The sequence below is a fragment of the Lygodium microphyllum genome, chromosome 17 (assembly GCF_053477565.2).
Source record: "Lygodium microphyllum isolate KBCC chromosome 17, Lygodium_microphyllum_v1.1.10, whole genome shotgun sequence".
Taxonomy (NCBI): domain Eukaryota; kingdom Viridiplantae; phylum Streptophyta; class Polypodiopsida; order Schizaeales; family Lygodiaceae; genus Lygodium; species Lygodium microphyllum.
In genome coordinates this window covers 28,936,158-29,008,246 of record NC_141151.1, presented here as the reverse complement: position 1 = coordinate 29,008,246, position 72,089 = coordinate 28,936,158, and the positions used below count along the sequence as shown (strand labels likewise).

Here is a 72,089-nt window from a genome sequence, read left to right as displayed (position 1 = left end):
CCTAGTAAGAACTACTCTTTTTGGTCCACTTGCATAGAGACAGTTGATGTTTAATTCGTTGGGACTTTGTACTAAAGCAAATAAGAAGATGTCAACTCAAGTACCACCAAAATAGAACTCTAAGGTTCAATCAACAAAGTTTTTATGTAGAAATAATGAAGATCTTGATTGCCATGTTGCCCAATTTGAAACAAGGTGGACAACTAGTGGTTCCAATCAATTATATGAAGATCAAGTCAATAAACAACAGTTTGCATCGACTTTTCAAGGTAAATCCATGGATTGGTTTAGTAGTGCAAGTTGAAGACAATGCTCAAAAGTTAAGAAATTTCCTAAACCAACTAACTCAGATGGATACACCATAAGTAGAGATGTAGATCTCTTATTTCATGGAGGGCTTGAAGAGTAGGATTAGAGGCCCTATAGCTAATGTGGAGTTAGCATCTAATGACACATTGGATATCATGATCAGAGCTACTATGAGGGTGGAGAAAAAAAGGCTTGGTACTTCTCATTCAAGGAGTAGGAAGGATAAAGATTCTTTGAATTCACATACAAATGCACACTTAGATAGTAATAGTGAAGATGCAGACACAATGATTCAAATTCAAAATCACAAGGTGGGTCTAATGATTTGGATGATGAAGAGACTCGTAGGAAAAAGCATAAGAAGAAGAAGAAAACAAACTCTAAAAAGAGTAAGAAGAAGAAGAAGACAAATGAGAGAACTAAGACAAAGTCAATGGACAATAGATTGGATAGGAAGATTAAGCAAAAGTTGAAAGACTTAGGTCTTTGCATTAAGAGGAAGGAGAAGTATTGTGAAATATGCCACAGGAATGGTAATGAAACTAGAACTTGTTGTTACAACCTCAATGTCATAGTAGGTGCCAATGATGCAACGTAGGCCAAGAGTTATACAATATGCTACAGTTAATTGAGTAATTCCTGACACAATGCCTTAGAGACTATTTAGGAGACCTAGAAGAATGCTAGCAAGATAACCATGGGAAATTTATCAAGCATAGTAGCAAACTACTCAAGCAGGAGCATGCCATTACTGTGGAGGTCATGGACACTTCGTTGTAGGGACAAATTGTGAATTATGGGCAAGGCATAAGATTGAGAGAGAAATGCTAATAGCAAGGATCCACAATGACAAAAGACCTATAGGAGTACCTCATCAACGACATCTACTTGCCCTAGTAGTAGTAGTCATCATAGAGCTACCTGACCAAGACGAGCAAAGGCAATCTCCTGAAGTGCAAGGATTGCTAGTTATGGGAATATTTCTCAAGAGCAAGGTCAATGGTAGAGAAGGTATCAGGGAACCTAAGTGCTGTAAGTATGCATGTTCAATGTGACTATTCTAATTGCATTAAAGTGGAAGATTGTCCTGAAGAGGCTATGGTACTAGCTATTACTAGAAATTAAGTTGGTTTGAAACTTGATTGGCAAGAACAAGAGAAAGCCATGAAAAGGGTGACTAAGCAAGTTAGGCAGCTATAGAAAGTGGTAGGAAAAGTAGTACTTAAGGAGCCTAATGATTAGGAGTGGCAAAGTACCTTAAATCCTAAATAAGAGGATTAGGATCCTAAAGATAGGACTTCATGAAAGTTTGAGGAAGGAGGTTCAAAAGAGTTATTTCAGGCACTAGCAAGATGTTCTTTACAATTAACTCTAGAAAAAATCTTAGACTTAATACCTGGGTTCAAAGAAATGTTGCTCTTGAAAATTCAACAAAAGTAGCATGAGGTTCTTGAAGGTAAATCTTTTCAAGATCAAGTAGTTCTTGAATGTCAATCAATAATAGCCACATAAAAGAAAGTTGTGGACTATCAAGTTGCTACTATTCAAGTTGAATATGTAGGAAAGAAGCACGATGATATCCTTAATGGTGGTTTTGGAGTGAATATACATCCTGAAGAGACACATTTAGCTAATAACCAGGAGAGAATTGCTATTGGCCCAATTCCAGGTGAAGATGGAAAACCAAAGGAGGCTACAACCATCAAGTATCCTCAAGATTAGCAAATAAATGGCTATCTTGAAGTTCAGGGTAAGTTTTGTTGTACTAAGAATGTCAAAAGTTGGAGATTCTTATCACATGCTTTTAAAAAGACCATGGTTTAAACTTGCAAGTTGAGGCACGACTGGGGGGGACCAATTATGTACGCATCCCCAGAGGACCCAAAGAGATCATACTATCCACTGTTAATAAAGTAATCCTGAGGAATACTTCCAAACATATGGTAGCTTACTACTTAGACAATCAATCTTGTTGAAGAAGTGGAAGATGATGAGGAGGAACTATTTCTTCAAGTAAACTCAAAAAGATCAGATTATCCACTATTAATAAAGTAATCTTAAGGAATACTTCCAAACATATGATAGCTCTAACAATCAATCTTGTTGAAGGAGTGGAAGATTATGAGGAGGAACTATTTCTTCAAGCAAACCCTTTAGTAGTTCCAATATTTGAGATAGATGTTGATAGTATCATTCAAGGGTACTAGGAGCACCCTAGAATTGCTAGAAATGTACTTCCTAATGATGAACAACAAACTGTTCAACCTCTTGATCAAACTCAATCAGGAGTACAACATCTTGAAGGTTCTTTTGTAGAAGAGAAGTAGTCTAAATTTCATGAGAGGTTAAGAAATGCGGAGTTTAAGGTGGTTCACGACCCTAGAACTAGCCATCTTGAAGCTGGGCAATGGGGGAAACCTGAAAATTAACAAATTGAGGAGAACCAGTGTATGGACGATTTTGAGGTGCAGGATGAAGAATGATAAAAGGCTATCGTTTAGGCTAAGCAAATATATGAATACACCATGAGGAAGTCTACAAGAGTGTTGGAGGATGAAGTGCATGAAGTTAACCTAAATTTGGATGGAGAGCCTAGACCTATCAAGGTCACCATACATGTGGAGGAGAACTTCAAGCAAGATCTCATTAAGTTGTGCAAGGAGTTTCAAAATATCTTTTCCTGGGACTATATTGATACTACGAAGGGGTTTGATCCAGTAGTACGTAAGCATAGAATCAATTTGAAGAAGAATGCTAAGCCAATTATCCAAAAGAGGTATAGGATGAACCTGAATAAGTAGGTCAAGGAAGAGATTGACACATTGTTGAGGGTTGGTTTCCATCAAGCCAGTTAATGAAGTGACATGGTTATCTCCTATTGTTGTGGTATCTAGGAAGAATGGGAAGTTTAGAGTATGTGTGGACTACAAGAAGCTGAATGCAACCACAATTTTAGATCCGTTCATGATATTCTTTATAGACTCTTTGCTTGATGATGTAGCATGACACGAGATGTATAGTTTTTTGGATGGATTTTTAGGATATAATTAGATCAAGATGCATCCGATAAGATTGCTTTCATCATTGAATGGAGAGTCTATGTCAGAGCTGTAATGAATTTTGGCCTTAAAAATGGACCTTAAGAGTTCCAAGGAATTGTACACAAGACATTCGACCCATACTTGACAACCTTCATGAGACTGTTTATAGAAAACATTTGTGTCTTTGCCAAGAGCATCTTAGGCTTTGCTTTGAGAAGTGCAAGAAGTTTGGCATGTCCCTGAATCTTTTCAAGTTGGTTTTTGCAGTAAAGAGGGGAGTGTTCTTGGGCCATATCCTGTTTGAACAAGGTATGGCAATAGATCCCAAAAAGATAGCAACAATACAAAAGGCCAAAGCTCCATCAAATATGTAGGAAGTCCTGAGATTTGTCGACTAGGTGAAGTGGCATAGTAGATACTTAAGGTATTTATCACATATATGTTCTCCCCTTACTACTTTAACCAAGAAAGGCATGTGATATGTTTGGAGGGAAGATCAGGAGAAAGCTTTCACTACTTTGCTCAAGAAAACACTAGTGGTGGCTCCAATACTATAGCCTCCTACATGGGACCTACTCGTCCATGTATTTATTGATGCTCTTGATGTAGATATGGGAGTTGTGCTCATGCAGGAAAAAGTACATGCTGGTTTAGATTAATATATTATGCAGGTAGAAGATTAAGTACTATTGAAAAGAATTATTCAGTAGTGGAGAGAGAAGTATTAGGGATGGTTTATTCTTTGCAAGCATTTAGGCAACTTGCTGGGTAATCAGGTGATATTCCATGTGGACCACCATGCTCTTTTGTTCCTGATTGATAAACCTTAGTTAATAGGCAGACTTGTTAGATAGATGTTGATGTTACAAGAGTTTGACTACAAAGTCATTCACACTCCAGGGAAGGAATATGCAGTGGCTAATTATCTTAGCATATTAGAATATGATGGTATAGAGGCAAGGGTTGATCAACTACCTAATGCTAAACTCTTTGAAGTTTAGGTTGCAGATCTAGATTCGTATTATGACCAACTACTATATTTCTTGTTGGGAGGAATTATGCTAGCACACCTTACAGCTGATCAGAGGAGGAAGTTGGCATTGAAGAGTAGATCATTTTAGGTTATCATGAATATATTATACAAAAGAGGACTTGACAATGTATTGAGGGGGTATTCGCTTGAGTATGAATAGTTAGCAGTCCTTCATGAGGCCCATGTTGGACTACCAATAGGTCACTTTTTTGGAGAGATTATAGGCAATAAAATTTTATAGATAGGTTTGTGGTGGTCTACTGTTTTGAAGGATGCCCACCAATATGCCAAAGAGTACTTGCAATGTTTGAAGGAGGGTTAGCCACTTGAATTGGATAAGATGCAAGATCATCATGTATTACCTTTTGAGCCATTTCAAAAATGGGGGATAGATTTTGTTGGGCCTGTTAAGCCAGCTGCAAAGAGGATAGGTATTCATTATATTTCGATCTGCAGCATTGACTACTGTACAAAATGGGTAGAAGCTCATGTGCCTTGAAAGACGATAAGGCAACTAGTGTAGTCAAGTTTTTATATCCCAAGATCATGACTAAGTTTGGATGCCCTATAGAGCTAGTTAGTGATAGCGGCAAGCATTTTTTGAATCAAGTCATATAGGAATTAACAACCAGGTACATGATTTTACACAAGAACTCTACCCCATACCATTCGCAGGCTAATGGGTAGGTTGAGAGTTCCAAAAGATTCTACTCTATATCTTGAAGAAAATAGTTGAGGATAACAAAAAGGATTGGGATGCAAAGTTGGATTTTGCATTATTGGCATTTGGGACTGCATATAAGGTTATAGTTGAACTCACACCCTTCAAGTTGGTGTATGGCTTAGAGGCTATTGTGCCCATGGAGTTTGTACTTCCCAGCTTAATGATTGTTGTAGAGCATAAGCTAGATCCTAAAAGGTCAATGTAACATAGGTTGGAATAGCTCCTGAAATTGGGAAGACGAGTTGCCCACCATATGTGTTGGAATAGCTCCTAAAATTGGGAAGACGAGTTGCCCACCATATGTATTAGGAGTCACATAGTCTAGAAGGCAAGCATGGGTGAATAGGCATGTAAAGAAGAAGATATTTGAAGAGGGAGATTGGATTGTGGTGTACAACTCAAGACTCGAAAAATTTCATAGTAAACTAAAATTGAGGTATGCTAGACCATTTACCATTTTTAAAGATTTGGATTAAGGAACATTTTCATTGAAGGATTTGAAGCATAATATCCTTAAACTTGCTATTAATGGGTTTAGATTGAAAATAATGGTATAGTCATATTATACCCCTATTCACCTTATTATTCCTAGTTTGGGATCAAGGTTCAAACAAGGACATATACTTGTGTGAAGAGTCACAAGACTATGAGGGTGAAGTGACATTTGGCACAAAGGGGGAAAACTCAACTAGATTTGGGCTTGACAAAGCAAATGGAGCATGAAAGTTCTCATTTCTCCTTCTCAGGTTCGTGCCATGACGCATACTAGGATACCATCTACACACATGCTGGTTATGTCTAAACATGCTAGAGCTGACTTCAATGATGAAGAAGATGCCGATTTTGGTGATGCTTGACTAGCTCAAGGAAGACAAAGTAACACAAAAAAATGCCAATATTCTTCCCGGTCCAACCAATATGGTAACTCCATTTGTTGATTCAACACTTGTACTTGACATAAATGAGGTTGCAAATCGTGAATGGTTAGAGAAAGTTGGGCTATTGCCATATGCTAGTTTGCCATCGGTAAAATGGTCAACAAATATCCATGTATTGAGTTAGATGTGCTTAGGCAAACCAATAGATTGCAAACAAGATAAACTTGATAGCAGAAATTGTGAGCAAGGTATTTGCTTTACCTTTGAATTCTAATTTGACCGGTTTGAGATGTTCCAAGGAGCAAATGCATGAGGCATTTAGGGATCCCACAAGGCTAAGAAATGTTTATGTCATGAAAAAGCTTGATGTAGTTTGCAAATTGTAACTTTGTTGGTTATGGAGAGGTTTATGTTGTTCATCAAGATCGACAACATTATACATGAAACTTATGGGATTATACACTATGTCGAGCATGTAGCCATGCCGAATTGGTTAGGCTTATTGTTGGATAGGCTTATGGCAAAGATTAGAGTGTTTAAATCAAGAAAGTTATTTTAGAAATCAAGGATGGGTTACTTCTTGGCTACTCTTTATGAGTATGCTAGATCTCTACATCCCAAGCTTACTCTTGAATATATCTTGATGGCCACTTATAATGATATGCAGGATAATGTGATTGATGTAGATGGTCATGAACAAGAACAACATGTTGATGCAGCTAAGGATATGTTTGATGGGGATCAAGCCAAGTAGGCCATCTATAGGGATCTTGTACAAGTGGGATATGATTCAGTCTTTGCTAAGAAAATTGCTTCTAAGTTTGGGTTGGAAACATTCATGTATATTATGAAAGAGTGCAACTTGCATGAGGATAAATAGGGTGATGAGCTTCATACCAGGAAGAAGGTTAAAATTGGCAAAATTCAGATGGGTAACATGCATGAGAAGGCTATATTTCAACATTGTGGTTCAAGCTAGTGATGTTCACACTACGTGTGATACTCCTATGGATACTCATGTGGATGCCATTGTGGGCAGTGTTCCTTCTACCTCTATGACTTCTATGGTTTAGGACTTGACATTGGCTAGTATGTTAGATGTATTGGAAGTGTTGCATAAACTCTTAGGGTATGCACTCGGGTAGTCACTAGTATATAAATCCTATATATCATGTGCGTTCATGGCATGTTTTATATATCCCTATGTAACCTATTTTGCGATATTTTCTTGACCCTTCTGTGACTTTTTACTATAATTTATAAATCCCTTACTGTAAGTTTTATTTTTTCATAAAAGAATTTAACAAATCCTTATGTAATAGATACAAAACACTAGCTCTATCATATAATTGATCACAAACTAGTTGAGGCACAACTTCAAGCTATTTTGTGGAAGGGTGCAAGCATATTAATGGTTCTCACCACTGAACGCCATGAAGGGCATGTCTAAAGAAGATAGGACAAGCGGGCACAATGTGCGACCGGATGTTTGCTGAGCTAAAAATGCATTCTAAACTTGATCAGCCCATTAAAACAGGCCCATAACATATAAGATCCCAAAACTTCCAAGCTGTCATTAAAAAGAATGTGATCCTAGAACGTTTTAACACTTTTTAGCATTGCCTAAAATTCACAAGCTATGGTGTATATGTGCAAGTAAGCTAGTTGCTCAAGCCTACTTCAAAGTGAGCGAGAAGTGAGCCTTGTGGGTCTTTAAACATGAAAATTAAAATAGAAATAGAAGAATACATAGTTTTACCATCATAATACTATCTTGGAGCTCTCATACATTGCGATATTGATCTCAGTCTTGTCTTTTGGTGATAACATTGGACTATATCATTGCATCTTTTGTATCTAATTGATCTTAAATAATTGTGTCCACCATTTCTACAAAGCATATCAATAACACACACACACACACACACACACACAAATTCTAAAGATAACAAGAAATAAAAGCTCAAAATTTTTTAGTTAGTTAATATCAAGTCTTAACAAAAGCCAAATAATATGAGTTTAACTTGTAGCTAAAAGAGATAGCTATATTGAAGGAAAAATATATTGTCTTTCTATAGTCCACAACTAAATTCTAGAATTATTTGCATGAAGATGTACCTAAAAACACGATGTTTTATGTTTGCATCTATAAAAAATTAATATAATTTTCTTTTATAAAGTAGATATGGCTATACAAAAAATGTGTATATACAAAATTTTCCTCTAGGCCATGCATTCTACTTAGCACCTCAACATTGTTGAAGCTAGAATTCATTGTCATTTTCACATACGTAGATGCATCATCGTAATCCGCTAGTTATGTTCCTAAAGCAAAGATAAAAATACAAGAAATTAAAATCAAGGGAAATGCTAAGAATAAGCTTAATAAGACTTTATTTTTAGTCAACTTATGTAGCAAGCAACATTACAGGAGAGAAAAAGTGATGTTTCTTTACCTATCTCAATGGTCCTTTACAAATTCATTGAAGATCTTCCAATCATTTTCATCAAGTTCATATTTATTATTGTTACAATCATATGTGAGATTTGCAAGGGCAATGATACTTTCAATATCCACCATATCAAGGTCTATCAAATCATATGTAAAACTCCTTAGCCCCTTTGATTTTTGATACCATCCAAGTTGAACCTCCACCCCCAATGGTCTATCTGAGAGACTAAACCCTCTTTTGTACTCCACATAGCCACCGCTAACTTTTCTTCTCATCTTTTGAACTTGTCCCAAGTACCACACACTTTGAATTTTATTTTTTCTCATACCTTTTGAAGAGCATGGCTTTGATGACCTTGTAATCTTCCCATTGGTATTCTCTTCTTGGAAGAAAACATCACAATCTGAACCAATGCCAAATAGATTATCGTTTGTCTGAGTTTGATACTTCTCCTCCTTATTGTAATATATTCCTTATTGTACCCTTGTAAGCCTATCTTTGGACAACATGGGATTGCCATTAAGTTGACTTACCAATGTAGACTTAAAAAGAAATCTACTATTCTCAAGCTCCATTATTGGGTTCACTACTTTATCTTTTTTCTCATCATTTTTATCCAACATAGAATCTACATGATTTCTTATCTCACTTGTAGATGCATCCTCCTCTGAATCCACTCCATCATATGTAAGGACTGAAGATTCCTCATGTGTATCAGAATCTTGTAGAATTGAATTGGTATAAGCCTGGAAAAAGCCCTCAGACCAAGGCTTCAACCACCATTTCTTATCCTCTTTACCCTTTGTCTTCATTTGCAAACCTTCGCAGATCTGTTGAGCACTTTGTAATCCCCTTTTTAAGGCATTGATGATATTTTCATAAGTTGAAACACATTTATAAGTTAGAGCAAAATTGTGCAATCAATTAAAAGGTACATTATTGACATTTTTCAAGGAAGAGGGCCAACCGGCATATCCATAGCAAGACATTTAAGACACCCATACACCCTACTATACATGAAGGAAACTTTTGCGCAACCAAGACTAGTCCCAAACTTTTGATTGTTATGGAAGTTTGGAAGTCCTAACTAAGGTCATGTGCAAGCATAAAGTTATGAGATCGCCTATCACCATTCTGCCAATATCTAAGACAGCATAATCTTTAACTCATTAAGATCAGATAGAGCTACTTTTATGCCAGCCATAATCTAGCATTTCAATGCACAGTTCTTTAATCAACACAAAAATCAAGTTGTGGTATTTTACAGCAGTAATCTCCTTCCTCAGGGCACAAGAGGATCATAGCAGACTACTCACAAAGGACATATTATCACAATTGTATGATAATCTATGACATTAGTGCCAACGAAAAGGATACTTCTAATAATAAGTTACATACATGAGTTAATCTTTGTCTCCTGCCCATATAGGAGAAATTATATATTCCCTTCTGCCCAGCAGAAGTACCCGGTCCAAATCACATGGCACCATAATTTCCATCCCTTATCTAGAATAGGATCTTCCAATGCCATAGACATTGAGCTCACGACAGTCTTCAACTCCGTTTCGGACTAGGCAAGGGGTGTCCAGAGCTCCACCTGACCACCCGTGAATCGAGCAGTGCCCTTCACAGGTTGAAACGTGTCGTGACCCTTGGAGATGATCCACCCGTGCAAAAATATCCTTTCCTTAATTAATCCAATTAAGAATCAAATACAATCAAGGCAATCATCCCTAATATCATTTTCCAGGAAAACATTCCTTTATCCCCATGGCAACTTGTCATCACAGACCCCTGCCATGAATTTTCCAATTATCACAAGCACTTGGAATAATCATTCAAACCACAATCCAACAATTAGGTGAATGTAAACGCATTTAGGGTGTTATTTGATCAACTAACAAAATAATGGTACTTTTCCCCAAACATTGCAAGAATAGTCGCAATAACCCTTCCATCGCATATTCACTCTCTTCCTTGGGATCTAAGTGATTCTACACAAAATTTACTTAACACTTCAGCTAAGACGCATGCCAAGGTCTCATACAACTATACAAGAATGTAAATTCTATTGAGTACTTACATTGATCAACAACCCGACCTTTTTCCCAACAAGTTTAGAAGTATTGGTCTGTACTTGATCCCAGGGTTTCCTAATCCCTTGAGTGCTTCCCTTGCCTTTGAGGCTTGGAGATGTTGTTTGCATCTAGCCCAACCTTGAATAGGATTGATAAACATAGTAGCTATCGGACGGTGGATCTCAAGGCGTCGTAGTTTTAATCTTAATGATTGTTATTTGTACTAGCCATTCACAACTTCAAGATCCCAATGAACTAATAGTTCGTGATATTAGCAAGAACTTGGACAAAGCCTAGAGTTTTCTAAGACGAATTTCCTTTAGGCTAGGTCGCTTATCATGCCATCCGTTAAGCATGCAAGCTATGACAAACCTTTAGTGTGGTGAAAAATGCATCTATTATTTACAAGGAAAGGAGAGTCAATGATACCTTGGAATTTTATATGTTATTTATGCTATGTACGAATTTGTCGCATAGCATCTAGATCCAATCTACTTCTCTTGATACCCGTGCTTTGGAAACTCCATCTTTCGAATGTATGAGATGAAACCTATCCCTTTCCATGATCTGTTCTCATGCAGCATCTAATGTACCTCATGCGAGAATCAAAACAAGCTTCTTATTAATTTGAAAAGTCATTACTTACAACCGGTATCGCAGTTGGATTGGCAGTGATGCCCTTGCCCAAAGCTTCATTGCTCGTTGAGGGATTTCCATTTGCACGTGACAATTTCCGCTTGGGGGCCATTCTCAATCTTCATTTCCCTTAGACACAAATTGCACAAGACTTTTATACCTTGTACTCGATTAGTGTGGGCCCATTGGGGAGTGAAATGAGCTTACGATTGAAGGATAATCTTGTGGAAACGGGGTATGGGTTCGTGGCCAATGAGGAAAGAAGGAACACGTGTGGACACCCTCTAAGGAGGGGAAGGGGAGAAGAATCTTCTTAGAAGGTTCTTTCTCTCTGTTACACACCCCCCCCTCTCTCTCTCTCTCTCTCTCTCTCTCTCTCTCTCTCTCTCTCTCTCTCTCTCTCTCTCTCTCTCTCTGTGCAGCAAAGGGGGGGAAGGAGGTGGTACCTCCTTTTTTTTTTCATTTGTTTACGATGGGGGGGTGAGGTGGCACACGTGTGCCCCTCCCCCTGTTGTCATCTTCGTCAACTTCTTCTCCTTCTTCGTGGATGTTATCCTCTACTTCATTGGCTCCATCGTCATCTCCTCCACGTCGTCAGTGTTGGCGTTATCATCTCCCTCTTTCTCCCTCATGTGGATTGTTACTACAGCTCCCCCTCCCTTCGCCAGTTGGCGGTGTCGGCTGGGGGGGAGGGAGGGTTTAAATATTTTGATTAATTCTATTAAAAGGGGGGGGATTATGGGCCCCGACGGGGAATATTACACTATTCCTATTCTAGGAGTTTGATTTTGAAGTAATGACACAGCCGAGCTGCTCTCATGTACTAGTTGATCATCTATCACAGATCCCTCAAGAAAAAGAGCAATATAATTTGGACCTCCTTTGATACTTTCCTATTTCTAATAAAGACTATAACCCCATGGTAATGTGGACATTTCCAACCTCTTGGCTACTTAACAATATCATCTCTCACAGAGTTGAGAAAGGAATAATCTTATGTTATAATCAATCCTACCCTATTAGACAGTGCACTATATAAGAAAGGCAAGGAGGATGTGCTACAAAGATGTGTTATATGAATAAGATTGGGATCATGCTAAAGGCCATGATGAGCCATGTGGTGGACATTTTGCAAGAAAAGCGACAACCAAGAAGGCTTTTCTTGTAGGAGGACACTACTGAGCAACCTTGCATAAAGATGCCTATGATTATTGCAAGTGATGTGATGGATGTCAATGGATAGGGAAGCCTACCAAAACCAATGCCATGCCACTATAGCTAATCCTTCCCCTCAAAGCCATTCAAGGAATGGGGTATGGGGGGGTATTGAAGGGGAACAAAATTACTACAGCTTGGTATGTACGAACTATGTGATAAAGTAGTACAAAGCCCAAGCCCTCAAGTGAGATGATGGAAACAACATAGCCTTGTTTCTATACAAGAATATTATCACTCGCTTTGGCAGTCTCCTAGAGCTAGTAAGTGACCATGGAATCCACTTTCTAAATAATATCATGGAAGAACTAATAGAGATCTACAAGATCCATAATCACAAGTACACCCTACTACTCCAAAGCCAATGACCAAGTCGAAATCACCCATCACATCCTCTATTCGATCGAAATAAGGACAATTACTACCCATCATGGTGATTGGGGAGATCAATTGTCTGAGATCCTTTGATACTTGGGAATCAGTTCTTTGGTATTGCTCTACAAGTCTTTATCTCACATTTGGGCACTCTTTTCGAGAGTATTCATTCAGCCATTAGTTCATATTTGGAGCAAACTTGTTGATTACTGAGTAAGTTAGCTTGTATTGGGTTACATATTGCTTCTCTAGTGCCTCTAGCATGATCCTAATGTACCCAATGTTATGTGGATGATTTGAGCTACATTGTGGATGGATTTGAGCTCAAATAGCTCAGTTGAGGCTCAGTTATTATAGAGTTTCTTATTATATATAGTGTGGATAGCAAGCTCATTTTGTTTACATAGCTTTATGTATTATATGAATACATGCTATTCGGGTCTTCCATATGCTTATATTAATGCTCAACATTGATGTTTATTCCCAAATATGTTTATGGTAACCTTTCAAGCTTGGATTTAAACTTTGTTGGATATATTTGGGTATTAGCCATTTGCCTCAATGATTCTTCACTTGTAGTTTGAAGATATATTAGATCTATATGCTCATGGATATATCTTGATGTGCTTGGGCTTCCTAGATGTTATGTACTTGATGCATTGAGCCTTATTGTGCTCTTAAACACTTTGGATTTTCTTCCATTAGGAGATATTTGTATTTACATGACAAAGCTTGGTTCATTAAGGACAATGGGAGTCTCTTGTCTATGTACATGTTCATTTGGTTTGTCCATACTATCTCTGTAGAGCTTTATGAATGTGGGTTGATTTGCTTTTGAGCTCTTAGACACCTTGTACCTATTATTGTTTTGGATACATGCTTGATGTGCATTGTTGTGTGTGTGTGTGTGTGTGTGTGTGTGTGTGTGCCACCTAATGATCGTTCTTGATACTCGGTTGCTAGATTACTAGTTGCATTTTATATATCATAGTTGCTATCTCGATATATCTAGTAGTGGGAGCTTCTTGCATTGGCCATTTTCCTGCATATGTATGGCCATTTATTGTAGTTTTATGGATAGCCATATTGAAATTTATTTCTAACTAGTTTCTTTGAGAGTAGATGTCTTGTTTTAGCACTCTAGTATCTATTGTTTGTGGACATCTATATATAGTTAGTTCTCCACCTCCCTCAATTTTGGCTCAAGTTTTGGGTTTTTTTTAAATAAATATAGCAACCCATACTCTTGTACTTTGCAATCCTTTGTAGACATAATGGTAGGAGCTTCACATGCATCCAATGATATTACTATTTTCAACATCGAGAAGCTGAATAATATTAACTTAAAATATTGGAAGACGCAAATGTGGTAGGTATTGGTGCAAAAGAAGTAGGTTAGGCCATTGAAAGCAAAGGGCATAAAGCCAGAAGCTTGGGATAGAAATTATTGGGATGAGCTTGATGAGTTATGTAAGTCTACTATTATACTATCTTTGTCTAAGTAGGTGTATTTTAATCTTACTTTGACTAATGGTTGTGCATATGATTTATGGAAGAAGATATGTGTTCTTTGTGTGACAAGTAGAGTCTTGCATCTTAGTCGTATTGGTTGAAGAAGCTTATGGACCTTTGAATAAAAGAGAGCACCCTTATGTCTACTCATTTGAATGAATTCCACTCTATTTTCAGCCAACTTATCTCTTATGAAGGAGGATGCCCCTATGTCTACTCATTTAATGACTTCCACTCTATTTTTAGCTAGTTTATCTCATAGGGCATTTAGTTTGAGGGTCACATAAAGTCATTTTTCTTGCTTGTTGCACTACTAGAGTCATGGGATACGTTCCATATTGCTATGAGTGCTAGTTGATCGATCCTTCGTCTTCTTGCTCTCAGTGTTAGCTACTTGATTCAAAGGCTTCATTCCATGTTATCTAACATCATCATTGGATTCATAGCTACTGTATTGGTACATATTCTATAAGACTGGGAGATGAGAGTGCATTGGATATTATTTGCATAGGTGATGTTGGTTGATATCGGTGCTCCTTTTGTGCTTCAAGATATACATCATGTCTTGGCTTTGACTAAAAGCCTTATCTTAGTTGAATAGCCAGATGATGATAGGAACCATGTCTCTTTTGGTGATTCTTCATGGAAGATCACTCATGGCAATTTTGTTTTTGCCAGAGGTGCCAATATCGATATCTCTGGGTCTACTGACCATGTTTTGGCTGTGAGTGATCTTCCACATGTATCTTTATGGCATCATTGCCTTGGACACATATCTTTGAAAGGAATGAAAATGTTATAAACCATGGTTTAGCAAGAGTGGAAGAGTAAATTATAAGTAGAAGAACAATAATGAAACCATAGTGGTATGAAAGAGACTTGATTGATTTGAAGGTTGCAAGTACATGGTTTTATAGCTTTCTAGCTTGAACATACTCTTTCCTCTTTGCTTATGGGATACATTTCCTTACATGTGCTTATAACACACCCTTTAGTCCCATACATTTTAACACCCCCCTTTGGTGCTAGCTCATCCTATAGACAAGTGCACCTAAGAGTGTGAATGTGCATGTGCATGTAGCATGGCCTTTAGCACCATACATTTTAACACTTCCCATTGGTGCTAGCTCATCCCATAAACAAGTGTACCTTAAGAGTGTAGGTTCCCCCCTTGAATGTTTATAAGGCCTCTAGCCTATGTAGTGTTAAACAATGGTGTAGGCAAATTACCACTTGAAAAAGATTTTCAAGATATTATTTGGAGTTTGTTTCTTTTACAAAATTTACTTTATGGCACTAGTATTCTCTCCTAGTGTGTCCAAACGTGTTATAGTTCTTGCACTTTAACTTTCCTTTTCCAACATTCTTGTTCCTTATGTCCATTTCTCTTGCATATCTTGCAAATAATTTTTAAAGAAGAATATTTGCTCAAAGTGCAAATACTATAGGGCTTGATGTAAAGTCTTGGGCTTTCTCCTTGATTTTACTCTCTTACTTGTACAAAGCAATCCACTTAGCTGAGTTTTATATATGGCACATTCCTCAAGATTGCTAGTATCTACTCATTTTGTTAGGTTTATCCACACTATTGAGTAGCATGGATTTTTCTATTGTGGCATTAGCACTTGTTGGGATGGTTCATCATCATCATTGTTTCTTGGAAAGGGTGGATTAGGGAGACAAGAGCCACTACTGAAGGAAATCTTCATTTGTTTGATCCAATTTTGATACATCCTTTGTATGCTTCATGGACCATTAATCAACCCAAAAGGGCCCATTGTCATTCCATCTAGCAACAAGGGATTTTCATGCTTTGAAGCCTCCATGACTGTATTATCATTGATATTCTCTTCCAATGGGAGAGATTAGTCCTCTACACTTTCATCATCTTCCTCTTTAGGCCTTCATTTTACTTTTAGGGACATTATAGGAGAAGAACATGCTCTCTACTTTGCATTCTACTTTTGTCTTTAGCTCTGTTTTGGCCATATAACAAGAAGAGCAGTGCATTCATGCCTTTATCTTAATGTTGGAACTAATTTTAGAAGTCAATTCGGTCTCAGGCAAGAAGTATTCACCCATTGATAGTGACTTTGCTTTCTTAGGGAGTTGGCTTACAGTGTCTACAATCAAGGACTATGCCTTTGTCTTCTTTGGAAAGATTTGTTTGATGGCCTCTTCATCAAACTAATATTCCATTTGTAGCTTCTTTGTTTGGAAGAGTCAGCAAGACTTCAATGAAAGTGGATCCATGTCCTTTCTACGAACCATATAGCTTCAACACCTTGGCTAAGAAAACCATGACTATTTGAACCATGAGCAAGGACTAATTGGTTCAAAGGAATCCTAATCCTAGGTAGGCGAAGGCCTTGTATGGGCTGAAGCAAGCACCTGGGGCATGTCATGACAGGATTGCAGAATACCTTGTCATCAGCATTGGATTTCGTAGAGCACAAGCTGATCATTCACTCTATGTATGTGAGAGTGATGAAGGTTTTGTGGTCATTACTATATATGTGGATGATTTGATAATTATGGGAGGGGTAAGAGATCCCATAAAAGTTTGGCTTCACCACTAAATAAGTCAAATAGTAATCCCTTCTAGCCATAGTAGTCTTGACATAGAAAAAAAATGCATGGAGGTTTGATTTGACTTTGATATGCTAGCATGATGAGCCCTTGAGTAGGTTGCATGCCTTGCAGTCCCAAATCCTATATGGTCACATTGATCGTTATGTTTACTAAGGAATCTCCATCTATCGATGCATTTGCTTTTTTTTTAAATTTATAACACCTCTCTTAAATAGTTGATTATGATTTGGTAATAGAGTCCTCAACTTAAGAGGTGCTATAATGTCCCCATTACTTAGTTTATCTTAATAAACAATGTGCGTATACATTCCTAAGAAAATTGATTTATATTACACCTCCATATATGGAAAAAAAACTGCAGAATCTCTACAGGATTTACAAGAAGCAGGACTGATTTACTAGAATATTCTAAAATCTCTAGTATCATGTTTAGATGACTTAATTTCCACTTTAGATGGATCCAAATATATACCGTGACTTATTTTGAAGGAAATAAGTCGTCCAAGACAAAAGATCAACAAAAATAATGTGATTTACAAAAATAATTATTTTCACATATTTTTGATAGATTTTTGCAATTTTGCTCGCGATGGCTTGTCAATCAAATGCGTTTCGATCATTTTGAGTACTCGAATAACTATATTTGGAGTTCATACAATGAAGTTATGATCAAAATGAGTTGCATGGTAGAAATAAATGAAAATCTTTGACATCGATGATATCATCAAAAATGCTAAAAAGCAGGTGCCCTCTCTTTACCCGCCCTTCCTGATTACTATATAAACAGGGGTAGAGCGTCACATCAGAAACACACAACGACCTATGCAGATGTCTCTCTGCTACTATTGATGCGACGAAGCTCTACTGCAATCACTCGAGCCTCTCTTTCTCTCTCTCTCTCTCTCTCTCTCTCTCTCTCTCTCTCCACCCCTACACGGAAGCACTGCCTGAACCCATCAAGCTTCTTCCATGGCTCCCAAGAGACGTCGAGATGCTGAGTGAGGTCATGCTAACACAAGGAAGTGGTCGCCGCTGTTGTTGACGAAACTCAACACAATGGTGAAGTACAAGCAGAAGTTAACCGAAGAACCCATTCAAGCCGAAGAACCAGCCATCCCACAACAAATCAAGGTTGCAGCTATAAACCATAGTCACAATGGATGGCCAAACGGAGATAATCAGGATAGTAACTAAGATATGGATCACGATTAGTTAGAACTTACTTAGACTTGTAAAATCATGTTAGTATTATCAAGTGCTTTTTAGGAAGAAACATGGAAATTGATGAAGAGGATAGATTCTATGCATCACATTGACAACTGAGTTAAAATGTCTTATGGTTATGACTGCTTTTGGATTTGTGAATGATGAATTATGGCTCTTATGATTGCGGGTTTGCACAGCCAGACGAATTGTGGATTGTGGTGGTTTGAAACATCAGGGTTCCCAACCCAATGCTCCCTTACTTTGCAGAGTGTGGAAAAACTCACATGTGGGTGGGGATCCTACACTCCCGAGGGAGGTAGGTGTTTTCATTTTGATCACTCGAGCACCTAAGAGGGCAAAGGACCGAGTGGTAAGTGCCCCTGTTATGTAGGACGGCTCTTGAGGCTTAGGGAAGCTTAGAGGGGCTCTGAGCTAGTAAATTTCCCTGTTGACTGCGGACAAAGTGCGATCACATACAATCTAGTACCGAGGGATTTGAAGGTCCTATCCTAGGCTAGACGATGTCTTTCTGCGGAAAGATGGTTTTGTATCACTCTGTGCGGAGTGATTGTGAAATAAAGTATCCGATTTTCGAATTATTTGTTATGTGCTAAAGATCGAGTTTGATGAACCTAGTCTAACGGAGTAATAAAAGAAAGCTGATTTTATATGTTCAAACAGTGTGGTAGTATGCTTTGCTAATTAGAAAACTAAGCAAACTCATCAAGGAAAGTGGGAGGCTTCAATCCTGATGATTGGAAGCCTATGGCTAGGTGGACCCGATAAGTCCCCAACACTAGATAGAGCTGATTAAATTGTGACCCTCCAGATACCAGTAGGATTAATTACTAGGTTTAACATCATTTTAGGGGGCCGGAGTTGAGATTTTACCTTATGGGTAGGGGGATCTAGTTACACTCACTCTCTTTGAACCAAGTTTAGAACTGAGATTCCCATATTCAACTAAGTCCAAGGTTTCCCATGGGGAGACAGGATGGTGATGTGCATGAATATGAATTTCAGTCGACTAATAGAGGACTCCTCCGTGTCTATTGGAGGAGGCACTTGACACGTGGTATCAGAGCCTAGACTTCAAAAGAGTTTTTAATGTAAGGCTAAGTAGTCAATGTATAAAATGAATTAAGAAAATAACCATACTTGTTTGAAGAAAATTGTTATTGAATATCTTGCACTAACACTAGCATACACATTGTGCTCATCAGGACCTTAGTGATGAGGAAGCTACACGTTTGTGGGATATTTTTCCCATCATGTATCAAGTAGCCTTATGGTCGAATAAATTCTCATACCGCGAGGCTATATTTGAGATAATTGTATTGCAATCTTATCCTAACTTATGGTACATTAGAGATTTTTGGCCAAGGAATAGGTCACATATGGGAATATATTGTGGGTGTAACATCCTTCTTCATTACAAGCTATGGAGGATTCGATGGATTGAACGACTAAGGATAGTTAAGATATATCTTGTGTTCAATGCCTTTTCTTAACGGTTACTAGACATTGGGAATGAGCCTATACATGAAACCTTGTGGGTATATCAAAAAGTGCTACAAATAGTACCATATGAGAGAGTTGTTGTGGTGCCAAGAAGGCCTTCTTTTGGTATTGGGTGTTTTGGTTATCCCCAAGAGCCACCACATTATGTTGTTTGCCATGTACATGAGAATCCCCCAAGATATGAGAATATAGACCCTGATACTTTTCATGAGAAAATGATCCATGAGATGATGTATTGGCAGATCAGAGTATGATCAAATACATCTTTGTAAGTACTTTTCATGAATATAAAGTCTCATTATTGTTTTTGAATAGCATGACTTATGAGCTTATGAGCTTATGATAATAATTGAGATGCTTTGACAAGTTAATGATGAAGTATGCTTTATGTGAGTTACTTTTGAGCTCATGTACTCCATTGCTTGTATGCTAGTCAAACATGTTGGAATTAAGAGAAAGCGTAATGGCTGTCTTAGACAAGACTCATCTATGGAATTTCTTAAGCTTACGAAAGGGCTAAAACTAGAGCCGAAATCTGTGGAAGAGACGGCCGTTACCTGTACTCTATGCGAAGATGTGAAAGTCCATCTCAAGTTGTTGAAATGGCTTGAAAAACTAAAACTAGTTCAATGTTTCTTATTTGAAGAACATAGGGTTAATGATACTGTGACAATTAATGGGGAGCCAATGACCCTACATCGTTAGGTGTATGACCAATATACGAAGGTTATCTCTCCCGATAGGATAACCCTTACCTGGGAGTGTAAAGTAAGAAATTTATGAGCTTCCAAAGTATCCCAATCTCCCAAAATCTTATCAATTCCTAGAGAGACCTCGTTTTGTAAAAAAGAAGTTACAGAGATAATTAGAATCACCAAACTAGTGCGAATTGATGAAACATACAAGGAACTCTAAGAGAATAAGTTTATTCTCAAGTAGACACCAACACTTAGGTTTAACGGTGAAGGACCCAAGGTGGAGCAAGATGCAGAAGCTTGGATTGAGGCTTTGAATGACTATTTCCTAGTCGTTGAAACTACTACTGCAAATCAGTCTATGGCTGCTCGTCTTCGTCTTACTAGCGAAGCTAAGCTTTGGTGGAAACAGTTCTGCCGAGATAAAGGGGTAACAATAGCTTCCCAAACTTGGGAGGAGATCAAAGAAGCTGTGAAAGGACGTTATCTTCCCCCATCTTTTGAATCAATCAAGATGAATGAATTCTACAACTTACGACAATTAAGCCTAACCGTGGAAGGATACTATTCTAAGTTGTAAGTCTGCGCAAATATTGATGCCAGGAGGCATATTTCACAATGGATTCCGTGAGGTTTTACAGTGGATTCCGTAAACTTTGATGACCGGGGCTCATACACAAAGTGGATTCTTTGTGCGAAAAGTTGATGGGGACGGCTATTCTTTTTGGGCGTTTCATTAATTTAGTATGTACATGGGTGATTCCATAGCGGGTGATTTCGCAAAATGCATATTAAATTAATAAACGTTTATGAGTTTAGAGTGCGCACTCGTAATAAATTAAGGTTAGGATTGATTTCTAACCAGTTGATTTATTTATTTAGCTAAAGACTACTAGGTATTCACTTTTGTCGGTTTAATTGTATTATTTTACTAACGATTGTGAATGCTTCAGTTGATGTGTAGAGATAGCAGTAGTGGCGGAGGAAAGCATTGGAGGATAGCTAGTAGTCGATTTATTACTTTTATTATGATGGGGGCATACCTTAGGCATGGCGCCTATATTTTGTCACGCCTATTTATTGAGGCGTTGGATATTTATTATTATTTTGTATGCGCATGGGCGCACGATTATGTTACTTACACTTGGACATTGTATTGGGCATGCCAGACTCTTTGGGCACCGCTCATTAGCTTTATTCTTATTTTATGCTAAAGCAAACTCAAAAGCTAAAAGCTTGCTATTTTGTAATTTGGACTATTATTTGAGCTTGAAGATGATTAATACATAAAATACATGCTTTGTGGAGCACTCACACAAGGCATGGGGGGAGATTGCACCCGATTGGTCTCTTGTTCATGTCGTTCATGCTTTTTACCTTGAAATTTGTGCAAAAAGTAGAGTTCTATTGTTCTTGGGGACCTTTTGGCATTCACTACGCGAGCATATAGCATCCGATCTGCGCACTAGTGGTATCAGAGCGAAGCTGAGATCAAGAGCTTCCAATCGCTACCCATCTTGTGCGAAGGCGGAGCTCTTGGAACGATCGAGCTCTACGGTCAATCTCATCGCGAACGGTCAATACAGGTGGATTCCTGGCGATCAAGAACCTCTGTTTCCATCATCAGACTACGAAGGACCAGCTTGCAGAGGCGGAGGACCACTCCTACATCCTCTTCTTCAAGTCGTGGAGTTTCAGAGAGATAAGTCTTCTAATCACAAGTTTAAAAGCTTAATTAAGCTTCAAAATCTTAATAAGCTTAGCTTAAGCTTAAAGAAGCTTTAAGCTTCACGGAATTCAGCGTAAGGTATCTGGATATGTCTGAAATTTGCGCCGCCTGAAGAAAACCCCCCCCCCCCCCCCCCCCCCCACACGATTCAAAGTTTTTCTCATTAAGCTTATAAGCTTAATCACTTAAGCTCCAAGTGAGTTAAGCCTTACAACTCAGCAAGTACTGCAAGTTTTCCAAGTTCAAGTTCTGCAAGTTTATCAAGTCGAAATTCTGCAAGTCACATAAAGCAATCAAGTCCTGCAAGTCTTGGAACTCTGCAAGTCACATAAGTTTGCAACTTTGCAAGTCAGAAAAGTCATCTGAAGTCAAAACTGACTTATGTTCAAAACTCATAGAAGGGCTGTTCCTGTGCGCAGAAAACTCCGAACTGCAAAGTTGTTCATTGGAAGGTACTCTACGCATACGCAGGTTTGCTGAAGCAATTTCAGCACACGCAGAAGGATAAAACACAGATTTTTCAAAGATTACAAATCCCGCAATAGTCAAAGACGAAGATTGTGAAAGCCACACCCAAAAAATATATAAGCCTTGTATACCCGATCTTGAGCTACGCTTATCCCGCTAACTTGATTTTGAGAGTGTAAGGTCTTTTGAGTTTTACAGGATGACGGAACCACATATGGATGATTTAATGGCTGAAGGCGACCTACCTGAACCTATGATGGAGCAAAAATTGGACATAATTATGATGCAGTTGGATGAAGAACGACGAGCTAGGCAAGCATTGCAAGTTCAATTGGCTAATTTACAAAGATCGACTATCGACAAAGAGGAACCTCAATCTGAAGATCTTATTCAACGTACCATCGATGCGACTCTCGAAGCTCAATCCATCCGCAAGGAAACAAAGATAAGTAAAAGAAATTTCAAATTCCGTACTTTCAATGGCACTCGAGAGGGAAAAACTGTTCTTGCATTCATTAGTCAATTTGATGACTACTTTCATGAGGAAACCTATGCAGAAAAATATAAAATCAAGTGTGTCACTAATCATTTAGTGGATAGAGCATCTCTTTGGTGGACTGTGGTTCGCAAGAGTATAGATTGTCTCACTACCTGGGAGAATTTCAAGAAGAAGTTTATGTAGAATTTCCTTCCTCCACAATTTCATGAAAAAGCCATAAAGCAATGGGACCTTCTTCAGCAACGGGATAGGCTCCAGGAGGCATATTTCACGGTGGATTCCGTGCCACGGTGGATTCCCATAAATTTTTCAGTGGATTCCGTAAACTCTGATGACCGGGGCTCATACACAAAGTGGATTCTTTGTGCGAGAAGTTGATGGGGACACCTATCCTTTTCGGGCATTTCATTAATTTAGTGTGTACATGGGTGATTCCATAGCATGTGATTCCGCAAAATGCATATTAAATTAATAAACATTTATGAGTTTAGAGTGCACACTCGTAATAAATTAAGGTTAGGATTGATTTCTAACTAGTTGATTTATTTATTTAGCTGAAGACTGCTAGGTATTCACTTTTGTCGGTTTAATTGTATTATTTTACTAACGATTGTGAATGCTTCAGTTGATGTGTAGAGATAGCAGCAATGGCAGAGGAAAGCATTGGAGGATAGCGAGTATTCGATTTATTACTTATATTTTGATGAGCGCATACCTTAGGCATGGCGCCTATATTTTGTCACACCTATTTATTGAGGCGTTGGATATTTATTATTATTTTGTATGCGCATGGTCGCATGATTATGTTATTTATACTTGGACATTGTATTGGGCATGCCAGACTCTTTGGGCACCGCCCATTAGCTTTATTCTTATTTTGTGCTAAAGCAAACTCAAAAGCTAAAAGCTTGCTATTTTGTAATTTGGGCTATTATTTGAGCTTGAAGATGATTAATACATAAAATACATGCTTTGTGGAGCGCTCACACAAGGCATGGGGGGGAGATTGCACCCAATTGGTCTCTTGTTCATGTCGTTCATGCTTTTTACCTTGAATTTTGTGCAAAAAGTAGAGTTCTATTGTTCTTGGGGACCTTCCAGCATTCACTACGCGAGCATACACAATCCGATCTGCGCACCAAATATGCACCCCCAATGATAACATCTCAATAGATTGCAAGGTTCTGCCAAGGACTAAATCCACCTTTGGACACTTGCCTTGAATCAATGAGACCAACGACTCTCGAAGATGCTCTTATGCGAGCAAAACCTATGGCCAAAGAAATCACTCGAAATGGCCAATGAAACCATCCAATAAAAAACTATGGAAGGGGCTACCCAAACCGTGGTATCGACGTGACCAATGCTAGAGGAAATGTAGAGCTAATGCAATCACCCAAGGACCAAATGGGATAGGAATCAGGCAATGCTACCAGTGCGGAAGGACTGGACACCTAAGGGCAAATTGTCCTAATCATCCTCAAAATCCTAGCCCAAACCAAGTTAGTGGAAGAAGTCGAGGGAACAACAACAACAACCCAGGCCATGGATGTGGAAGAATAGCTAATGCCTGGGTAAATACCATGATAGGATGGCCTGAGGAATGCACGTTAGGTGAAGAATTTCAGTTAGACAGCCATATAACTTCAATTTCAAGACTTGGAAGGAGAAACCATAAAGGCATATGGAAAAGCTAGAAGAACTAGAGTCCAACTAGCCAAGGCAAGTCGAATCAGTAAGGGATTGAAGAAAGGTCAACCAATCTATATAATCTTATTGAATAAGGTCGAAAAGACTAATGAAGGCTCTCTACCTTCATGGATCAATGACTTCGAGGATGTCTTCCCAGAGGAATTTACTCAACTACCTCTCCAAAGCGTGAGGTTGATCATGAAATAAAATTGATTCCTGGAGCCGAACCAATGTCAAAACGACCATACAAAATGTATATTCCTGAAGCTATTTAGCTTAAGAAACAATTGAGGCAACTGATAGAACAAGGATTTATCCACCCAAGTAATTCGCCTTAGGGAGCACCTGTCCTCTTCCAAAAAAAGGACAAAACACTTAGACTTTGCATTGACTTCAGAGGACTAAACCAAGTTACGATAAAAAAACAAGTACCCCATACCCAGGATAGATGAACTTTTAGATCGCCTACACGGAGCCAAGGTTTTTTCCAAGATTGATCTAAGGTCGGGATACCATCAAACTCGAATCAAGGAACAAGATACCCCAAAGACTGCCTTCAGCACCAGGTATGGTCATTATGAATTTTTATTCATACCATTCGGATTGACTAATGCCCCAACTACATTCAATCGTCTAATGCAAGACATCTTTCAACCATATCTAGATGATTTTGTGCTAGTATTTTTTGACGATATACTAGTATACTCCAAATCAATAGAGGAACATGAAAGTCACTTAAAGATCGCTCTAGTAACACTTCGTGAAAATCAGCTCTATGCCAAGATGAGTAAATGTGTATTTCTCACTGACAGGATTGAATATCTTGGATACATTGTTTTCGCTAATGGGATCTCTATAGACCCTACCAAAGTAAAAGATGTTCTAGAATGGCCGATACCTAAGACAATAAAATAAATCTGAGGATTTTTGGGACTGACAAGATGGTATCGAATCTTCATCAAGGATTATTCCCTCATTACTGCACCTTTGACAAATCTTTTGAAGAAAAATACAGTAATCCTTTGGACCATTGAGCATCAAGAAAGCTTTGATAAGCTCAAAGAGGCTACAGCCACCACTGCACCTGTATTAAAACTCCCTAACTTCAATCAACCATTTGAAGTGATCACTGATGCAAGAGGACTCGCAATCGGTGGGGTGCTAGTACAAGAAGGAAGACTAGTGATCTATACTTCCAGGAAATTGAAACCCTACGAATCCAACTATGCTACTCATGACCTTGAATTACTTGCAATAATCCATGCCTTGAAACTGTGGAGACACTATATATTGGGAAGGGAATTCACTTTAGTGACAGATCATAAAAGTCTTAAGTGGATCTTTACCCAAACTGACCTAAACATGAGGCAAAGAAGATGGATAGAGATACTGCAAGATTTTGATTTTAAAATTAAATATCATCCGAGGAAGGACAATGTTGTTGCAAATGCATTAAGCTGAAAAGCCTTTCTTAATAGCGTTGTAGAAGTTTGAAGCTTAAGAATTGTATCCGTACCTAATAGCCCTATACTTGAGCTTGTATGCCAAGCTATTTCTCAAGATAAAGAATATGAAAGACTCATGGCTAAGTACTTCAAGGGGGAAGCTTTGACAAAGAAAGGTCTAAGATTAAGAATTATCATGCTAGCAATGGTTGTCTATATTACCATGACCGCCTTTGTATCCCAAAAAGACCAGAAGTGAAGGCCAAGATCTTATGGGGAGCACATGACAACCCCATTGCAAGACATTTGGGGTATGCCAAGGCGCTCAATGCAGTTCGTAAGAGCTATCACTGGCCAAGATTAAAAAGGGATGTATTAAAGTATGTAACTCAGTGCTTGACTTGACAAAGATTCAAGGCAGAAATAATCAAGATGCCGGGAGAGTTACAACCCTTGGACATTCCACAAATGAAATGGGAGTCAATAAGTATGGACTTTGTTGTTGGATTACCTATTGTTGCTAGTGGATATGACTCTATCATGATAGTGGTTGATAGATTGACAAAAGTTGCACACTTGATCTATAGTCAAAACAACCTATAATTCATATGACATTGCTCAAGTCTTTATCAATGAAGTATTTAGGGTACATGGATTGTCAAAGAGCATAATCAGTGACCGAGACTCCAGATTCACCTCTAAATTTTGGACTTGCCTATTCCAAGCAATTGGAACGCAGCTATGCTTCAGTATTGCTTATCATCCTCAAATTGACGGCCAAACTGAGAGGGTGAACTAGACCATTGAAGATATTCTAAGGTCTTATTGTGGCAAAGAACCAAAACGGTGGATTGAACATTTACCTTTGGTGGAGTTTGCTTATAACGGTGCCTTTCAACAAACAATCAAGATGTCACCATTCCAAGCCTTGTATGGGCAAGAATGTTGTACACCTCTAAACTTCTCAGATCCTACTCTTAAAATAGAGGCTTCTAAGGTTATGCTTGAAGAGATGGACCAACAAATCCAATTGATCCGACATGACATCCAAGTTGCTCAAGATCAACAAAAATCCTATGCAGATCTTGAAAGATCCATAAGAACACTTAAGGAAGGTGATATGGTGTTTCTAAGGGTAAGATCGGAAAAGAGCTCATTATCCTTAGGGAAACACAAAAATCTTTGTTCAAGGTACTATGGACCATATGAAGTAATCAAAGTAATGGAAAGGCAAACCTACAAGCTTAAATTTCCACCCCATTTCAAGATTCACAATGTATTTCATGTAAGCCTATTGAAACCTTATGCTTAATGATAGACAAATAGTCATGCCTGCCCAAGGAATTTTGGAAATGCAACCCGAGAAGATTCTAGATACAAGGGAAAAACCTCTAAGAAGTCAAATTCTAAGAGAACACCTAGTACAATGGAAGGATTATCCTGAAGAAGATGCCACGTGGGTCGATGAGGCAACCCTTATGAAAAAATACCCCTAGTTTCTCTCAAGAGGAGGACATCTCGATTTCTCTAAGGAGGGGAGAATGTAATGTCCCCATTACTTAGTTTATTTTAATAAACAACGTGCATATACATTTCTAAGAAAATTGATTTATGTTGCACATCCACATATAGACAAAAATTGCAAAATCTCTATAGGATTTATAAGAAGCAGGACTGGTTTACTAGAATAGTTTGAAATCTCTAGTATCATATTTAGATGACTTAATTTCCACTTTAGATGGATCCAAATATATATATCATGACTTATTTTGAAGGGAATAAGTCGTCCAAGACAAAAGATTGATAAAAATAATGTGATTTACGAAAATCGTTATTTTTGCCTATTCTTGATAGATTTTTGCAATTCTACCTATGCTAGCTTGTTGACCAGATGTGTTCATATCGTTTTGAGTACCCAAACAGCTATATTTGGAGTTCATACGATGAAGTTATAATCCAAACAAGTTGCAAGGCAAAAATAAACGAAAATCTTTGTCATTGATGATGTCATAAAAATTTATAAAAAGCAGGCGCCCTCTCTTTACCCCCCTCCCTGATTATTATATAAATAGGGGTAGAGTGTCACATCAGAAACACACACAGACACACAACGACCCATGCAGATGTCTCTCTGCATGCTATTGACACGACAAAGCTCTACTACAATCAGCCTCTCTCTCTCTCTCTCTCTCTCTCTCTCTCTCTCTCTCTCTCTCTCTCTCTCTCTCTCTCTCTCTCTCTCTCTCTCTCCACCCCTACGCAAAAGCGCTGGCTGAACCCATCAAGCTTCTTCCATGGCTCCCAAGAGACGTCGAGATGCTAAGCAAGGTCACGCTCAGAGACCTCCCCAACATGAGGAAGTGGTTGCCGCTGTTGTTGACGAAACTCAACACGATGGTGAAGCACAAGCAGAAGTTAACCCCAAACCCATTCAAACCGAAGAACCAACCATCCCACAAGAAATCGAGGTTGTGGCTATAAATCATAGTCACGATGGATGGCCAAACAAAGATAATCAGGTTAGTAACTAAGATATGGATCACAATTAGTTAGAACTTACTTAGACTTGTAAAAGCATGTTAGTATTATCAAGTGCTTTTTAGGAAGGACACGAAAATTGATGAAGATGATAGATTCTATGCATCGCATTGACAACTGTATTAAAATGTCTTATGGTTATGATTGCTTTTGGATTTGTGAATGATGAATTATGGCTCTTATGATTGCGGGCTTGCACAACCAGACGAATTGTGGATTGTGGTGGTTTGGGACATTAGGGTCCCCAACCCAATGCTCTCTACACTCTGCGGAGTGTGAAAAAACTCACTTGCAAGTGGGGGTCCTACACTCCCAAGGGAGGTAGGTGCTTTTGATTTTGATCACTCGAGCACCTGAGAGGGCAAAGGGCCGAGTGGTAAGTGTCCCTGTTATATAGGATGGCTCTTGAGGCTCAGGGAAGCTTAGAGGGGCTCTGAGCTAGTAAATCTCCCTATTGATTGCGAATGGAGTGCGATCACATACAACCTAGTACCGAGGGATTGGAAGGTCCTATCCTAGGCTGGACGATGTCTTTCTGCGGAAAGACGGTTTTGTATCACTCTGTGCGGAGTGATTGTGAAATAAAGTATCCGATTTCTGAATTATTTGTTATGTGCTAACGATCGAGTTTGACGAACCCAATTTAACGAAGTAATAAAAGAAAGCTGATTTTATATGTTCAAACAGTGTGGTAGTATGCTTTGCTAATAAGAAAACTAAGCAAACCCATCAAGGAAAGTGGGAGGCTTCAATCCTAATGATTGGAAGCCTATGGTTGGGTGGACCCAATAAGTCCCCAACACTAGATAGAGCTGGTTAAATTGTGACCCTCCAGATACATGTAGGATTAGTTACTAGGTTTAACACCGTTTTAGGGGGCCAGAGCTGAGATTTTACCTTATGGGTAGGGGGATCTAGTTACACTCACTCTCTTTGAACCAAGTGCGGTGTTAACCTCATTGTTGCCTTTGATTGATTACAAAGTGGTCTTTCTTAGGTGGGCGTTAGATTGTTGTTAGGGGTGACTTGTCCAAGCTTCCCCTGTGAAGTAGAACTGAGATTCCCATGTTCAACTAAGTCTAAGGTTTCCCATGGGGAGATGGGATGGTGATGTGCATGAATATGAATTTCAGTCGACTATTAGAGGACTCCTCCGGGTCTACTGGAGGAGGCACCTCACACGTGCTTTATCACATGTCATATAAATTTAGATGATTCTATGCATATCCACACCTTTTCTATGTAAACTTAGCAATTCTAGGTGATCGTCTCAAATTCTATGCCAAAATTTCAAATATTAGTGAACATTATGGTCTCAATGGCTCAAAAATGACCTTACTTTTGGTTGATTTGTCTAAGGATCCATATTTTTTGCCTAAAAAGTAAAAATTTGCCTACAATAAAAATATTACCTTCTTAGACACATTATAGAAAGGTGAATGAGGAGTATATTTTAGGCTTGCCTAACTCTTTCAATGAAATCTTTTGTCCAATTGCATGTTACACTTTAGGTTTCATCCAATGACTACAAATGACAATAGCAAATGGGGAGTTAGGACCGAGGATTGATACTTTCTATACAAAAACTCGAAGACATCTAAAGATAAGACTCTTGAACAATGACAAGGGTTAGAAATTTCTAAGTGCATAATAAGCACAACTTTTTCTAGCATATACATGGGAGTTGTCTCTCTAGATTCAACTGCTTCCATGCCAAATGGCGTAATATGCTCAACTTGTACCATCGATTAGCACATATGGCATGAGAGGGTTATGAAGATTAGCGTCTACAAATTGAATGGAGGCCATCCATCTTAATATCTTTTGAGCCTCATCTTTTTCTTGAACTTGCTTCATTTTGGTGCAATTCCTCAAGCATCAACCCCTTGAATTCCATGATATTACTATTGGAATACAATGGCAACAGAGCGAAATAAATATGTAAGTAGTGATGGAGTAATGAAGGAGTAAGAGAAAGATAAAAACTCTACAAACTAAGATAATAAAATGAAAGATGATACAAGATATTGTTTGGTTTAGGGTTGCAAGAATGTGCGCACGAAGGCTATAGAAGAAGAAGAAGCTTGAGAGAGCACATCAAAAAGTATACTTAGTGGCATCAATAGAGAAGATCTACAATACTAATTATGCCCTTAGGTTAATAGGAATATATATAAGGTTGTGGGAAAAACCTCCTAAAGTGGAAAAAAATACTATGATGGTCTTAAATATGCTCACACACATCACTACCAAATTATAATAATAAATCCCACACTGGAGTGATACGATAAACAGGAGCTAGTACTCATGTATAGGAAAGTGACAAACTTGGTGGACTTAAATATACTCACACACATCACTAGCAAAACATAATAGTAAATCCCATACTAGAGTGATACGATAAACAAGAGATGGTACTCATGTATAGGAAAGTGCCAAGCTTCATGAACTATGACCAATCCACAAAGGGGAGTAACCTCAAAGCTTTGCAAAAAGCTTTGAACTCCTCATAATGCAAAGCCTTTTTAAAAAGATGTACAAGGTTGTCTTGCCAAGTTGATCTCTCTTGCAAAGAGTCTCTCCTTGATATAAGGATACGCACCTCAATATGGTTAGCATGAGCATGAAACATTAAGTCCTATGCAAATGCCAATGTGCTCTAACTGTCATTGAAGGTGGTGGTGACATATGAATTTTCAATATCCACATCAACCCAAAGGCATCCAAGCCAAACACACTCAACCATAGCTATGAAAGTTGCCATGTACTCAATTTCACAATAAGAAGTGGGCAAATTGGACTGTGCTCCTTTCTCAAGTATGATATGTATGAGCTATTAAGCATAAAATAGAAACCATATGTGGATGCATGAGTGTATAACAACAACTAACCTAGATAGAATCCCCAAAAGCATGTAAACTTGGTGGTAGTCATCCCCCCTTGGGATCAAATAGTCCAAGGTGTCAAGTATCGCAAGTAGCAAAAGCTACAATAGAATCCAAAAAAGCATGTAAATGTGGTGGTAGTCATCCCTCCTTGGGATAAAATAGTCCAAGGTGTCAACAAGTATCAAGTAGCAAAAGTCATAGTTCACTACTTGCCAATGCTTGGTGAATAGGTTATGCATGAACCTACTCATGTACAAGACTATAGACTAAATGTTAGACCTTGCAATGCATATATAAATCAAGCATCCAATAGCTTGCTAATAGAAAAAGTTCTTTAGTATCACAAAAGATCAACTTGAACCCTATCTCTATGGAAGTTGCAATAGGCTTGCAATTCTCACAATACCAAATCTTTTTACAACAATAACTTGATACGTTTTTTTTGACACAAAGCAATACCTCAATCACAATGCTTAAACAAAATGCCCAACTATGTATGCATTAGACCCATGCGACAAATTGTTGTCATATGACAAGAGGGAGTAAAGCTCTCATCAAATTTAATGCCCTTCTACTGAGCATAACCCTTTCCCACAATTCTAGCTCACATTTTAACTTTTAAAGCCACTTTTTTGCTAAGTGGCAAGTCACATAAGAACCAAGTACCATTTTTGTGAATAGAATTATATTCAATTACATAGCAGTCATCCAATTTTCTAAATTAGTACATGTTCAAAACAAACGCACTCATCCTTATTGATAGACTAGAAACAACCAATGCATAACAATCTGATGCATAAGAAGCACCATGAGAGCTAGAAGTGTGACTATACAAAGGCACATCCATGCTACTATCACACAATGTTTGCACTAGACATTTTAGCATTGTCTTGGACTGCTCAAGCTCTACTCTCTCATTATAATAAGTGCATCATTCACATCTACATTAGAAATAGGCTAACCAATGGAATCATGAGGAACCTATGTAGGTTAAAAAAACTACTTGTCATCTACATTAGAAATAGGCTAACTAGTGGAATCATGAGAAACCTATGCAGGTTAAAAAAACTACCTCACATTTGCATTACAAATAGACTAACTAGTGGAATCATGAGAAACTTGTGTAGGTTAAAAAACTATCTATTTGGTTCTACCTTTGACTATGCACCTTCAAAAGAGGAAACAAAGTGTCATAGACATCTTGTGAGCATACATTTGTCTTTTTGGTATATGAAAGTAAAGACTGAACAGCATGAAGAAAGATGCATCTCATAGTCTTGTCATCCAATATTTTGCATTGTTATACTAGTGCTAATGCATAATCCAAGCAACCAAGAACATGCAAATAAGAAACAAATGGCCTTTTACCATTCTAAGCCTCATATGGAGTGATAGACTCCAATACCTTGGTGGGACACCTATTAAGTACCTAAGTTGCACACAGAATTGCCTCAAGCCAAAAACTATAAGGCAAAGCTTGACTTTTAATGATACATCTTGCCATCTCCATGAGAGATTTGCACTTTCTCTCAGCTACACCATTTTTTTGTGACATATGCCACACCTTAGGTTGGTGTTTCACCCCATGTTCAACTACAATGCATTAAACTCCTTAGATATGTACCCTCCCCCTCAATCAAAATGGAGAGTGATTACATCCTAACAAAATTTCAACCATGCTTACAAAGAGCTTGAAGCATAAAACCACTTTGGACTTCTCTTTCAAAGGATATACCCATGAATGCATGGAGTATTTGTTAATGAAGGTCATGAAGTATAAGTAGTTACCAAAATAGGGTGTTTGCATCGGACCACAAACATCACTCTATTCAAGCTATAGGGTTGCAAATAGCTCTTACTAAACCATCTTTTAGAAAGGAAGCATGTTATATTTTACCCAATATGTAGCCCTTGCAAATGTGTTTTTCAAGTGCTTTAAGGGTAGGCAACGAAGACACCATATCAAATTTATACATACACAACAAATATGTAAAATTTAAATGACCAAAATGTGCATGCCAAAGTTTTGTGTTTGAAATCACATGTGAATTTGCAACCACACATGCCATGTCTTCCATACATTTATCATAATTATTGAGTTTGAACAATCCACAATATAGTAAATGAGATGAAGATCATGAATTTTACACGTGTCAATCATCAATACACTCAATAATGGAGCAAATCTTGGCAAACACAGAAATTGATACCAAAATCTTCTTGATTTTTGGTACATTTAAAGCATATGTCAATGTGAAAGTATTGCCATTAATAGTAGTCAACACTATTTTGCCAATTCCTTTAACATGATAAGAGTAGTTATTGGCACATGTGACAATACTACCATAGGGATAGACTCAAGAGGACAAGAGAAGTTATTGGCATATTTCATAGTACTACCCTTAGGAACAAACTCAAGAGACATGAACAAATTGTGTTGAGAAGTGATATATGCTTAGCGGCATCATTATCAAAGTGTCACACATCCAAATCCACAACAATAATGTAAGAATCATGTAAAGAAGGGTCATAATTACATTGCACACAAAATGTCCAATTTGTATCCTACACAAAATTTATTTTATAGGTTCTTATTTAAAAGGAGAGGTATCTCCAATAACCATACTAGCCTCTTTCGTAGAGAGTTTAGGGTAGTCCTTAATGACATCATCTTTTGCCTTATGATACTTGCAATAGATTTTGCTCTCGTTTCTCTTCTCATGCTTATCAGGCTTTTTTGTTTGGACAACATTTGCAAATTTTTGCTTACTAGTAGAACATGTAGCTTTTCCTTTACTTTTTTGAGTGGTCGCAAAAGCTTAATCTAGAATATGCATAATGGACTTGTTTTACTGAGATTGTTCTTCTTGTAGCAAAACAAAAACCAACCGATCAAATGACAAAGCCTTCAAATTGCCTTTTATCATCAATGGAGAGTACATGCCAAACTCTGATAAGAATTAGGAAGACTGTTGAGAACTATCTGCACAAGTGCACTATTTAGCAAAATCTCATATGCAACAATCAATTGCTCCTTAGGATGTTTGATCTTTGATCTTTGTCAAAAAATTGTCCATAGCGTCACCTCAATCCTATGTTCACTCTTTAATTGCTTATGCAAATAAGAAACATATGCCTCATTTTTCCCTTGATACAAATTTGCAACTATATTTCAAGTATCTTTGGCTATCTTATATGAGCAAACATGTTAGATCATGGTATGTTTAATAGGCAACGCAATCAAGGCATCGGCCTCTGCATCTCTACCATCCCAAATTTGCTTAGGAGTAGGTGGTGGTCGATTCTACTATCATGTGAGTAGAATAAAGCATGATCATGTGAGTAGAATAGAGCATAATCATGTGTGCCCTTTAAAGTACATGGGCTATGCACTAGCTTGTTCACATGTGATTCTACAAACTATATATTTGGCTTGGTGTGGCCAATAACTTGGGAATATATGGATGGATGAATTAGATCATCTGGGTGTTAAAGCGCTAGACATGAGCCACATTCTACATAGTTAGCCATGTGCTTATATGCACTAAGACTAAACCTTTTTAGCAAATTCCAAATGTACTTCAATGATTGTATACCAATGCCATCCTTTTGCTATATATGTCGATGCTCAAGAAGTAGCATGACAATCCCAAGTCTATCATCTCAAAAGAGTAAGATGTAAGCCAAGTTCTCTAGGGGTAGCCATATGCTTATATGCATGAAGACTAAACCATTTTAGCAAATTCAAGACATACTTCAATTGTTGCATATACATGCTATTCTTTTGCTATGTAAATCGAATGTTCAAGAAGTAATGCGTCAGTCCCAAGTGTAACATCTCAAAAGTGGAGTGCAATTCAGCTTTGAAGACTAAAATTGTAGCCTTATTTAGACAAATGAAAATCCTCCAAATATTTTTACATATTTATTTGAATGTTTGGCTTAGGGATCTCGAACCAACTGGAACACTCTTAAGCCTAGATGGCACAAGGAGGAGAAGTATGGTATTCAAAAAATAAAGAGAGATTTTTCTTGAAGGGTGAGCAGGGGTTATATTTATTCTCTCTCTCTCTCTCTCTCAATTGAACACACACACACACACACACACACACACACACACACACACACACACACACACACACACACACACACACACACACACACACACACACACACACACACACACACACACACACACACACACACACACACACACACACACACACACACACACACACACACACACACACACACACACACACACACACACACACACACACACACACATGCATACACTCTCTCTTTTAATGGAACATGAGATATGATCATGAAAAGGAGAAGGGTGAGTTTTTAAAAAATTGAATGTGGTTGTGTGTGTCCTCTTTTCTTTAGAATGATGAATTTCTTTTTTAATTAAATACATGAAACGATATGATATTTTAATGTTTAATGATTGAATACATGCACTCAATGTGTATATGCACTTAAAACACCTACAAATACACATACACTATAAAAAGAGAATTGAATTTCTCTTTTAATTGAACATATGAGTTGAGTTAAAAAAAAAAAGAGAGACAGAAGGCTTGAAATTGGAAAGTTGGAAGATGCCATTGGGTTGTAGCCTAAGTAATCATTTTAATGGGGCCGAATATGTTCATGCAACGTATATTTACTCTAAAACCATGCACAAATGCACATAGGCTATAAAGACACATGAACAAAATACATGCACATATATACACGTACATGTACACACATGCAAACACATGTATACATATACATGTACACATGCAAACACGCGCCCATATGAATGCATATATACACATGTGCATACATGCTCATACACACACAAACATATATGAGTGATAAAAAAAAGCACACGCGCGCGCGCACACACACACACACACACACACACACACACACACACACACACACATATCGGTGCACAACTATATACGTGCAATGCATACACACATGTGCATACATATATACATACATGCGCGCACAACATACAAATATATGAGATGAAGAAAGATGAGAGACATGGGAAGAAATAGAAAGGAGAGAAAATAAAAACGAGGAGAGAGAGAGAGAGAGAGAGAGAGAGAGAGAGAGAGAGAGAGAGAGAGAGAGAGAGAGAGAGAGAGAGAGAGAGAGAGAGAGAGAGAGAGAGAGAGAGAGAGAGAGAGAGAGAGAGAGAGAGAGAGAGAGAGAGAGAGAGAGAGAGAGAGAGAGAGAGAGAGAGAGAGAGAGAGAGAGAGAGAGAGAGAGAGAGAGAGAAGAGAGAAGAAGAAGAAGAAGAAAGGAGAGATAAGAGAGAGAAAAAAGAGAGGATATAAAAATAATGAGAGGAGAATATGCATACTTATGAGACCACACAATGGACACTCATGTATAAATACTTACGCACGCAGACGTACACACACACATCTAAACATATACATGTACACTTGCACACATGCACATGAATTTAAGTACATTATACTATAATTTAAAGTATATTGTATAATAAAAATTAGAGTTAATGATTCAAAAAAATGAAGCTAATAAATCTATTTTTATAATCAATATTTTTCAAGTTGTCACTTCATAATATTAGTGATTATTGATGTGTATTTTCATTTAATTTTTGATCACAATCATAGTACTTAAAATCAATAATTAAGTCCAATATAATAAATAACATAAGAATTTAAAACATAACATACACATAAAAAATATTTTAATACTCAATGTTAATTGCAATATTTTTAATGAGAGGTTTAATATTAAAGAAATGATAATAATTTTTATTTTAGAAAGATTTCATATTGCTTTAAAAATAGTTTAAAAATAAAAATATTTTAGATTTTATCCTAAAAAGTAAAAATAAAGATGTTGATATAATATATTAATATATAAAAATATAATATGCATTGATACATAAACCTTTAAGATAGTTTCAATTATTGGACTAATGATACTATCATATTATTAATAAATTATACAATTTAATATTTATGTGTATTGTATAAATATATTAATAGATTAATATTTTTATAAAACTATAATATATATACACTTATATTACTAATAAGTTAAATAATGTAATATTTATATGTATTATATAAACATATTTATGGATTGTTAAAATATTTTTTATAAAATTATATAAAATACATAATGCGTAACATATAATATATAACATATGCGTATTGCAAATTAGCAATTACTACATTAATGATTTATTTCATTATATTAATATAATATATCATATACATATTATATCAATATTGTGTTACTATATATAAATTATATTGATGTTCTATTATGTATTATATGTAACATATTATTATAAACATATCGTATTAACATACGATCATATATAATGTTCAATGTGTATTATATGATATCGTATTAGTAAAACATATACTATAATGAATGTTAGATAGTATATTCTATAAAACATATTGTATTATAATAATGGCAAGCTTTATTCATTTGTAGTATACAATAAGTATTATTATTTTATTGATATATTACTATATGTGTTTCCCACAAGCCATAGTGTGGAGCACCTAATATAAATTGATGACACAAAAGATAGCCTTTAGCTTTTCTCACATGGAACTATTGCAAAAACCATAAACCAACAAGGATACCTTTATCTTCTCGTATGGAGGTGCTTAGTTAAGATCATAAAGTGAAAGAGGAAGAGAGATTGTGAGCAGATGATACGTTTATAGAATGTTATTTATTGCTATTTTATATACTTAATAAAATAATTGATTTGAACATTTTTTGTAATGTTTGCTTTCAAATTTACCATCACTTTTGATTTTACTCTAATATGATATACTTAAGTTTTATTTGACAATAATTATATTATTTTGTCAATTATTCCTTTTAGGTTTCTATGCATAATGTATAATTAATAAAAGTAAGATATGTTTCATTACATTTTAAATTCTTTTTAGTTAATAATGTCCTCCCCATTATTTGTAACTGAATTTGATTTATTTCATACATTTGTTAACAATATTTTTGCTTTTAAAAATTAATTGAAAATAAAGTTAAAGTCACATTGGTAATATAACATTACCATATTCATTATATGATGAGCTTGTTTGCCTAATGATGTGCATAAACTCAAACTAAAATTGAAACAAAAGATGGTAATGCCACACATAGCACTTGCTAGAAAGGTAAGGTGCACATGATACCTTTTTTTAACCCTGTTACTTATTATGAAAGGGGATCACTTTACCTATGAAACTTTGCAATGGTCTTGTTCATATTTATGAGTGACACGACCCGTAACGTTCTTTTAAGATGTCATAAGAGGAGATGAAATACATGCATAGCAATACTTTAAGGAAAAGGCATCCCTCATAAATTTCTCAAAAACTTCTCAATGCATCATAATTTGCATGTTTTTGTGGTAAGAGCTTTGTCCCATCAATGCTATATATAACATGTTGAGAATTGTTTGTCATGATTTTCTAGGTCAATGAGGAGATGATTAATCTAATATCACTTTGTTTCATAGTGTTCATGATTATTTTTATTGAATGCACTATAGGGTGGATGAAAGAGACATTGCAAACTTGATCCGGAGGAAATTTGGTACTATTTTTTGGAGAATACTTGAATTTTGAAAGATGCCTCAGGGCCTTTCACACATGAATGACTATGCTCACAAAAAGGTCACCAAGGTAAGCGGTTTAGTGATTTGGTGCTTACTTTGGTGTGGAATTGAGGTTCTCCGAATTATCATGAAGAAAATCTATGTTTGTCCATCAAAAGCTTGGTTAAACAAAAAAAAATCAGCGTGTGGAGGCCTTTGATGGGCGTTAAAAAAAAATAGCCATCCATGGTTAGACCATCCCTTCATGTGCATGAGTTTGCATGAGCAGCCTATCACAGTTGAAGGTCGGTTCCACTGAAGCACCGATATATACACCCACATGTTCAAACCACTTGGGCTACGTTGGAGATGGATGATAACATTAGGGTAAGTTTTGATATTGTGGGAATTTCTCAAAATTTTTATAAATTTTGAGACTTGAGCAACGTTCACAGAAAACCAACGTGTAGTGTAAAATGAGTTGCAAAATTTTCAAAAATACATTAAAAAGTAATAATTTGTAAAACCTTTAGTTATAAAAATGACAAATACATGTACTTTGATTTAAAAATCATTCCATAATTTCAAGTTAGCAGTCTATCATAAATGTTTTTCATAGATAGTGGAATTGAGAGATATGGTGACATTAAAAAGAAGAAATTAAAAAAAGGAAGTGCATGGAATCAGTAACTGAGATGAGATTGGGCCACCTTGGATGTGGGCGAATTTCTTCTTATCTGCACACACGCGCGCACACTCCCTCTCGTCTTTTTCACGACACCAAGGAATTGGGCATGCTCTCAACAAATCACGGTTGCAGGCAGACCAGTTGGCACGCCTGACATTGGCATAGGCTCAGTATCCATTCCTCCTTATATCATCAAGGAAGAAGCATCTGGCGATGGCGGCCAACTGCTCCATCTCCCCTGCCTTCCCGCCCATGTGCCGTGCCCCAGCTAGTGACTGCAGGGCCTTCCCACCGGCCAAGTCACTGGCTCTCAGTGTAGACTCACCTGTGGTACGCAGCCGGTTCTCGAAGACGCGCACTTGCCGCTCAATCAGAGCCCGTGCTGCCACAAAGACAGCCAAAACCCCTGGTAATAGTTACCTCTCACAGTTGAATTCATGGGGTCTTACATCCAATTGACTTGGCATTCCCTTACAATGGAATGACCCATCATGGGTTTTTTTCTATACATGTCATATGCATGATCAAAACATGGAATTCTCTTACTGCTAGCAGTGGTTGTCAGAAGCATATAAAACATTTCTTTGCAAAGTTGCCTGCCACAAAGTCACCCAAAACCCCTAGTAGAAGTACCTTTTACAGTGAAATATGTTTGGTCTACTGCCTCGTTGGATCTAATCACCTGGTTTTAAATCTAATTTGACCTGGCATTCCCTTACAAAGGAATAACACAGTATAGATTGTTCCTATCCATGTCACATGAATGAACCAAACTGAAACCTTCTTACTGATAGCATTAGTAGTCAAAAGCGTACGAACCATTTCTTAGCTTTCCAAGTTTGTGGGTGACATTAAAGATGCACGATTCCATATTTTCAGGAGTGTCTGAGGGGGGGGTATGAAAAATTGTTGCCCATGAGCCACCCAGCAAAGCGATGATATGGGCTCAAACATTTTGGTTCCTTTTGGCTCTTGGAGTCCAGACATCAACTCAGAGTTTGAAATTTATTCTTAAGGTGCCTTAATCAGGTAGCATGTGGTAGATTGGAGTCTTTAAGCCCAGTGGTATTGATGCTACTAGTTTATTAGCTCTGACTAGGATGTAGTGCATTTGAAGTTTTATGTGTGGCCATTCTGACATGTGTTTTCATAATGTTGAGTTGGATCAGCGGAAGAAGATTGGAAGGTGAAGAGGGAGTACCTTCTGAAAAATCAGGTGTGCAATGCACCAAAAAGTTGATGTACACCTGAATTTCATGCTAATTTTCTCCAGTGAACACATTGTGACTAGGCACAATTTTATGGACAGTGGTGCACTCATGAGGTCTGTCATTGCTTGTTCTAATGCTTTCTAGTCTTTGTTGTCTAAAATAGTTAACTTGCTCATTGCTGCATGTGTCAGGTCAGGTCAGTGAACGCTAAAGAAGCATACCGATTACAACAGGAAAATGGTTATGCTATCCTGGATGTTCGACCTGAAGGTGATTTCAATCAGGTGTGCTAATATTTTCTTTTACATTTTGTATTTACATGTTTTGCAAGGTTGGGGAGGTTATTATGCAACTAAAAGGGAGAGAGATATACACAAATACAGTTTGAAGTATAGATAGTTGCCAGTTTGAGGGAATTGAAAGAGATGTTAGTGTGCCCTTTAGTCTGTTTTCAAAGCTTGTTGCTTGGTTGTGAATAGCAAAGAGTGGGAATTGATTTTCACTTTTGACTTGAATATGAATATTCAGGAGATGGTCGTTCCATCTGTTGTTTTGTAGAAACCCATTAACTTGGATTTAGTGGAAATTTTTATCTTCCTAGGAAGGTTGCACTAATAGGTATCACATGAGTGTGCCCAGTTATGACTGATCAGCAACCTTGACCAGTTTTTAAACTAAGATAACTAGATGGAGTCGAGATATACTTAGTAAGAACTGATAAAGCTGTGAAACATCTATATTCAAAGCATCAGGACCACTGATTAAGATCAACAGTCATTTTGATATTGTAACACAAGTCTATGAGGATACATGGTTGTCATGTCATTATGCATGATACTGCCAGCATCCTATTCCACTGTGTCTCACTACACAAGTAGGATTCATGCAATGAACCAGCAATACGTAGAACATACACAAAGTTCACAAAAGTCCTTTAACTGCACCCTAAAAATAGGGGTTTGCTGCATGTCCAATTTTTTAATTACTTGACATTCAGTGTGAGGGTCAGGGTCCCTAATTGATGCACGATATGTTTAAAAGACCCTATTCCTTATGCAGTGAACTAGCAAGACCTCAATCATACACAGAGTTATAATCCTTTAAACACCCTGTAAAAATAGGAGTTTGCTGCATTTCCCCTGGTTTTTGATTCTTTGATGTGTAAGTTGGGATAATTTCCAGGAGAGGCCTCATCAAACCTCTTGGTGTCAGCTTATTGCAGTTGTTGAAAAGCACCAAGTATCTGCAAGTGAAATGTCCCCTTTGCATTGTCCTGTCTTTATGTGCCAACATCATCTCTTCCACCAATGGGAATTAGTCATTGGTGCATCAAAAGGTATTGCCTTCAAAGGTTTCAGAAAACATCATCGTATTCTAGTACAGTTCACCATTTACAAAATGTTTGTTTAGGCTAGTCAAATTTCCATATTTAATCAAAGGCAGCAGAACTCCCCCTTTTGGAATGGAGTTGTAGAGTGTAGGAACCAAAGTGTTATAAACACGGGCCGCTCTATGTTGTTCGCAACAAAGCTCTTGTGGTCAGCTTGAGGCTATTAACACTTCAGTGTACATAACCTCAACTGGTGCGGCAATCCCTTAAAAGACCCCCTTCAAGGTATTACACGGCATTCAAGCTACAATTTTTCATCTTTTAGTCTTTGGGTTGTGTGTACATCCATACTTGCGATGACAAGATGGGTAAGATCATCCTAGAGCAGAGTGTGGAGATGCACTAGGGTTTGCAAAAGAAAATAGAGAGTGTATGATCACAACCAAAACACAATGAACTCAAATGCAAAAATACAAAAATGCAAAAACACGAAAACCCAAAAGAGTAGAATCTGACAAATGAATGAATGCATGCTGAATGCAAATGAGTGAATGTACACAATGTCCAAGGTCAGAGTAGTCCAATAGCTGATGACTCATGGGAGCGGGCTGAGGGAGGTGTGGACGTGTCACCAATCGGAGATGGATCCCGAATGCAGTAACTACCAGTTGGTGCTATGAGAGTATGCAATGGAAGAGGATCACAAACACGGAGAGAAAAGAAGGGAAAACAAAAAGAGAAGAACGATGTGCATTGAACAAAGGAGGCTGAATACAATGAGGATTGATCAGTCCCTACATGCAGCCCAAGGTGTCGATGAGGGCATCGCATCAGGCTGAATAATGATGACAGCACCAGCGATGGTGATGTTGATAGAGGTGGAGGGTATGCAGCTTGCTGTCCATGCTGGAGAAGGAGAAGACTGCAGCCCCTTGATGGAGCACTTGTGAGGCAAAAAAGTGTGTGACAGCCCCAACCTGTCAGCCAGCTATAAATAGCTGAAAAGCTCTAAATCTGGCCAATCAGCTGTCTAGGGCCACAAAAAATCCAGCTGATTTGCATTAATTGCAGTTGGCAGTAGTAGTAAAGGCAAAAATGCTGACATGGCCTCCTTGGAAAAAATTGCAGCATACAAGAGCAAAATCGCTGATTGACAGGGCAACATAGACTGGCAAACACAATAAATGCACACAAAATTGTCAGAGCTCCAATGTCTCCATCAGACGTTGTGAGTGCATACCTTAGGCTTGCAAAGGTTGTCAAGGTCCAAAAGACGGTCATACCCCCCCTCCCAATTCGTTGATATTTTTGAGTTGTGTTTACATAAAAAACCTAGACATTGGATATTTGTGAAGCTGTTTCCACATTGGATACATACAACCTAGTTCAAAATCAAACCTTATTGGCAAAATAGTTGTATAAGTTGACATTGCAGTGAATTGAATTGCTTATTTATGAGCCACTAGAAGGCTTGCCATCAATATAAGACTCCAAAACACTTGTACGGACTATGATTTTGTGGGATACCCCCTCTAAAAGATGCCTCCATGTTTCAAAAGAGTTAATAATAGATCAGTCTCCAAGAAGAAAGGCTTAGATGGATCTATATATATTAATATGGGGGTAGTGAAGGCTTGCTTAAATGTACAAAAGCCTTATTTGCATTAGAGTTTTATATAAATTTATCATTTCTAGTTAATTGCATGAGTGGTATGGTGATCTTGAAATAATCCTTAATGAAGATTTGATAAAAGTTTGCGAATCCTAAGAAGCATTGTACATCTTGAACTAATCTTGGTGTCTCCCATTCAGCAAGTCTTCATCTTCTTCCCATTCATTGAGAAGTCATTTTGAGAGATAATATTTCCAAGGAATTCAACTTTTAGTTTGCGAATCCTAAGAAGCATTGTACATCTTGAACTAATCTTGGTGTCTCCCATTCAGCAAGTCTTCATCTTCTTCCCATTCATTGAGACTTCATTTTGAGAGATAATATTTCCAAGGAATTCAACTTTTAGTTTATTTAAGCACTTTTCCAATTTAGTATACAAGCCCTTTTCATATAGCTTATTGATAACTAACCTTATGTGATGGTTGTGCTCTTTTTAATTCTCGGAAAATATTAGAATGTCATCTAAATATATTGTCACAAAGTTATCTAGGTACCCACGAAAGATGCCACTAATTAGATGTTGAAAGACTGTTGGAGCATTTGTGAGACCAAATGGGCTAACAACATTTTCAAAGTGGCCATGCCTTGTGCAAAATGTTGTCTTTCACTCATCACCTTTCCTTATTGTGATAATATTATTAGCCTCACAAAGATAAATCTTTGTGAATATGTTTGCTCTTCCAAGTCACTCCAAGAGTTTTGGGATCAAGAGAAGTGAATAACGATTCTTAATGGTTATCTTGTTGGGTCCTTTGTAGTTGACACATATATGGAGAGACTTGAGAGCCATCCTTCTTATTGATAAATAATATTGGAGCTCCTACTAGTGACTTTGAGTATCGCATGAAACCCTTGGCTAGATTATTATCAATATATTTTTGTAGTTTTGCTAATTGATCTTGAGATACCTTATATATTGGGACAAAAGGTGGCTGAGCTCTCTCTTGCAACTTGAAAGCACAAGCATAATGCCGGTGCTCGGGAAGCATATAAACTTTTTTCTTATCAAATATATCATTATCAATCATGATATTAAAGTGGGAGCTTGCATACCTTTGTTAGTCATACATTCAGCTGGCAAAGCATATATTAGAAAATTAGGAATTTTCTTGGCTGCTCTCATGAATACCTTTGGCTCAACATAAGATGGTCTTGCATTCTCTCCTTTAGTAGATTGTATCGGCTTTGATTCAGCTTTTTGAGTTTTACAATTAATATTGAGATTGTGTAGTTTGAGCCAAGGTAGACTAATGATGATTGGATTTCTTAGGTAACATATAATATTGAATTGTCTGTTTGTTATACAAAGTCTTTCGATTTTATTTTTATAGGATGAGTTTTATATTTGACATTACCTGAAGTGAGGGGATGGCCATCTATGACTTTTGTAGAAATTGGGCTAGATTTCTCTAGGATTGTGATACCATGTTGCTTGCCTAGCAAACTTCTCATCCATAAAATATCTAGAGGCTCCAGAGTCCAAAAGTGCTTTAGCGTCTAGTTGTAGGTGTGGTGTATAAACTCTTGCCGATAATCTAAAACTTGAAGTAGCCTTAGTAAACCTGGAGGGACCTTTTAAGAGTTTTTAATTTTCTCCCAACCATATGGCCCCTATTGTGGCTGAGTAACCATGTTTATTGGAAATGAGGATACAAAAGAGTTTCATTCTTGTAGCCACTTATTAGCACCAACGTCGAGTAATATGTCTAGGTGCTCCACAATGCAAACATAATCTTTGATAGTATTGTTGTTACTTTTCTTTTGAGTTAACAATGATTTGAATTAGGTTGAATCAGTGTGCATAGGCTCGATGTTGGTTTGTTGTTTTCCTTGGGATGTAATTGTTGTCATGGCATCTAAACTTAATAAGCCCAGGGTTGTGATTCCATGCACATATGAAATATTCCATATGGTTCCATATAGGATCCGTGTGTTCGAATTGTTCTAAAAAGGTGACTCTCAATTGTGTGTAGAATCTAGTGTCACTTTTTGACCGTTTTTTGGGACTGTTTGGAGCTTGAAGTTTGAACTTTACTTTTTCTTTCACTCTCCTCCCTCCTTAATGAATTAGATTTCCTTTTCTCTTCTCCCTCACCTCAAGGCTCAATCCTTATAAAAGAATAGTCCCCTCTTCTCTATTTCACGACAAAAATTAGTTTGCAGCTTCCTCATTTTTTTCTGTCTTCTTTAAGCCTATATTTTCTTTAAGCACCCTACTTACTCTCTCTCTCTCTCTCTGCCTTTCCCTCACTTCTTCCAAGTTTCTCCTATCTCTATCGTTAGGGATCTCTACATGGAGCTCAAGGAGATTAATCATGGAGTCTGATTTGAGGGCGTCTAGTTATTGCTTGAGTTGTGAGCATCAAGACCACCTCTACACCACCCATCAAGACCTATGTGAGGTGAGACTCGGGGAGTTCCTCCACTGCACATGTAGTTGTTGCAGGCTGCAGAGGATGCTCTAGTTAGAGAGCCTAAGTATAATGATAACGGGAACATTATCAGTGATGGGAACCTTGGTGAGGTGTTTAAGGTTTCTTCTATCGAGGGCTCCAACTTCAGATCTATTTGGGCTTGATGATGAGTCCTTATGAGTGATGAGTCATTTTGTATTTTGTTATTTAGAGTCTTTTTATGAGCATTGAGTTATAGGCTATAGCATCTGCCATGGCAAATGTCGTCACTCAATCGAACATATTACGGTTTATCCGGCTTTAGTTTTAAGTTTCCACTATTATATGGCCTTGCAATTATTGTCAAACTTAAATCTATAAAAACTTTGTGCTTTCGATAAACTATCTTTAAGTTGTACAGTTTATATTTGTGTAGGTTGATTTTACATATAATTTTAAATGTTCTTTTAAAATGAACGTATGAAACAATATTTTTTATTCTTAAAAATTTTGTGTATGTACTAAACCACGCATTTGCGTATTGAACGTATCGTACTAAACATATGAAACCATCCTGAATGAACCCTATGACGCTTCTCTTGATGTCTCTCAAATAGTCAATTATCACATTCTATTGCTTGAGAAATGAAGTTACTTAATGCGTGAACTTTTGGCATTGTCAACAAAAGATCTTTTACGTAATCATTTGATCCCCAATTAAATTAAGTAATAAAATAAACCTTATGCCAAGGTAAATTACAAGTGAGTTGTCGGAGTTTAGATACATAAATTGATGCTAGTTTAGATCCTTGATGTAGACTTTTTATTTTGGTCTTGGTAACTCTAGCTCTATTAGTATCTCCTAAAATAGTTGAGAATTCTCAAGTAAAATCTTTGAAATCATGAAGTAGAGGAGATTCCTTCTTAAGTAAGGTTGTGAATCAAGAGAGGGTTGTACCTAAGAGGAGTGTGTTGATAATTCCCACTTCAGAAGCATCATCAGGATAGCGTTGTAGTTGCATATGGATGAGCAATTGCATTTGGTTCCATCTTTGGCTCCTTTCTATAACTAGGAGGGTAGCTACAAGATATTAAAAAGCCTTCTTGGTGTAAACTTGCTTCTTAGAGTTCTTGGAGTGGATTTTAAAGGTCTTGGATGGCTAAGCCCCAAGCTTGGGGTTTCTCCACTTGTAACTATGCATTACTCTCACGAGGTTCTTGAAAAATTTCTTGATTATTTTGTAAAGTGGTGACAACACTTTCTGTCACCATATTCATTATAACTAGACAAGATCAAGTATGGAGTCTTTCCAAACTATTATGAGAGTGACAAGAGCTTGGCAAGGACAAGGATTGTTGCATCACAACTTAACTTATTTCTTTGCTACAAAAGAACGAAGTATGACAGTGTATTTCTTGATACAAGATAAAACCTCAATGCAAGTCTATATCAAAGACTAGACAAGACAAGATAAGAACTAGCGATACATGGCTTGAATTGGAACTTGAGATGACTTACCTCACTTCGCGACTGGAATTGGCAAGACCGATGGGCTTGTAGGCGAAGTATTTATGCTAGAGTTGAGGAGGTTAAGGAGAAGCTTCTAGATGATGACATTGTGTATGACACAAATATCATTGACATAAGCAATGATATAAATAATGTTGATGTAAGTGCTGACGTAAGCGTTGATTCAGAATCTTCCAAAGAAACTTCTAGAATATCAGAATCTTCTAGAAATTTCTTGAATCTTCTAGAAGTTTCTAGAAGATATTAGGTTTCTCGATGTCTATAACATTACTACTAAGTTAGCATTTCCACATACCCATAAATTGGATGAGTCTTGTTTGGCTCTCTCATCTTTAAAGAGGTTGTGGCCCATTGACAATATTGCTTTGAGTCATATGATTCCATGAGGAGATTGGCTCTAAGATCTCCATTTACGAGAGGGTACAATCACCATTGGTGGCATCACATTGATACTTATTTGTGGTGTTGGCACCTTGCTTTTATTTTTTGACCACCCATCTTTGAGCTTAATCTTGGAAGTCCTACATGATTTGTGCTTGGGCTTCCATCTATGATCTTACTAGACTTGGTATTCGGTTTGTCGTAGGCTTATTGCAGACTCTTCATGAAGAGCCATTCTTGCAACATGTTGGAAAGAGAGGAGGCTATATCGGCTTCACTCCTCTTTTAGTGTGAAGGACCCTCTAAGGAATCTTTACATTGCCGCACCCATTCCCATTTGTGCACCAACCAGTATAGGTTCAAACCCATCCCCATCATTTGCTCTAGTGGTTTCCTCCTACCCCCATCCCTTTCAAAGGAGAGTGATGTTGGAGATGTGATTGTGGAGTTCCTAGCCCTTCTTGTTTCAAACGGGGTCCCTAGGATTGTGAGGAGCTTCTTCTAGGATTGAAGACTGCATTGGGACTTTCTTTCATGTGGCAGCCTCTTTCCTTTGTCGTTGAGCCACCATTACTTGCAGCTTGCATGTCCATCCCATAGCCCTTGGTCCCCTTTGCTCTTTTCTAGCAGGTTATGACGCCTTCGATAGCTCTTCATCACTAGTGTCGCTTAGTTGGGTTAGAGGCTTGGCTCACCCATTCCTGACTAGATTTCCTTGGAGTGATCCATTTGAGGCCTTTCCACACCCATTGGGCTATGGTAGTTGGCTCGATCTCCTTTGGCCTTCTGCCACATTGAGGATTTGAGAGGGGATTTTAGCAATTGTGCGTGTCATTTATGGTCATCTCCTACTTGTGAGGCTCAATCTGCGTGAGATGAACACATTAGGAGCTCTGACAGTGTTTTCGACCATCAGTTCATTTTACCCAGACATTTTAGGTGGAGGTCCACTCCCTGCATTTGTCACCTGGCAGCCTGATTCCCTTGTTTCCACGCAGGCATTTATGGTGACAGGCAGGGCGGACATTACTGGGCAGTTGGGCAGAATTTAGTGCATTTTATTTGGCACTTGTGGCATTTATGACAGGTCCGACCTGCATCAGCCTGATCAGGCTGGCCAGTTTCTCCAACATGTCCTATCTATTACTGCCCCTACCATTTCTTGCTACCTTCTTCCCTCCACTATCGCCTCCACACCTTCCCTCCCTCATTGCCCCCTTCCTCTCTTCTCCTCCGCGGCTCCCTCCTCTCCTCCTCCTCCTCCGCTGCCAGCACCACCGCCATCCTCCTCGTCTCCTTCGCGGCCCTCATCTCCTTCGCAGGCCTCCTTCGCCGCCTCTTCCGTCTCCTCCCCTTCTCTGCGCCTCCTCTGTCTCTTCTCATTCTCCGCGCCTTCTTCACCACCCCTCCTCCTCCTCGCCTCCACTTGAATCATTCAGTTTTTCAGTCAGTTGGCTCTGTCAATTCTCTGCGTTCCTTCTGTTTCTTTTCTTCTTTATTCACACCTTGTGGGCTTTCCTTTCCAGTGTGCGCACTCACAGTTCCCAGTTCTTCTTGTTTATGGCCTATTGATCATTGTAATATTTTCTTTTCAGCTTATTTATAGGCACTGTTGTGGCTCTGTAGCATCTTGATTGATCTCTATTCTCATTCCATCCTGTGCTGTATTTTCCCCTTACTGGTCATACAACTGGCGGTTGTTTATGGCTCATCTTGTTGTCGTCAGTTTAGCTGTTTTGCTCTTGTTTTCTGTTTCTGTTGTTGTTCAGAGAACATCATGGGATGGGTAATCTAGCTAATCTTCAATCTTCTATCGCTCACTTGGGTTATTTCCTCCAGGTGCTTATAGGCTTAGTCGTTGGTTTTCCTTCCAGTTCTGAGTACTTCAGATCCAGTTGCAGATTTCCCCCAGATTATCAGATGCAGCAATAAGTCTGGGTGCAAGTTAAGATGGTGGGAACAAGTTTTAAGTATATATACACTCTAGATCTGTTTCTTTCAAACAACGCATTAAATCCATCAAAACAAGTGATTTGGAGCTACCAAAACTGTTGATAAGGCATGTTGCTCTATTGCAACTATTTTAATTTAAATGGCTGGTCTGGATACCAAAGCGTTCATCGTAAAGTTTTCTGCCTCCTAACAAACATTTTTAGGTGCTTTTAATTAGACAAGTCCAAATTCCATGTTTTTGCCAAACAGGTCTCAATAGTCGCAGTGTGTCTCTTTTTCTACATTCTTTGTGCTTGTGCTCTTCATGAAGGAGGAAGATGAAAATTGATGATTTCAGTTGTTTAATGGGAGTTATTTTTTTGTCTCTCCTACCATGAAGCTAAAGGGTTCATAACTTTACCATCTTTTCTTTACCTTTTGAACTGAATCTGTCTATGATCTATCTGCTTCCATGGCCAAGTAATGCACATGCAAATTACTATCTCTTTTGACTTGGCAACCTTGTGATAAGGCTTGGCAGTATACTTGATTGGAGTTGCAAGCTTAAAGTTCTTGGAAATCTTGTCATGCAGGGCCATCCAGTTGGAGCAGTCAATGCTCAAGTATATAGGCTTATCAAAGAGTGGACAGCATGGGATATTGCTAGGCGGGCTGCCTTTGCTTTCTTTGGGATATTTGCAGGAACAGAAGAGAACCCTGAATTTCTAAACGGTATGAGGAGAAGAATGAAGCATTAAATTGCTAGGATCATTACATTGCTGAACAAGTTTTTTTTGGTGGAACAAAGCAGAAGACACAAAATTTGGGTCATTTTCTGCTGTTTGTTCATATAATCAGGAAATGTAATTGTCTTAAGATTCTAGTCATTCCTCATGTTTCGCAATAGCATGAGGCTTCAGTGTATGTGTTTCATGAAGAGTAGATGCTAATGGAAGGTAGCTGAGTCCTTTTGATGGATTGCATGCTTCTCCTTGAAAGCTGACCAGGAGTGAGTGAAATCAAAAGTAGTTACTTTTCTATGCATTGCTTCTTTGGTGAATTTTCCATAACAATTTTCTTTTGCCTTGTTAAGTATGCTGAAGTGCTTGCATGTGCTAGGATAACAATGGAAAGAACTCCTTAGTCTTCAGTTGTGTGCTTAGTGGCAGAGACAGCAACATTACTTCTGATATGCTTTGTAATTGTGAAATGTTACTGCCATTTTTTAAATGGGCAAGAGTTTCTTTACATCTGAAGGGAAAGTTATTACTTTTGTATTGGTCACTGATGGGTAATTTAGAAGTCTTGGTGTCCTTGTGAGTTAGCAATTCATGCTTGATTTATTGAAAAGAGCCATTTTGGTCTTTCCCAATCACTCTTGCAGCTGAGCATCGATTTTCAAGACCTTTGGGTTTTCTGCAAACTTGATGAAAAATCCTTAGTTGCCTTTCTGCAGCCCTGCACAGGAAAGAAGTATTATCTGTAGAATTGGACAGTGCATAATCCATTCTAAGCCAAATCAGTGCAAGTGCATTGTAAATCAACATGGTACCTAATAACCTTTGTCAATCTTTCAGTACTGTCAGCACATATGGTTCAATATGGTGCTGCAGATATAAAAACAATCTTAGCATTGTTATATGGTTCATTTGGTGAACTGTTTGTGGCAGAAACAGACAATTGGCAATGTACCTGAAAAGATTCAAACTGCTGCACTTGAAAGATTTCTTGTATGCTATTATTGGATGATGACACATGTGCTTATGTTGGAAAATGATATAAATTTATAGGCCCAAATAGAATCTGTTATTACACAAGCAAGAAGCTAGAGGACACATTAAGTATGTAATCAAAGTATTCTTTTTTAGTGCATGACTAGCATCTGCTAGTGTACAAGCAAGACAGTAGAGAACAAATGATCTGTATGCAATCACAATATTTCTCTTTTGTGCACGAGTAGCATCTGTTAGTACACAGGAAACAAGAAATCCACCACTTTGAATCTGTGTGACTGAATGTTGTTGCAGAGGTCCGGTCCAAATTTGAAAAGGATGCAAAGATCATTGTTGCCTGTTCGACGGGTGGAACTATGAAGCCCTCTGCAAATTTGGCTGAGGGCCAACAGTCAAGGTAGTGTTGTACCAGTGTTCATGTTAGTACAGCCATGTCCAAAAGGGACTTGCTTTTGAAGGCATGGAAATGGTTTGCAGTTAACATATGCATGCTCTTGTACTTTGCTCTGTTATTTCTTGTTTTCCAATTATATTAGAAGCTGCCAAAATAGATTATGTGTAGGTTAACGGATTACTCTCCTTCATACAGAACACGATTTGATTGGCAGGTATCATAAACATGATTTGATTGGTGGATATCATAAAAAGCTATTTCCCTTTTATTTTGGAGACACCACAAGCCCAAAAACTCTGATATATTTTATTCCACCGTATTTAATTATTTTGCAGTTTCAGCTGCAGAAATGGGTAATTGTATTAGTGCATATCAATTGTCAAGTTGTCTCACAGCTTTCTGAGTAGCTGCTGTTTGAGATGTCTGCCTGTTTTCTTCATGACTGTAAATTTGTCTCTCGTGCTAGCTGCTGTAATGGAAAAGGAAATATTTCAGAACAGTTAGATGTACTCCTGGTGATCACCTTGCAGATCAGAAATTTAACTCGAGGAGGAAATCAGAGAGGAGCGAGGACAAGATTTGCAGTGATTGTATGAAATGTGAGATACAAGGGTTTGTATATATACACAGAAGTGAACCACTATACGAAGTCACAAGAGGAAACTTTAATAAGTATCTTATGAGGAGTGAATAATTGTGGGATTGGGTACCTCGGTGTCATGGTGACTGGCCATCGGCCCAAAGTGGCCAAGCAGGGAACTCTAATCCTTGGGAATTAGTCTCACTAGATCTTAAACACCCTCTGCAAATCAAGTGCGAACAAAAAAGGAACATACACAAATGAAGAACTATGTGCCCTAGTTCCTGCCTTGTTGAAGTAAAGTAACAACTCTTAACCAGTTAGATAGACTTAAAGATTGTAAGAGTCATGCCCTTCCTTTACATGCTATGTCTTTTACAGGCATGTTTTACCAGCATCATGGGCTGGGAAGCATGCCAATTTGTTCTAGCACATTTCCCAGCCATTAAATTGGCAGGAATCACACCTTTGCAGGAGTTTGGAAAGTTAAGTACAACCATGGCAGCTCTACTTTGTGTCCACTGTATTCTCTGAAGTGGTGGTCACTCATTTGAGCTGTATGTATGTATGTATGTTTATGTATGTATGTATATATGTATGTATGTATGTATGCACCCTTGCTCCTTTGCAGGATCACTTCTACTTCTGCATCCCTTTGTAGCTATCCTTGGGCGTGAGATTGGATGTAGAGAGAGGCTGCTATGGCGCTGGGTGTTGTAGTTGCTTTGTTTGCACACTAATGAATTGCATATCTTATGTGTTACTTCCTCAGTGCATCATTTTGACTTGGTATTAGACATTATGGGTCTTCACGATCTTGCAAGCATTGAGTTTTGCATGTGTTTGCTGGCATAACTTCTGTGTTTTTATGGTTGTGCTTACTGACCACAGAGGCTATGCTTATGGAATCCTTGCTGCATTTGCTTGCCACAGATCAGTGTTTCTTCTAGCATTGGCATTGGCGCTTCACCCTGCAGTCCAGGCTTTGCTTGCTGCACATGCATGTATTCTGATATGTGAACCTGTGATTGCTAATTGCTGCATGATAGGTTGGCCCCTCCATACTTGTCATTATCTGCATGATAGATTGGCCCCTTCACACTTGTCATTATCTGTTCAGTGGTCGTTACCTGTTGCATGTGGCCAATCTTGCATTTTTCTGCTGCCTGCTGTCATTGGTGAACTCCCTCCTGCTTCTCATGGCTGCTTCATGTAAGCTAGGAATCTTGCCACCAAATCTCTAGCATGGATCAAGTGCTCGGCTACTTATCCATCATGATCTTGTGCCTTTCCTCTGCTAAGCCTGTTAATGGCCTCTCGGACCCTACTTTTTGTAAAGAAAGTGGTGGTCTCTGGACAAGGCTCAAGTGGGTGAGGAAGAGGTGGCTGACCCTCCACAGTATAAAGACTAGTTGCATACTCCTCCCATACAGCGGTGGACGTAATAGGTGTGGTCGGGCAATGCTCTCTGAAAAGTCTCCAAGCCTCTCTAGAGTCCTGGCTCAAGAATAACTGATATAGGTCTTGCTCTAGCAACTGGGCCAAGAATGTTCTCTTCTTCCACCGTGTGAGGTGTCTAAAGAGTATTTGTGCCTGTCTGTGGGTAGTGGACCCCAGTGCTATCTCTCTCTGTAGCCGTGCTTTGGTCTCACGGCACTAATCATCATACCAGCTGTTCCAAGGTCTCACCCCGGTGGAGGCTCTTTGTGTGGGTCGTGAGTGTGGGAAGGCTACACCTACAACGATGTGTAGGGCCTCACTGAACTGCTGAGTTAGCTCGTGTAATGGAACGTCGAGGTCTGCATCATGTAATAGTCTAAGGATCTCCATGCGCGCGAGAGAGAGAGAGAGAGAGAGAGAGAGAGAGAGAGAGAGAGAGAGAGAGAGAGAGAGAGGATACCGTTGCTTGTGCGCCTAGTGTTACCACCGTTCGTTTGATCTGCGGGTCGCTGCTGTTGCCTTCGCTTGGACCTGCGCGCCCTGTCGGACGGAGCTGTGCTGTCGCGCCAATCCACACCCACCGGATTTGACCGTCCCGCTGTGGTCCTTCTCGTCATGCAAACCTGTCTTCGTCAGAGGAAGCGTGCCTCATCCAGGTATAGTGTCCGCCTAGCCATCAGCATAGCCTACTGGGGTGTGACCTGTTGTTCTACGTCGCCTTGCTCTAACAGAGAGAGCGACTGAGAGAGAGAGAGGGGGCATGCTATTGGACCAAGGCACTGCGGGTCCCCGCTTCTGTGCTCCGGTTTGGCTCGTCTGCATGTGCTCGTACCTGCCTTGCCTGCGATCAGCCATTGCCCTGCGCTGCGTGCCCTTCTTCCCTATGCTGCTCTGCTCTGCTCTGAGAGAGAGAAAGTGAGATTGGAATTTGCTTTTGCTATGGCAAACCTGTAGGAATCCAATGGTATCAATTTGGCCTTTCTCGATCAGTAGAACGGCAAGGGAATGACAAAGACTTGGCTGACTTAGGATGGTGATTCGTTGGCAGATGAACCCGGGCCGTTGATGGATAGTGAAGAGTTGGGCAAACGTCGTAGGATGTTGGTTGAAGAGCCGGCCTTTGGCCCAAATTTGCCTCAGCCTGAGGTTCATGTTTCCTGTCTGCAACCTAATGGGTCTTTACAGTTCATGCTGGCCACTGCCAATCATCTTATGTCGGATTATGCCCACAATAATGAGGATAAAGCTAACACATTACCGGAAGGGGATCAAGTAGCAGCAGTCATGGGAACCGACGTGGTCCTAAAACAGATAGCTGCTTTCCATGAGAGGGCAGCCATATTTTATTTTACTGGAAGGACTCCTTTGATTACCAGAATTCGTGCTTGGCTGTAGTCTATGCTTGTCAATCCAAATAGTGCCCAGATGATGCTTCAGGGCATATGCAGGTTCCCCTGGTTGAAGAGATTTGTGATGGCCCGAAGGGTTCTTTGAGGTTCTGTTTCGTTCTACGGAAGTACGGGCTCTTGTTTTGCAACACATTCCTTTGTTTATGGATGGGCAGCTAGTTCATGTGGTCCCTTGGACGCCCATGGCTGAATTTCAGGACATGCTGAGATAGGCTTGCCCAATTTGGGTAGAGGTGGTGGATTTTCTTGCACATCTTTGGAGACTCTTCCCTATGGTATTGAGAACCCTTGGTGAGGTTCTAGTGGAACCTTAGCTGGCTTCCCGTAATAGGAATGGGGCATGTATGCTGTGGGATACAGGCAAACATTGCTCGACAAAAATTCGTTTTGAAGTTCCAGGCTTATAAACATTGGTGTATGAGTTGAAATGGGGTACTTCTGCAAGACACTGTTTCAGATGCGGTCAGTTGGGCCATTTCGTTTCGGAATGCGACAAAAATACAGAGGTACTGTAGGGCCCTATGGATCAAAAATACAGAGGTACTGTAGGGCCTTATAAACGTTGGTGTATGAGTTGAAATGGGGTACTTCTGCAAGACACTGTTTCAGATGCGGTCAGTTGGACCATTTCGTTTTGGAATGCGATAAAAATCCAGAGGTACTGTACGGCCCTATGGATCAAGATATGGAAATGCAAGACTACCACACTAGTAGATCTCCTGTCATAGGTACTTCGTGCTGAGTCAGCATTTGTATATCGTGTAAGCTCCAAAGGCTTACCATGCTCATAGAATAGACCATAATTTGATGTAGCCTTCACATATCTCAAGATCCTCCTCATTGCATCCAAGTGCAGCTTCATATGCTTCTGCATGAAGTGGCTAATCAGTCCAACTGAATAGCTAAGATCCGGTCTAGTAATGGTAAGATAAATTAGGCTACCCACTATTTGTCTATACATAGTGACATTCTCAATCTCATGGCCAACATCTGCAAGTAGCTTAACATTTTGCTTCAATGGAGCATATGTTTCAGCAAACAATACTTGATCCAGAGCACTTTCCCCAACAAGGTCATGTGGAAGGCAAGAAGAATGCCCCTCACGAGGGTGGGGAGCGTCCTTCGATTGTGGTAGGGCGGAATTTGTCTCCTCGGGAGGATGCTTGGGTCACTGTGGTTCCTTGTAATGCTAGGCAAGGTTCTCGATTGAATCCTGTCCATCCTTCGCCGCCCCAATCACTCAGACCTTCCAATGCAGAGGCAGGGGTTTTTATATGAAACCTCAATCTTTGCATACCCCAACAGTGAAAGATAGAAGGACTTCTGATTCAGCCTTGTGATTCGATGCTCGGGGAAGGCTTGTGCCTCCTCGTGACATTTTCCGCTCCCAGCAACTGCAATTTCCTTCATGAGCTTCGATTGTGGGTCTGGAGAGAGCAGACCCAAACGTTGGTGTATGAGTTGAAATGGGGTACTTTTGCAAGTCACTGTTTCAAATGTGGTCAGTTGGGCCATTTCGTTTCGGAATGCGACAAAAATACAGAGGTATTGTAGGGCCCTATGGATCAAGATATGGAAATGCAAGACCACCACCCTTAGCACATGTTTCAAACAGTACCTGATCCGGAGCACTTTCCCTAACAAGGTCGTGAGGAAGGCAAGAAGAATGCCCCTCACGAGGGTGGGGAGCCTTCGGTTGTGGTAGGGCAGAATTTCTCTCCTCAGGAGGATTCTTGGGTCACTGTGGTTCCTTATAATGCTAGGCAAGGTTCTTGATTGAATCCTGTCCATCCTTCGCCGTCCCCAATCACTCAGACCTTCCAACGCAGAGGTAGGGGTTTTTATATGAAACCTCAATCTTTGCATACCCCAACAGTGGAAGATAGGACTTCTGATTCAGCCTTGCGATTCGATGCTCGGGGAAGGCTTGTGCCTCCTCGGGACGTTTTCTGCTCCCAGCAACTGCAGTTTCCTTCCCGAGCTTTGATTGTGGGTCTGCAGAGAGCAGATCTTATAGATGTCACACGTACTGAAATGGAGAGATTCCAGGCTGCCTAGGCTATAGATGTAAAAGGGAAAGGGAAAGCGATGGTTCAATAGTTTTTCTTATTTTCTGATTGATCATGAAACTTGCTTTGTGGAATGTAAAAGGTATTTCTTCGGGTAGCAAGCAATATCGGTTGTGGAAAGTTGTGCTTGCCGGAAATTGGGACGTTTTTTGTGTTGTGGACACAAACAACATTCTTTGGCTGGATCTTCTTATGTGTATAAGGATTATGCGGTCTTTTTTAGTGGTCACGCTCCATACAAATTGGGAGTTATGTTGGCTACCAAATCCTCCCTGCAACCAACATTGGTTTCTCAAGATACCCGTGGCCGATTTTTGATCCTGGAAATATGTTATGAGGGGGAGGTTCTGTGGATTGTAGGCATGTATGCTTCTTCTAATGCAAGGGATCGTCGTCAGCTTTGGGATGACTTGCACTGCCTGGCCTTGGCTCGTTAAGGCTTTGTTATAGGTGGCTTTAATGCCTGTGTTTCTGCAGAGGAGGCGACCTCTCCGCATTTGGTTATGGATGGTCCTGAGCGGCAGGCTTGGGATGCTCTTGAAGCGGCATCTTTGAAGCAGGACATGTGGTCTTGGATGTATCCATCACAAGCCGGATATACTTATTGCTCTTTTCAACATCCAAATACTTGGGCCAGACTGGATAGAATCTACATTTGCCAAAGTGACTCCTTTCTTCTTGCAATTATTGATATGCGGGTGGAAAGACAACATGTTCTGTCAGATCATTACCCTTTGGTCCTGGAAATGAGCCACAGACCTGTTCATGCATTCAAGGCCCTCCTTGCCCATTTGGCTCTTCGGTTTAATCAATCTTTTTTGCAGCAAAATCAGTTTTTGGTAGATGTTCAGCACTTGATAGCTTCTTTTAGCTTGAAGGTTCTATCTATAGGAATGGAAGCATAGGCAGTTTTTAGGGATAATGCGCGAGCCTTATCCTGACAATATGGTATTCAGGATGCTTCCTTGTTTCGAGCTGAATTGCAACATGCTCAAGCTTTATTAGCCCATTCCTTGGGTTTGTGTCAGACTGGGGATTCCGATGATGACTTGCTCACTTGCATTGAATGGCTGAAAGGCAGGGTCCAATCTCTTCAGGAAGAGGAGTATGCAAAATCCAAACTGTTAGCCAGAGCCGAAGCTTTACATGATAACAACAATCTAACTCATCAATTTTTTGCTCGTCTGCATCAAAATATGCCCGGGAAAATATTGTGCGCTTAAAAGATGGGCAAGGTGATATGGTGACTGATCCTGCCTCCATTATTCAGATGATTGTTGACTTTTATAGGGCCTTATTGGGGCCTCAAGAGATCCTTACAAATGCTGTTCTCTCTGCTTGAACATACATTTGTGGCCTGGTTAGTAATCAGGTCGAACAAGAATGGGTGAATCTAATAGAGGCCGATGTTTCTGAAGAGAAAGTGGAAGAAATGCTGTCTCACTTGCCTCCAAGGAAAAGTCTAGACTGGGATGGGCTTCCTAATGAGCTGTTTTCAGCCAATGTGCAATTGCTTAAGGACCCATTAACTCGATTGTTTTAGCAGGTGTGGAACTCGGGTATGATGCCTTCAGATTGGAAGATTGCAGTCATTAGGTTGTTGCCCAAAGTTCCCTCTCCATCCTCTTTGAAACAATGGAGACCCATTTCAGTTATGGGATCGTTATATTAAATCTTCTCCAAGATCATTGCCAATAGATTGCAGAAAGTATTTCCGCACCTCATTCATCCACGTCAATATGGTTTCATTAAAGGTCGGAATATAATGCACAACATTTTGAATGTCTAGTTGGGAATCGATTATGCCAAAGCTTCTAGCCAGCAGGTTGTTATGCTTCAGTTGGATATTGAGAAGGCATTTGATCATGTCAGTTGGTGAGTTTTGCAGCAATTAATGTTTACAATGGGTTTTGGCTCCCGTATGATTTCTCTAGTTAATACCATCAATCAGGGTGTTGTGGCCCATATTGCTCTTAATGGAGGGATTATGGAGGAAATCGCCTTATCTCGGTCTCTTCGGCAAGGCTGTCCGTGAGATAGTTGGCTTATCTCTTCTTGGCGGTGATCAGCTGGTGGGCCAATCTTTGGCAGATGATTCTTTTATGTTCCTCAAGGCGAATCCTATTAATGTCAATTGAGCAATGGTGGCTTGGAACCTTTTTGCTCTGGCATCTGGTTTTCACATTAATACTCAGAAATCCACCCTTCTCTCTTGTACGGAGAATGATCTGCAGGCGTTGGGATGGAATGGAATTGTGATCCTGAGGGGCAATATAACTAGACACTTGGGATATCCTATTGGTGTGGAGGTTGCTCCCCGTGCTTTGTTGGATTGGATGGCATCCCGAATCCATGAAGGTTCATATACTGGAAATCTCAGAGTTGGCCTCTTCATGTTAGGCTAAAAGTGGCTCAATGCATCGTGATCAGTATGATTTTGTTCTTTCTGCCATTGCTGCCTTGGACTAAGAAGTCCCTTTTGGAAGTGGTCTAGTCTATCAGATTTATGCTGTGGAAAAAGAAAGGCAATCGTTTGGGGCAGGTATGGATCTCTTGGCAGCATGTGACCACTCTGAAAAGGATGTGGGGTGCAGCTTTGTTGGATGTTAATTTGCATATGGCCGCTTTGTGTTGTCCCTTTTGCAGAGTCTATGTATTCAGTGTCATCCTTGGTCAGATATTGCCAAATTCTTCATAGAAAAGACTGGCATCTCTCATGGAAGGACGACTATTCATGCTTCTTGGTGGTATGCGCTTAATTCTGCGAGGCACATGAAGGTCTCCCAGTCTTTTCTCCTTTCTCATTTAATTGCTTTTTGAAAGGAGATGCTTCGTTTTGTTGTCTGGCGTCCTTCGGATATTCATAAGGAGGAAAATTCGTTGCAAGGAGAAATATTGGCTTCCTCAAGGTTGTTGGATTGGCCACATAGATTTGCAGCGAGATAAGTTTAATCGGATGCCTAGGTTAGGGTTGAAGATAGTCTCTAATGGGTTTATTCCTAGGCAGCCCCGCCTTTATTCTTTTAGGCATATTCGTCAGTACTTTAGGGTGTCTCGTGGATATAGGGACATTTGGTCGTCAATACAAGACTGTCTTCATGGGTTCTCTCCTTTGCCTGTGTTACAACCATTGCATCCATGGTGTGATTGGAAGTTTGTGCTTCTTGTGAAGGAATCGATTAGGCACGAAGATCGAGGCAGATAGACATTACACGCAGTGAGAGAGACAGAGAGAGTGTGAGTGAGCAGAGTAGAGAGTGAACATGTTTTTGGTACAATGACGAGTGTACCACTTTAGGTTTTAGATAGATATATGTATGAAAGTACAATGTGCTAAGGGTGTGTTCACACCCGTGCACATATAAAAGGCACGATGGCCCTTTATTCCCAACAATCTCCCACCTAAAGGCAATGTGCCTTAAGAGGAGAAAAAAATCAGCTAAGTCTAAGTATGTACAAAGCTGAAATAAATATATCTATCCAACTCCCATCATCTGTCGACAATGAGCAAACCGCTTGCTGGAAGACCCTTCGTGAGAAGGTCTGCAGGTTTATCATCTGTATGCACTTTGACAAGCTCAATACTCTTGCTGTCAAGTACATCTCTAATGAAGTGATACTTCACCTGTATGTGCTTTGTCTTTGCATGAAAGACAGGATTCTGTGCTAGCATGATAGCACTCTGACTATCACAATGGAGAACAGGTAACTCTGTGATGCCAAGCTCTCCCACCAGACGTGAAAGCCATAAAGTCTCCTTGCATGCCTCAGTGGCAGCTACATACTCTGCCTCTGTAGTAGACAATGCAACACAGTTTTGTAGCCTGGAGATCCAACTTCCAAGAGACTACTCCTCCTGTGAAAGTAAACACATACCCAGAAGTGGACTTCCTGCAGTCCGCATGACCAGCATAGTCTGCATCCGTAAAGCCAACAACAGATGCCTTTTGCTTTCCAAAGCAGATGCATAACTCCTTTATGCCTTTGAGGTATCTCATAATACCTTTCACTGCATCCCAATGCTTCTTGCCAAGGGTTGCCATGTATCTGCTATAACCACTCCCACTGCAAAAGCAATGTCATGATGTGTAGCAACCATAGCATACATCAAACTGCCAACAGCTGAAGCATATGGTATCTTGGCCATTTCAACCTTCTCATCATCAGATGTAGGGCTGTCCTCTGCAGTGAGTTTCACATATGGAGGCAATGGAACCCTGATTGTTTTCCCCCCCTCCATATTGAAACACTGCAAAACTTTGGAGATATACTCCTGTTGAGATAGATAGCGTAAACCTTTAGATCTATCACTGAGTATTCGCATGCCAAGAATGTGATTTGGATCACCCAGATCCTTCTTGTCAAAGCTGCCATGAAGACTTTGCTTCAATGAATCCAAGGCATGAGTATCCCTGCCAGCAATTAGCATGCCATCAATATACAAAACCAAGATAATAAGGCTGCCATTTGCTGCCTTCTTGGTGTATAGGCAGTGATCCACTTGACTTCTATGAAAGCTTTGGGACTGCATGAATGTATCAAACTTATGATACTATTCTCTTGGTGCTTGTTTCAGCCCATACAAACTCCTTTTGAGTTTATAGACCATTTGTTCTTTCCCTTGTTCAACAAACCCTTCAGGCTGCTGCATATATATGTCTTCATGCAGATCACCATGTAAAAATGTAGTCTTTACATCCATTTGTATGAGCCCCATATCCTCAACTGCAACCAACCCCAAAATGGTTATCTCATCAAAGTCAATTCCATGCTCTTGCTTGTATCCCTTTGCAACCAATCTTGCTTTGTACTTTGGCGAGGAACCAGAAGTGACCTTCATTTTGTAAACCCATTTGCATGGAAGGGTTTTTTGCCCTTTAGGCAACTGCACCAAGTCCCAAGTGCCATTTTTTTCAAGACATTCCATTTCTGACAGCATGGCTTTATACCATTTCTTGCTGTCCTGTCTGTCCATTGCTTCCTTGAAGCAAGATGGTTCACCACAGTCTGTCAACATGACATAATCAGCGACATTAATTGCACTAGGAACAAATCTGTCAGGTTGTCTAGTAGCCCTAGATGATCTCCTAACCCAATGGTCATTGTTTGCTAGCTGTTCCTGCAAATTTCCATTTTCAACATGCTGTCCTGGCATTTCAGCCTGCAAATCAGCATTAACAGCTTGCTGTCTTGGCTGTTCCTGCACATGTAATGGCTCATTTTCATGGGCAATAGCTGGCTGATCATTTCCAGCGTCATTTCCAGCATTTACAGGTTTATTTACAGCAGGTATTTGTTGCTGTACAGCAGGCACATTTGATGTCCAAAATGTATTTCTTCTCGGAATACAACCCTACGGACCTCCTCAATCTTTTCGGGTTGTTTGTGCATGCGATCTTTCCAGAAGATAACATCATTGCTGCGTACTATTTTCCTTTTCTCGGGATTCCACAATTTATATCCCATTTCACCCTTGTCACCATATCCTAGGAAAATGCATTTACAGGACTTTGGCTCAAGTTTGCTACGTTTTTCTTTACGAATGTGCACAAAAGGCTCTCAGCCAAATACTTTTAGATGAGCATATGAAGGTGGCTTGCCCAACCATGCTTCTTGGGGAACTCCCCCCCCCCCCCCATAAAAGACCTGTTTGGTGACCGATTAATCAAGTGAACGGCTGTCATAACAGCCTTTGCCCAAAAACCATGGGGTAATGCAGCATGAGACAGCATCGTACGGACCTTATCCTGTATGGTCCGATTCATATGCTCTGCAACTCCATTTTGGGGTGGATTATGAGGGGCAGTGAGTTTCCTCTTTATCCCTTTGCTGTCACAAAATGCCTGAAAGGCTTTAGACACATATTCCCTATCATTGTTAGAGCGAAGACACTTAAGTGTCTTATCTGTCTGATTATCAGCCAATGCCAAGAAATTTTTAAACTTGTTAAGTACTTCATCCTTGCTACGAATAAGATAAACCATACTTTCCGTGTAGCATCATCGACAAAGGTGACAAAATATTTCTTTTTCCCTAAAGATAATCCTGGCATTTGACATACATCTGAATGTACTAACTCTAGAGGAGAAGATTTCAAAGAAAGAGACTTTTTGTGAGAAGTCTGTGCATGTTTCCCATAATTACAATGATCGCAGTGCTCAAAATCAGCATAACGAAGACAAGGCAAGTAACCCAAAAGAGAAAGCACTTTCATTCCAGTTTGACTCATGTGTCCCAACCGGCCATGCCACAAAGAAACACTTGGCTGCTCGGTCACGGCAACAACATGGTCACGCACACTAGATACATGAAGTGGATAGAACGTATCACTCTTGCAACCTTTGGCAATCACTCTAGATCCCTTACAAATCTTCCATTTTCCATCACCAAAGGTGGTATGAAAACCATCATCATCTTGCCGCCTTGTACTGATCAAGCTCTTCTTGAGCTGAGGTACATGGCGTACATGCTGAAGTGTAAAGACAGACTTTTTGTGAGAAGTTTGTGCATGTTTGCCATAAATGCAATGATCTTAATGCTCAAAATTAGCATAATGAAGACAAGGCAAGTAACCCAAATGAGAAAGCACTTTCATTCCTGTTTGACTCATGTGTCCCAACCGGCCATGCCACAAATAAATACTTGGCTACTCGGTCCCGGCAACAATATGGTCACACACACTAGATACATGAAGTGGATACAAAGTATTACTCTTGCAACCTTTGGCAATCACTCTAGATCAAGGCAACCAGCTGCTGAAAATGGAGTTAAACTCACTCAAGGCAACAATATGGAGTTCAACCAATACATTGAGTGAGTTTAATAGAAGAGCAATGTTTACTCACTTGAGCTGAGATTTACGCGGGAGATCACCCAAATCTTTGCGTTTGCTGCTGGCCTTATCCCCAACAGCCAAGGTGGCCCTTCCAGGAGGTCACAATCCTTGCGTTTGCTGCAGGCGCCTTCTCCAATGGCTACCACATCATCAACAACCTCTTCTACTTGCGTTTTCAGTTAGGCCGGCCCCTCCTACAGCTGGGCGATACTCCTCCAGGCTGCGTTTTGCTAATCTGGCTGTCGTTCCATCTCCAGGCGGCTCTTCTCATGCTGGCGACCTATTTCCAAGCTGCGTTTTGGTGCTGGCGGCTTTTGTCTTGGTGCTATTCATCAGACAACCTTGCGCTTTGCAGCTCCAGGTGTCTGTAGGCCTCCCCCGCCTGCGTTTTGGTGATCGGTGACCATACTGCTGGTCATTATTCCGCATCGGCAAAGTTTTCTTTGGTGTCCTTCCGCCTCCCGTTTGTATTCAGCATTCATTTCAGTCAGTGCAGATTTCTCTTCCTTATTTTCTGCATTCTCTCTCTCTCCCCCTCCGTGTTTGTATTCCCTCTTCTGCAGCGCACTCTCACACTTTTGTCTCAATGTGCTGAAATTTTTACAGATTTCAGCAAGTAGAATGCTGTCCAATGCAAGAGCAGTGCTCAGCAGCACGACATTCCAAGTTTGTGGACTCTTTGTAGGCTGATATGAAAGTGCTCTTTCTTTTCTTACTCTTCTGGGGTTGTTGGCATACATGGACCATAAGGAATGCATGCATCTTTGATGCTTCATCGGGTGTGCTGAGTCATATAGCCCACTTGAAAGGACTTCTTCATTAGCAACTCAACTTGATTGAGTTAATAGATATTCTCCTTAGACAAGATTTGCTTGCTTGGTACACTGCAGTTTCTTCTGCCTCCCCTTTAGTCACTCTGCTTCCTTTGTACCTCAACTTGATGTCTCAGATTTTACACATGATGGCTTGGAGCCATCCTATATCTTGTAACCATGTTATCTTGCACTTGTTTCGTAATTAATACAATTACCTTTTATGGAGAGAGAGAGAGAGAGAGAGAGAGAGAGAGAGAGAGAGAGAGAGAGAGAGAGAGAGAGAGAGAGAGAGAGAGAGAGAGAGAGATCTTTAATGGCCTTGTGTATCTTTGCAGATCATTGATTGCTGCATATTTGTTGAAGCTTGATGGTTATAGAACGGTTTTACATTTAGAAGGTGGCCTTCGGAGTTGGTTCAAAGAAGACCTTCCATCAACAGCTCAAGATTGACATTTGTTGCAACCTTGATGTAATTCTTCTTTTGCTCCAGAAGTAGCTGCAGTCCTGCTTGATTTAGTTGATGGGCTTTTTCAGCATATTAAGGCATCTTTCAAAGAGAAGCAAATTGTTTACCTCTTTGATTGATATCTTTTGTTGAGCCTGAATATTCCTTATTAAGCTTACTGACATCCTCTAACAAATCTGAGTCTGTGCTCTGTCCCTTTCTGTGCCATACATAACAGGTTATCATCTTGATCCATTTTTCATTTTGAAGCAAATTCAGATTTTGGGTTTGCTTAAAAGTTGTGATCACATAACCTGGTTTGTATTGTGAATTTCCTGGTTGAAAATGAACATACCAACCTGCAATGAGGTCAGAGGCTTATTTTTTCAGAGCAAGATGTGGCCAATCTAATTTCAACCTTGACAAGTAGTAAGAATGTTTACGCAATATTGGTTGTGTAATTGAATCACCCTGAAAGTTAAGGGCTTGAAAATAATTTCTTTTGAGCACTGCTTAGAAGGCTACTTGAATTTGAAGTTTCTAAGGAGAGTGTATTGTCTCCCAAGCATCTGAGATCTATTTGCCAAATTATTCATGGTGTCAATCCTTTGGCACATCACGATCCAGCACTGAGTGCTTCATGTATTGCAAGGTATTGTTCTCTATCAAGTGTGTTTGGCTGTCCAATGTTCTACAGTGAAGGTTGAAAGTGTAGACAAGTAGTTACATGCATAATGTTCTTTGGGCATTGAAGCCAGTAGAGGAAGGATAGATCGATATTTTCAGTTGAAGGTGTGGAATTGGTTTCACATATCATGATTGTATGAGAAGCACATGACAAAAAGCATGATAATTATCTTGAAAGAACATTTAAGGTGGAGTTGTTCCACAAGGAATGGGGCAAAGGTGGTATACTATTTGATTGAAATGCACCTTAGAACATGGTTTTTAATTTGCTTTAGTGATGGATATGCTCAATCTAAACTAGCAAAAGAAAGTATTAAAAAATATCATGGACTCTAATGTGATTACAAATGGTTATTGATGTCATAAAGAAAGTTGAAAGAAAAGAGTATTCAAATGGTACATTTGGAAACCTAACCCATGCAATAAATTATGAAGGCCTACTCAAAGCAAGTGGTAGGATCACACACACACACACACACACACACACACACACACACACACACACACACACACACACACACACACACACACACACACACACACACGTCTGTCTTGTATAGGCTATACGCATTCTTTTATGCACTTCAATTTTCAATTCAAATAAATGATTATTAAAGTCATGAAGCAAAGCTTGACTAGGCTCAAATGCTTACATAAAATATGCAAATAAACAAAATTGCTAGATCTAAATGGATGTCAATGATTCGTCATTGACCACATTATTAAGTGGAGTTCCCAAAAAAACGTTGTTTTAAATCCTATGAAGTAGGAAGTTTTCCGATTCTTTTGAATGGGAAAAACAAAACCAAATGGTGTGGATGTTAGAATATTTGAATAAGTAACTGGAGATGAAGGCAAAGTAGTGGCTATTCCTTATGCTAATTGCTAAATAAGGTTTTTGAGATGGTATAAGTATGTAGAAATTGATGTGCAAGTTTTAAAATACACTTAAAGATGTAGACTGAGAGCTAATTCATAGATTGAGTTAGGAAGAAATGCACATATTGATGAGAATTTATAAGTGATTATTATTGTGTTCAAGTTTATGTAGAGATACATGATAGATAATGAAATCACATATGCACAATATCATTGGAAAGTGTACACACCACAAAATAACCAATGATAACTCAAAAGAGTGTAAGAAGAGAAGATTATTTGTTTATATATAAGAAAAAAATTATTTGTTTATTTACATTTTTGGATAACTAAAAAAATTAATGAAATGTGGTTGGATATGAAATGTTTTGTTTCTAGATGGTTTCTTAGGTTATAGTCAAATCCCAATGTCTCAAAAAGATATGGATAAGGTTGCTTTAATTGTAGAATAGGGTGTATGTTAACACAACTATGAATTTTGGACTTAAGAATGGTCTTGTAAAGTTTTGAGTAATGCATAAATTTTTTGGCTCTTATCTCAATACTTTAATGAGAATTTCCATTAATTATTTTCGTATATTTGGCAAGAAACTAGATCATCTAAAGCACATTAAATTGTGCTTCGCAAGGTGTTGGCAGTTGTCATATCTTTTGGTTCTTTCAAGTTTGTATTTGCTATTGAAAGAGAAGTGTTGCTCGGGTGTATCATCTTGAAGAGGAAATAACTATAGATTCTTCAAAGATTCAAGTAGTACAAAAGTTGTAGCTCCTTCAACAATGTAATTAAGCCACTAATTCTAGAAAATATTGCAAGATATATTTTTTGAATTTTCATTATCTATTCATTGCATGATTTATGACTTGTTAGGTGAGGTACTGCCTATAACATTACTTGCATTATGCCTAGTAGATAGATGGCAGGGAACTAATGTGTCTTATGTCATGGTGAGTAGATTATTAGACAGAGTAATGTGGAATAATTATTTTGAGTAAATGCACAAGATTAATTAATTTTGGTTCTTCACTACTAGCACATAATTATTTTTTGGGTGCTCCCAAGTGTAGTATTATTGTGTGTACACATGCACAATTTATCTAGTTGGTGGTAATTTTTATAGAAAGCCTAAAGGGCTAGACAATATTTTTTGTATAACCTTAGAATAGGCTTATTACGTAGAGGCTACATATTAGTAGGCAAAAAGTATATCATACACACAAAGGAAGTAATAGCCCCAAAAAAGATGCTTTCTCAATGTATTTTGAGCACAAAAAGATAATGCTGATCCATAAATACATGCATGAGGAAGATTCTACCAATGCTTATCTCATGCACTTTTGTATGTATTTTCTCTCATTCAATTTGTGTTCACTCCAACTTTAACTAATATTATTGTATGGGCTACAAAATTTGGTATTAGAGTAAGCTGATTTGTCTCCATGTTAACATCAAAGAGAAGGCATACATCCCTTCTTGGAATCATCATCATCATCAACATCATCAACACATCAAACATCGATCTATTATTTGCTAGATAAGGGTTTTATCTCATAGGCCATGGCTTGATTTATCCTTCTACTAAAAATATGAGTCTCTTTAAAGAGAGTCTTCCCATCAAAACCATGAGACCAATGGATTTAGTGTTATAGGAATGCAAGTACACAGTTTGGAAAAGAAGAAGTTTGAGAGCACAATTCAAAGTGTGATGGGTAGCGTCAATAGAGAATATTTACAAGACTAAGTATTCCCCTAAAGTAAATAGGCATATATGCAAGGATGGGGAAAAAAACCTTCTAAATAGGGAAAAAGGTGCCTTGGTGGTCCTAAGTATGTCCACACACATCACTACCAAAATAGGGTAACAAATCTCCCTTGGGAATGGTGTGGTAAACAAGAGTTGGCACTCATATATAGGCAAGTGCCATGCTCAATGGACTAGATCAATCCACAAAGGGGGGTAAGCCCAAAGCATTGCAGAAAACTTTGAACTTCTCACACGAGGCAAAGCCTTTGTGACAATACTTGTAAGGTTGTCATATATTGGCACACAGGCCAAGCTTATCTCTCCTGTGGAGAGTCTTTCCCTAACATAATGATAGTGAATCTCAATGTGCTTAGTATGTGCATGGAACACTAGATTCTATGCAACTATCAATGAACTTTGATTGTCATTGAAGATGGTGGTGGTAGATGATTGTTCAACATAGCTTATATAGCCCATGACATAATGAACCAGATGCAACAATTCTAACACCATAAGAGACATCATGAACTATATATATGTCATAAACAAACTTCACAATTGAGATGATCTTAGCAATTGCAGAAATTAACATAAAAATCGTTTCAATCTTCTAGTACATATAAAGCAAAGTGCAAAAATACTATCATTAACAGTAGTTAGCACAAATTTTCTAAGTTCTTTGACAAAATAAGAGGAGTTATTGGCACATGTCATAATACTACCCTTAGGGGTAAACTTAAGAGAAGTGAGCACACTATGTAGATAAGTCATATGCTTTGTGGCACTACTATCAAAGTACCATACATATGAACACACAAAAAACGTGCAATAATCATGTAACAAAGGGCAATAATTACATTGCATAGTAAATGTCCATTGTGTATATTGCACAATGTTTTATAGATTTGACTTAGAAGGAGATGCATCTGCAATAGCTATACTAGCCTCTTTCTTCTTATCCTCTTTCATACTCAATTTAAGACACTCCTCAATGACATGATCTTTTTCCTTAATATATTTGCAAAACATCTGGCTCTCTTTTTTCTTCTCATCTTTATCAACCTTCTTTGTCTTTTCTAACAAAAGCTTGGTCTGCAATAACATTTTTGGAAGGGTTTTGATTTCAAGTTATTTTCCAAGGGTTTGAAAGGTTTTCTCAAGGGTTACAGTTTCAAGTTATTCTCCAAGCCCAAGCATAGTTTTTGTTAATGTAACTAGGCATCGATCCTTTCATTGGAATGTGAAAGGATTTGATTTAGATGTGTCATGGAAGGGAGATGGAATAAGATGTGGAGGCTCAATTCATCTTCTTTTTCTTCATCTTTATTCTTATTTTCTTCATAATGTACACAAGCGAGTATCTCTCCCAAAGTGGATAGGTACTTTGACTTGACACTTTACACACAGTCTCTTTTCCACTTTAACATAGCTATAGGACATCACTTAAGCTATGTTCTATTTCTCAAAATTCCCCCTCAAGTTCAAAATGAGCTTGTAGATACAATACCCCAAGTGCACTTCTAAAGTACTCAAACTTATCTGTACCTAATGTAGTGATAAAGATATCTCTAACTTGGTCATTGGTTTTGATGTTTACCAAGTCTATCTCTCCAGTTATAACTTTCTCTCTAATGAAATGATAGCGCACTTCAGCATGCTTTGTTTTTACAGTTTGCATTTGTGTACCTAAACAATGTAGGCTTGATCTCTTTCTCATACAAAAAACCATAATAAAGTGTCTTCTTGACATATCTCCAGTTATAACTTTCTCTCTAATGAAATGATAGCACACTTCAGCATGCTTTGTTTTTACAGGTTGCATTTTTGTACCTAAACAATGTAGGCTTGATCTCTTTCTCATACAAAAAACCATAATAAAGTGTCTTCTTGACATATCTCAACATTCTCCTCATTGCATCCAAGTGTGAGTTGCATGGATTTTGCATGAATTGGCTTATCACTCCCATTGAATCCTCAAGTCTGGCCTTGTTATGGCTAAGTAAATCAAGCTACCAACCATCTTCTTGGACATAGTAATATCCTCAACATACTATCCGTCATGAACCATTTTTATGTTTTGGTCTAGTGGTGTATCCACTGGCTTACATGCTGATATCCCATACTTCTCTAACATTTCTAAAGAGTATTGCACACTTGAACTGAAGTAGACCCATGTTGTGCTTGGTTCAAAAAGAGTGAGAAATGAGGGGGAGTGCAGCATGTCAATCCATCTATCCATAGGGCATAATGTTACTATGATCCCCTTAAACAACATTAAGCTAGGATTCTACTTGACTTCCTAGTTGGGTCAACGTGTGATTTCATAACTTTGAAGAAAGCTCTTGACTTAACCAAGACCACCCAGTCTTAGGATGAACCCATAAAGGGTTTTGTCCTCTTACTTTTCTTTCGAGATAGGCTTTCTTTACTTTTCTAATTACCTACCACATTTATGTCCTTATTGCCTTCTAAACTAATGTCCTCCTTATGGAGAGACCTCTAGTAAACAGGGTTGATCCTAGCCCTTGATGTAGCTAGAAAAACCCCCTTGGTGTAGGGTTCCCACTACTAGCCTTGGGGACGGCCTAGTGTGATCCATGAATCTGCCCATGTCTTTTCCAAAATTCAAAAATAGGGCAATCAACCTATCTTCAACTAGGAAACCATCTCTTTTCCAAAGCAACAAGTATATCTTGAAACATTTCATCAAAACCAAAAACAATTTTCTTCAAATATCCCACAAGAGAAGATACAAACCAAAACATATCCCTTAGAGTGTAATCACAT

General features: G+C 38.8%; 1 protein-coding gene across 2 annotated transcripts; it reads left to right on the top strand.

Moving 5' to 3' along the window:
• The first annotated feature begins 39,881 nt into the window (after positions 1 to 39,881).
• Positions 39,882 to 66,405, top strand: LOC148021731 (rhodanese-like domain-containing protein 14, chloroplastic). Of its 2 annotated transcripts, none has more exons than XM_087697248.1 (6): positions 39,882 to 40,233; positions 40,985 to 41,040; positions 41,227 to 41,319; positions 50,868 to 51,006; positions 52,302 to 52,404; positions 65,885 to 66,405. In XM_087697248.1, the coding sequence occupies exons 1-6, from the start codon at positions 40,038 to 40,040 to the stop codon at positions 65,997 to 65,999; spliced, it is 702 nt and encodes a 233-aa protein (XP_087553374.1). In that variant the 5' UTR covers positions 39,882 to 40,037; the 3' UTR covers positions 66,000 to 66,405. The 2 variants fall into 2 exon arrangements, with proteins under 2 accessions (XP_087553374.1, XP_087553375.1); XM_087697249.1 differs by having other exon boundaries at positions 39,884 to 40,233; positions 40,994 to 41,040.
• Positions 66,406 to 72,089: the final 5,684 nt, after the last annotated feature.

Excerpts from the sequence above, each read along its gene's own strand:
- LOC148021731 (XM_087697248.1), top strand. The coding sequence starts at position 40,038 with ATGGCGGCCAACTGCTCCATCTCCCCTGCCTTCCCGCCCATGTGCCGT. Across the intron at positions 40,234-40,984 it reads AAAGACAGCCAAAACCCCTG|TTGGATCAGCGGAAGAAGAT; the intron begins GTAATAGTTACC and ends CATAATGTTGAG. Across the intron at positions 41,041-41,226 it reads AGTACCTTCTGAAAAATCAG|GTCAGGTCAGTGAACGCTAA; the intron begins GTGTGCAATGCA and ends TGCATGTGTCAG.